This window comes from Miscanthus floridulus, chromosome 1 (assembly GCF_019320115.1).
Source record: "Miscanthus floridulus cultivar M001 chromosome 1, ASM1932011v1, whole genome shotgun sequence".
Classification (NCBI taxonomy): Eukaryota; Viridiplantae; Streptophyta; class Magnoliopsida; order Poales; family Poaceae; genus Miscanthus; species Miscanthus floridulus.
Genome location: NC_089580.1, coordinates 90,944,632 through 91,016,720, shown reverse-complemented (window position 1 = coordinate 91,016,720; position 72,089 = coordinate 90,944,632). Strand labels below are relative to the sequence as shown.

The 72,089-nt window shown below is 46.2% G+C and overlaps 2 protein-coding genes, 1 non-coding gene and 1 pseudogene across 3 annotated transcripts; 2 read left to right on the top strand and 2 right to left on the bottom strand.

Moving 5' to 3' along the window:
• LOC136489455 (uncharacterized) overlaps nt 1-315 on the bottom strand; it is a 2,714-nt pseudogene extending 2,399 nt beyond the window's left edge.
• A 22,466-nt stretch (nt 316-22,781) lies between these two features.
• Nucleotides 22,782-44,432, top strand: LOC136537623 (transcription initiation factor IIE subunit alpha-like). Its single transcript, XM_066529574.1, has 10 exons — nt 22,782-23,121; nt 23,211-23,333; nt 24,485-24,605; nt 25,035-25,163; nt 27,780-27,889; nt 27,968-28,151; nt 29,177-29,368; nt 42,378-42,587; nt 42,678-42,864; nt 44,025-44,432. The coding sequence occupies exons 1-10, from the start codon at nt 23,096-23,098 to the stop codon at nt 44,117-44,119; spliced, it is 1,377 nt and encodes a 458-aa protein (XP_066385671.1). The 5' UTR covers nt 22,782-23,095; the 3' UTR covers nt 44,120-44,432.
• Nucleotides 44,433-45,255: 823 nt separating this feature from the next.
• On the bottom strand, nt 45,256-54,227 carry LOC136537615 (protein PHYTOCHROME-DEPENDENT LATE-FLOWERING-like). The gene is made up of 12 exons (XM_066529562.1): nt 53,964-54,227; nt 52,817-52,892; nt 52,666-52,730; nt 52,456-52,533; nt 51,259-51,339; nt 50,648-50,809; nt 50,197-50,295; nt 48,780-50,119; nt 47,567-47,790; nt 47,351-47,478; nt 47,191-47,229; nt 45,256-47,101 (listed from the first exon to the last, which is right to left on the bottom strand). Exons 1-12 carry the CDS (start codon nt 54,105-54,107, stop codon nt 45,593-45,595), a joined length of 3,945 nt encoding a protein of 1,314 aa, XP_066385659.1. The 5' UTR covers nt 54,108-54,227; the 3' UTR covers nt 45,256-45,592.
• A 4,015-nt stretch (nt 54,228-58,242) lies between these two features.
• TRNAS-AGA (transfer RNA serine (anticodon AGA)) lies at nt 58,243-58,327 on the top strand. The gene has a single exon. It is a non-coding gene; the product is annotated as a tRNA-Ser (tRNA).
• Nucleotides 58,328-72,089: the final 13,762 nt, after the last annotated feature.

Here is a 72,089-nt window from a genome sequence, read left to right as displayed (position 1 = left end):
GGTATTGACACCCTTCCATAGATCGAGCAGTTCTTCAATTAGGGGCTCAAGGAACAAATCAAAATCCTTTCCTAGAGATTTTGGACCTGGGATGAGTAAAGACATAAAGCAGTTTGCTGGATTCACGCATTCCCATGGTGGGAGATTTAGTGGTGTCAGAAGCACTGGCCACATACTGTACTGCGTACTCATGTTGCCAAATGGATTGAATCCATCGGTAGCTAAGGCAAGCCTCAGGTTCCTCGGATCATCTGCAAAGGATGGTTCCCTCGTGTCGAAGTCCTTCCATGCTTCTCCATCAGCTGGATGGCTCATTACATTGTCGACTGGCATCCTCTTTTTCTTGTGCCATTGTGTTTCCTCAGAAGTTCGCTTTGAAGCAAAAATTCTTTTCAACCTTGGCAAAAGTGGAAAATGCCTCAATACCTTGTGTGGAACCTTCTTGTTCCCAGTTTCATCTTGCCATCTAGACGTCTTGCATACTGGGCACACATTCCCTTTTTCATACCTCTTCCGAAACAACACACAATTGTTCTTGCACACATGGATGTTTTCGTAACCAAGGCCCAATTCTCCAAGATATTTCTTGGCCTCATCATATGATTTTGGCAACTCACTCTGAGGGAATCCTAATGACAACAGCTTCATCATTATGGAAAATCCTATATTGCCAATTCGATAACGAGACTTGATATACAACATCCTCACCAGAAAAGAGAATTTCGAATGGCTAGATCCCGGGCTAAGTGACTTCTTTGCATCTTCAAGGACTCTTGCAAACCTTGGTTGTTCTCCATTAGCCTCTGCCGCAGCATACAAATCTCCTATCATCTCTGGTACTCCGTGATCCTCATCATAATCATCATCGGCCACATCCACATGTATCCCAAAGTCATGATCACTTCCTTCGACCTCCGGCTGCTCCAAATTCTCAACTACTACAGTATCTGCCGACTCCCCATGATGAATCCACCTGGTGTATGTAGCTGACATCCCATAAATGTGTATATGGTCACTTACATCATCCTGAGACCGCAGAGTTTGATTAAGACATTTACTGCACGGACAAAGTATGTGGCTGTCTTCGGGGTATCTTTCACTAACAAATTTCATGAACTCTTCAACTCCTTTCACATATGCAGGTGTGAATTGTGTCCCAAAAATCCAGCTTCTATCCATCTGTACATTGTACTCAGTCCTTAAATTCCAGTAATAAATTCAACAAAATTCAAAAACACATCAAAGACATGCATATATGTAAAACAAATCAAACCTTATACTCGGCAATCCTCTGCTCGCGCTCCACGCGCAGCTCTGCTCGCCGTCGCTGCTGCTCTATCCCACGCGCGTACTGACAACGATGGTGTCGGCGTGGACGCAGGGAGAAGGAGATGGAGATCGCCAGATTGGTACTGGCCAACGACGAGCGACGGCTCACGTAGATCGCCAGATCGGTACTGGCCTCCCAGGAGAAGAACTACGGCGGTGCCACGATACCTATGCACGCACGTATGGGATGTCTACGCCACCAGCTGCCATGCACGTATGGCCATCAACTCGATCGACAAAACAAAAAAAACATGATATCATGTTCTAAGTACAAATATAAAAACAGGCTAGCCATAAACACAAAAGTCCGGGAGTTCCAGCGGTAACGCCTCCTCCCTGTCTAGCGGCAGGTCGCGGGTTCGATTCCCCCTACGGGGGATTATTTTTGCAAAAATTAAAAGGGAGGGGCAGGCCGCTGGTGGAGCTGGACCCTAGGCCCGCAGCGCCACGTGTTCGCCGCCACGCCCGCTGGTGGGACTGCATCGCCACGTCATCGACGTGGGACCCGATGGTGGGACCGCTCCACCACGTCCTCGGTGTGGGACCCGCTGGTGGGACCACAGCGCCATGTCATCATCTATGATTCAATTACCATGGAGTTTACAAATAAAAAAAATATGCACATTTTTATCACAAAAGGTCGACTGCTCCATTGGTAAGGCACCTATGAACCTAGCAACAGGTTGCGGGTTCGAAGCTCACTCAGTGAGCTATTTTTTTGCAAAAAAATGGAGGGGGAAGGCTGCAGGTCCAGCTGGACCCATGTCCTCGAGGTGGTACACGAGCCAAACAATCAATGACGATTTAGTTTTGTTATTGTATGACGATTATTTCGTTTTCGTCATTATTCTTCGTGCCAAAGCTCCGTCACTTATGACTAATGACGAACCTGCACATTTCGTCATAGAATGCTCTCATTCTGTGACGAAATTAGTAATCATCACGAGTGAATCGTCATTGATGAACACATTTCTAGTAGTGTATGTCGGCTACAAAGTTGATAGAAAAAGCACACCCGGAGGGTGCCATTTCCTTGGTAGATCATTTGTGTCTTGGTCCTCCAAGAAGCAAAATAGTGTGGCTTTGTCTACCGCCGAAGCAGAATACATTGTCGTGGGTGCTTGTTGTGCACAAATACTTTACGTGAAACAAACTTTGCTAGACTATGGTGTAGTTCTAGATAAAGTACCTCTTTTGTGCGATAATAAAAGTGCGTTAAAACTTGCAAATAATCCGGTTCAACACTCTCGCACCAAGCACATAGATATCCGCCATCACTTTCTTAGAGATCATGTTGCTAAAAATGATATATCACTAGAAGGTGTAAGGACCGAGGATCAATTGGTGGATATCTTTACTAAACCGCTAGATGAGGCAACATTTTGTAGATTGCGGAATGAACTAAATGTGCTTGATTTTAGTAACTTCACAAAAAATTGAGCTTGTGTTGTCCCTTGCATTGCATTGTAATATACAACATGTTTAATGCTTTATAATGCATATAGGGCTTGTCTAACATGGTTAAGATAACTGTCGAAAAGCGTGTGAAGAAGCTTAACCTTGGATCAAACTTGACAAGCAACTAGATTTACATTCAAGTATTGCATATGCACGAATGTTGTTTTGTCGTTTATCTTAAATTGCCTTCTTATTGCCTAATTTCTTAAAAAAAATTATAGCCTAAGGCAAAATATTTTGAAAAACTTGAGGATTTGAGAGAGGTCACTCACATTAGTCTCAATTAGTGTTTATTTGGATCTTATTGGAGTTGGGACTTGATTGGGAATAGGTAGCGCGAAGAACTTTGAAGATTTGCTGAAGGAGTGACTGGACGTTGCACCGGACTCTGATGTCCAGCGTCCGGTCAGTTCACAGGAGGTGAACAGCTACCGAGCAGGAGTGACCAGATGCTAGAACAGTGTTTTGCCAGCGTCTGGTCAGAAGGAGCTTCAGCGTCCAGTCGATCATGAAGACATCAAGGCTAGGTGACCGGACTCTAGCTACATCCAGTCGGTGTCCACTGGACGCGTCCGGTCATGATTTCAGAGGTATTGGACCTCTCTAGAATCGACCGAACGCTGGGTGGCAGCGTCCGGTCGCTACCACTATAGCGTCCGGTCAATAGATTTTGTGCGGCTTACGGTCTCTTTTCTTGTTTCCTTTTCTGATCCACCGGGGGACCCTCATATAATCCACGTGCGCGCCCTAACCGAGCCCTAATCCACTAAGCTCCTTGCCCTTGTCGCTGCCACTGCTCTTACCTACATCACCGTTCCCACGCGCCATCGCCACTCGCCCACACGCCTCCCTATGCCCGCACGCCGCCGCCAGCCCCTCACCAACGCTGCCGCCAGTAGCGCCTCCTTGCTATGCCACCAGCACCGTCGTGCCCTAGCAGCAGCGCCGTGCCCTGCCTGCGCCTGCCACCGGAGCCACCACAACAACTTCTCCACGCCTTGCCTTGCCACCGTGCCTCCACAACCACGGTGCCGTCCACAACCTACACCGGTAAACCCTAACTGCCCTAGTTTCAGTATAGCGGACCCTTGGCCGTCGATTCACCACATTGGATTGCCGATCCTCGCCAACCAGCAACCCTAGTCGATTCGGTGTTCCTTGATCCATAACTCCTCTCGCCGTTTCGCCATTTCGATAGGTAGCAAGCCCTGCGTTTCAATTTCATATCTAAATTGCTTGCTTCCTAGGGTTTCGCATCTTTAGATATATTGTATTTATTTGTATATCCTTTCTATTCCATCATGCAGCGAGTCAGTTCTGTTGAGGTGTCAGTGGCAGTTGTTAGTCAACTCAGGGCCAAGCTCGCGAGTACGGAACGAGGCCAAGCCTTGAAAGTGTCAGCGATAGTTGATCTTTGTCAGAGGCAGTTGATTCATCTCAGATCTTTCAGATGGCTCGTACAAAGAATGTTGGTGGTGGTCCCGGTGACAAGGATCCGAGGCCCCCACCTCTCCAGCCTATAGAACCTAAAGGCAAGGCGACCAAGAAGCTGGTAGCCAGGAAGCGCAAGTATCCAGATGCAGATACAGCGAGAGCTGCCATAGATGCAGAGGCCGTAGAGCGTGTCGAGAGAGGAGGCGCTCATAGTGGAGTCTAGATTACTGATCCACTTTCACCAGAGGCGATGGCTTCACTTCAGTGAGTTGAGTGTCTTCATGGTGGTCTAGCTGGGACCCTCATGATTAGAGGACAGCGTGTTGCCATTGATGAGGTTCAACCTCAGAGGGAGCCACAGCAGCAGCCTCAGCCCGCACAACAGACTTAGGAGCCTCAGCTAGCTCAGCAGTCTTAGGAGGGTGAGCAGGTCTAGCAGGCCAAGGAGATAGAGCTGGCACCACAGCCACAGTTACACCGCTCTGGTCGTACTCGTGTCCTAGTTTCACCGAGGCCAGTCACTCAGAGGAGGGGTTCTTGTCCACCACCTCGACCACAGGGTCCGCCTCTAGTGACCCATCTTGACCTAAGGGCCGCCACGGCCAAGCAGGTGTAGCAGTTGAGGTTTGTTGACTTTGAGGTGTGGTTTCCACCCAGGAGGGATGAGAGAGCATCATATGGATTCTATACACCCCTGCAGGAGGACTTCTATAATACCTATCTGAATAGTGGAGCAGTCTTCAGACCACATAGAGTGTGCAACATAGAGTCTATTGTTGCAGTAGCTGAAGAGCACATTTGCCCCTACCTTGCATATCTACCGGGGCTAACAGATCTGATTGGATGGACCAGATTATATGTTCCATCTTGGGTTCGTTAGTTCTATACATCTCTCTGGATTGACCCCCACCATAGGTTTATTCAATTTGCATTCGGTGGCAGAGACTATCGGTTGACGTGCACTAGGGTCAGGGAGATTCTTAGGCTTTAGGAGAAGCCAGTCAGGCTCCATGAGGTGTGCTATGGATAGACTGCACCCCCTAGATGCCCTCATGGTGGCATGGTACCCCCTACAGACTTGGTACGTCACTGCTTCACTGAGCCTTTTGGCGAGGGGTCAAGGAGGAACCCTAGTGATCTCACGCCCACTGCTCATGTGCTTGAGGCTGTTATGAGGACTTTACTTTCGAGGATGGGATACAGAGAGGGATTGACTCGGATTCAGCTATGGCTTCTCAACTCTCTCATGCAGCAGACAATTTTTGATATCCGGGATCTCCTTCTGTCAGATATGGAGGACACTATAGCTGAGGGCTTCAGAGGTCACAGGTAGCTACCCTATGCTCACTGGGTCACATTCCTTATCCACAGAGTTGTTTCTGTTAAGTTGCTTGAGATGATTGCTGAGTATAGTGGTGCCACGATAGAGTTCCCTGCTTATAACCTATCTCAGATGATCCGCCATAGTACCCCACAGGCACCGAGTCAACCGCGCCATCGTCTAGAGGTGCCAGAGACTGCAGCCCAGCAGGATGATATTATTAGGGGTATTGTAGCTATAGAGGAGGAGGAGCTTGCTTAGTAGGAGGGGTTGGTCACTAGCGAGCCCAGTGATAGTTCTGATAATGACTACCAGCCCATTCCACAGATGCCTCCACGATGACATGATGCTAAGGCCAGTAGCTCCAGTTCTATGCCACCTACCCTGTAGACTGACCCCGCTCTTCTGGCTATACTTGAGCGGATGAGGCAGGACCAGGCCAGATAGGCTCAGGAGACAGCTACTACACTTGCATAGTTCCAGACTCAACAAGACGAGTTCTAGCACCAGCAGCTAGTCATTCAGCAGCAGACACAGGTACTACAGCAGCAGCAGCAAGCTATGCATCAACAGTAGATCCTCATGCAACAGTAGCTTCTTGGGTTCATGCAGCATGTAGTGCAGGCAATTGGGGCCCCACCACCACAGGCTTCGCCCTAGCTTGGTCAGCCTGCTATCACTTCGATGACTCCAACGTTATAGCCTAGTGGGCTTCAGAGTCAGGGACAGCCACTAGCACAGTATGCTTTATCGATAGAGCAGGTGTCCCAGTGGTTCGCTTCACCAGTGGTAGCCCCACAGTTCACTCCACTTCAGATGGGCTTCACACCAGCATAGACGTCATCACTGTTTGAGCCAGACACTTTAGTCTCTAGGAGTCTTAGAGCCTCCTTTAATGAGTTGACAGGGCAGCCCACTCCTTCATACCTGCATGTTCTAGGTCCTTCTATGGCTGCACCTATCACAACGACAACAGAGACGCTCCCCTCCTCCGTGGCATCATCAGAGCTGGCTGCTTTAGTTATACCAGCTCAGCCTACAGCAGCACTAGTTCCTAATCCGACCCAGACTACTTTAGCATCACTACCAGCTACAGAGGTTTAGATAGCTCAGAGCTATAGATTAGACGATGATGGCACCAAGTTCCACCTCGCTCCTCGTACCTCAGTGCCTGGCTCATCCGCTGCAGCCCCGCCGACTGACCCGTAGGTTTTGGTGTTTGACGCCAAAGGGGAAGAGGGTTCGAGTATGTTAGGCTTAGGGGGAGCTACTTATCTAGGGGGAGCTTAGTTATTATATTAGCTTATCTATTACATTTGGGGTTTCTATTTGTGAGATACACTATTATGCTTTTGTGTGTGTGATACTTTATGCATTCATGTTTACTACTATATCTATGTTATAGTGATATCTATGTGATCGTGATATATGACATGTGTGCTCTCTACTTTGAATTCTTTATATGTCATATCACTTGTGTTGTGCTCATTTGCTATTGCTTCCGCATTTTACTCCGATGCAAATGAGCTTTATTACTTGTACTCATGCTTATTTCATATCTTTTGAGTACATCATGATGGCTTGGGTCATATAAGCTTGTCTAACACTTTTGTTCTTATTGCCAAAAGCTTATATGAACCAAGCATGTTAAAAACCTCATCTATTTCATATACTTGAGGTAGTATTGTCATCAATCACCAAAAAGGGGGAGATTGAAAGCATCTATGCCTCTAGTTGGGTTTCGGTGATTAATGACAATACGTGATTACTGTGAATAACGTGTGTTTTGCAGAAACAATTGAGTTAGGTCATAGTAATGGAGATCGATTGGGCAATCAAATTTGTCATGCCCCTACGATGGAAATCGTTTTGGTTTTCAAATGATGGACAACAAGGTTAAGGATGGACTAGTTCTAAGTGTTGTTTGGAGTTGGAGAGACACTTAGAGTAGTTTAGGACTTTGTTTTTCCTTTAGCCATACTATTAAGGGGGGTATGAACGGGTAACTTGACCTAGGTGAGTCTAGTGAGTTAGGTATGGTGCACACTTGTTAAAACTAGCACTAGGTAACTCCACAGCAGCCCTTTGATCCAATGGAGCAAACTTCATTCACATATGTTCAAGAATTGGAAGTGAATGGAGGGTCAAATACTGATCGGACGTTGGCTCTGGTGTAATCGGATGCTGGCTCAGATCTGGTCAGTTCATTTGACCAAGGTGAAATCATCTGGAAATGACCTGACGCTACGAGGTCATGGTACCGGACGCTGAGGGCCAGCATCCGATCGACTCTAGTAAGGTCCCAAAGAGGGAGAATCCTGATCGGATGTGTCCGGTCAATGCTGACCGGACACTGATCAGGTTCTGGTTACTGACCGGACGCTGCTCAGCAAGTGACCGAACTCTAGAGGTCTAGCGTCCGATCGACATAAGTAAGGTTCTAGTGAGGAGAAAACATAACCAGACGCGTCCGGTCAGTGTTGATCGAACGCTGCCAGCGTCCAATCAACTCTTAACCACTGGAGCTCAAGGTATACTGACCGGTGCGTCCGATCAACATGACCGGAGCGTCCGGTCACCCCGCAGAGGCACATAATAGTTTGTTTTTCAGCCGGTGTTATAAATACAACCTCCGCTCGTGTGGGGGCACTTTTGCTCATTCCAACAGCTGAGAAACACCTTAGAGAGTGCAAAGAAGAGCAAGGTCCTAGTGAGGTGATTGGGATTTGAGAATCCCAAAGAGAGCCCTCATTAGTAAAGATCAAGAGTAGCAAAGTGTGCATCCACCTTCTCATTAGGCTTGTTGTGGTCAAGTGAGAGTTCGTGCTTGTTACTCTTGGTGATCGCCATCACCTAGACGGCTTGGTGGTGATTGGGAGTTCGGTGATCACCCGACGGAGCTTATGGGTGACCCAACTCAAGTTGTGAGCGGTTGTGGGTGATTCACCGCGATGGAGTGTTGAAGAATCAACCTATAGAGAGCACTTGATCCTTGTGCGGATCAAGGGGGAGCTACACCCTTGCGTGGGTGCTCCAACGAGGACTAGTGGGGAGTGGCGACTCTCTGATACCTCAGCAAAACATTGCCATGTTTCTCCCTCTCTATTTACTTTGAGCATTTACTTTGAACAATTCAATTCGTATCTTTACATTCATAGAATTGTCATGCTAGAGTAGGATTGGAACTTAGGTTGCAAGTCTTTTGTGCGGTAGAACAATTAGAAACACTATCTAGGCACAAGGGATTAATTGGGCTAACCATAGGATTTAATTATTGTAAAGAAATTTAGAATTAGTCCAATTCACCCCCCCCTCTTGGGCATCTTGATCCTTTCAACACTGTTCTGGCTGAAAAAACAAGCTAAAAAGATGAATTATAAGATAAGCGAACAGGGCCATATGGATCTGTTTCTTTCTTTTCTTGTGTCACGCTCTTGTATTAGCAGTTCAGCAATATTTTGCACTGTTACGATATCTTACATATCGCACTCATGAGTATCAAATTCATTTGTTGATACTTGATTTATACGAATGAATTGGTTCATGCTCTTGCACTGAAATAACGATTTGAATCCTTGACCAATAGGAATACTGCTTGAAATGCGTTTGCTAGCAAGTACCATGTTTGGGGGCAATTACAATCATGGGCGAATATGTAAGAACAGTCAAGCTCATTTGTTTGATGAAGCACCAAACATTAACGGCTACATGGACAAAGGAATCAAGATGTGGGTAAGAATAAAAAATCACAAATATGGCCTTGTTTGGCTGCACCTATATCTACTTCAATCCATATATATTGGGGTGGAAAATTAACTAATTTCTACCACAATCCACTCCATCACACATGCATTGAGATAAAATGAGTGCATCCAAACAAACCCTACAAATCTTGACATGTGTACTAGACATTGCTGACCATTGAAAGTCTCTTTATCTAGTGTTTTCTCCAGTGCATCACCAAACAAATTCGGTGCTTTATCCAGGGTTGGCCTCGCTCTCTGGAATGCACCCTTATTCTTCGGTGCACACATCAAAGAGCTTTGGCGCTCTCTTCTCTTCTCAAGTCTCAACCACTTGTGCATCAAGTATGTACTATAACTCTAGTGCAAAACTCTGGTGATAGCACTAGAAAAATGTCATGCCTAGCTTCCAACTCTAATTTGAACTTGGGTCCATCTGTAAAGTTCGGTGACCCCACTCGAGAGCTTTAGTTCCACTGGAAAACACTATGTGCACCACTCTGGTGCTCCTCTAAATGTGTTCCTTCACGTCCAATAATTTGAGCTTCTCTTTTTTGATGTCTTGAGCTTCTTGCTTGCCAGATTGACTTTGTCCTCGCAAGAAGAAAGGACAAACGAGCATGCTTGGGTTGCAAGGTGATATCAGGGGAGTGTGTTGTTTCTCAACATAAGCTTTTGGTGGTAGACTTTCATTTTCAGGTGCGTGCCCATAGGGATAAACAAGCTAAGATTGAAAGAACAAAGTGGTGAAAACTAAAAGGGAAGACGTCAGAGGTATTTAGGGAAAGAGTTATCAAAGAGGGCTCTTGAAAGGAAGAAGAGGACATAAACAACATGTGGGAGAAGATGGCAACCAACATTAGGAAGGTGGCTTCAGAGGTGTGTGGAGTAACCAAAGGAAGTGGAGACGAGGCTAAAGATACTTGGTGGTGGAATGAGGAAGTCCAAAGATATTAAGGAGAAGAAAGAATGCTATAGACGCTTGTACCACGACAGGAGTGTTGACAACATAAAGAAGTACAAGGTGGCAAAGAAGACTGCAAAGCGAGCTGTAAGTGTAGTAAAGGGTAGAGCGTACGAGGATCTTTACCAATATTTGAGTACGAAAGAAGGAGAGAAGAACATTTATAGGATGGCTAGGATTCGTGAGAGAAAGACAAGAGACTTCAACCAAGTTAAGTGCATTAAGGATGAAAGGGAGCATCTCTTGGTGAAGGAGGATGAGATCCGACATCGATGGCAAGAGTATTTTGACAAATTATTCAATGGTGAGAATATGCACATAACCTTTCAGTTGGATGACTCTTTTGATGACACCAATAGGCGCTTTGTGTGGAGAATCCAAGAATCTGAGGTCAGAGAGGCGTTGAAAAGGATGAAAGAAGGTAAGGCGATGGGACCGGATGGTATCCCAATCGAGGTGTGGAGATGCCATGGGGACATAGCTATAGTATGGCTAACCAAGCTATTCAACCATATTTTTTGATCGAACAAGATGCCTAATGAGTGGAGGAGAAGTATATTGGTACCAATCTACAAGAATAAAGGGGATATTCAAAGTTGTACTAATTACCGGGGAATTAAGTTGATGAGCCATACTATGAAGCTATGGGAGAGAGTTATCGAGCATCGCTTGAGAGCAATAACATGGGTCTCTATGAACCAATTTGGTTTCATACCCGGAAGGTCAACCATGGAAGCCATTTTCTTAATAAGACAAGTTATGGAGTGGTATAGGGAGAAAAAGAAGGACCTACACATGGTTTTTATTGACTTGGAGAAGGCTTATGATAAAATACCAAGGAATGCTATGTGGTGGGCTTTGGATAAATATAAAGTCCCAACGAAGTACGTCGGGCTCATTAAGGACATGTACAACAATGTTGTGACTAGAGTTCAAACAAGTGATGGAGACACGGATAACTTCCCGATTAGGATAGGACTACATCAAGAGTCAGTTTTGAGCCCTTATTTGTTTGCCTTAGTGATGGATGAGGTCACAAGAGACATACAAGGGGACATCCCTTGGTATATGCTTTCCGCGGACGATGTAGTGCTAGTTGATGAAAGTCGGATAGGAGTGAATCAGAAACTGGAGTTATGGCGGGAGACTTTAGAGTCCAAAGGTTTTAGACTCAGTAGAACTAAAACTAAGTATATGAGATGTGACTTTGGCACTACTACTCGAGAGGAAGATATTAGTTTGGAAGGTTAAGTAGTGCCTAGGAATGATACCTTTCGATATTTAGAATCAATGCTACAGAGAGACGGGGATATTGATGAAGATGTTAGCCATAGAATCAAAGCAGGGTGGTTAAAGTGGCGGCAAACATCTGGTGTCCTATGTGACAAAAGGGTACCACAGAAGCTAAAAGGCAAGTTTTATAGGACGACAATTAGACCTGCTATGTTGTATGGTGCAGAATGTTGCCCTACGAAAAGATGATATGTTCAACAGATAAGTGTCACGGAAATGTGTATGTTGCGTTGGATTTGCGATCATACAAGAAGGGATCGAGTTCGGAATGATGATATACGTGATAGATTAGGGGTAGCACTAATTAAAGAAAAGCTTGTCCAACACCGGTTGAGATGGTTTGGACATGTCCAACGGAGACCTCCAGAGGTACCGGTGCGTAGTGGAATCCTAAGTCAGGATAGTAACGTGAAGAGAGGTAGAGGAAGACCGAAGTTGACTTGGGTAGAGGCAATAAAAGAAGACTTGAAAGGATGGAATATATCCAAAGACTTAGCCTTAGATAGGAGTATTTGGAAGACAACTATTCACATGCCTGAACCTTGATTGTTTCTACTGGGTTTCAACTCTAGCCTACCCTAACTTATTTAGGACTTAAATGCTTTGTTGTTGTTGTTGTTGTTGTTGTTGTTGTTGTTGTTGTTGTTGTTGTTGTTGTTGTTGTGAGCTTCTTGCTTGCCTCTTGTGATCTTCATGGCTGTTTTTTTATCTTCAATGATTGATTTTGCGGAGGAAGGCTTGCCTCGATTTTTCCCTTCCCCAGACCCACTCATGTGGGAGCCTCCAGCACTGGGTCTGCCCCTTTTTTTGAGGTGTTGATTCCTCGATCTTCGTGTAGCCTAGCTCAAGTTCATCTTTGCATCCTTAGGACTAGTGTACCTTGTATACTACCAAACATTGTTAGTCCTAATGGTTATGTTGTCATTCAACCACCAAAATAAGTGGGCTCTTGCTAGGGTCCATGTTTCTTACACAAGTGCCCGCACAAGCTCAAAACATTCAAATATCACTTTTCAATCCAAAGTATATCTCACTTTTTACACAAATCCCACACAGAGTGGATTGAGAGCTCTCACAAGAGGAAGTTAGACAACTTTGCAAAGCATCAACAAACACACAAAAGGGGTGTGCGAAGGGGTATAAATAGCCTTCCCACAAAACTTAGCCATTTGAGATCTCTGGGACAAAACTAAATCCCATTTATTGACTAAAATAGATAGCCAAGAGATTATTGTGGCTAAAGAATTTAGATGGTGGCAGTGAGGAGGGAAATTGGCTTTGCCCTTTAGAATGGATAGCATGCAGACAATCATCGAAGAATAAACACATAGGAATGAACTATAGGTGAATGTTTTCATTTAAGCCAAACAAACTTGAGAGCTAATTAGCAGAGACCAGTCAAACAAACTGTACACCTTTCATTAAGGAAAAAACGAACACTTGCCTGGTGCAACTGATGCTAGATTAACACCATCTAGCTTCAAATGGAAGTTTGTACATGATTCTCCATACTTGCAAATTCCCTAGAACACGAAGGAATTGACCACGAAATTCAGTGCCCTACTCTTGATGCATGTGTGACAGCTGGTAAGTTAACCACCAGCAAAGGTATTGTAAAAAAACGATAAATTGTATTACCTAGTGTTGGATGCTATCCTCGTAACAAGTAATATAAACTCTATAAGCCAACTTTCCACTGAATATGACAATCACTGGAGACGGACTAACATGAAGGGCTTATAATTTTTTTAAACCCATAATCAAAGATGCTAAGGCTCTGTCTCCTTTCAAATTAGAAATTCATGTGAAGAACTTACAATTTATGCAGAATGCCTCATCATGACTTGAGTGAACACAACGAAATAGGTAGTACGAGTAGGTCCAAAAAGAATATTTGAACAGAAAGGTGGTCGCTTACTGTGGGGGATATACCCCCAGGTACCACAAGATGGTACATGGGCCGCACCATCCGAGGTGGCCCGGCCCGTGAGATCAAGACATACATGGCAAGATTACAAGTTGTGCTGGATATTGTAATAGTACCAAATAGGATACTTTACTTGTAACCCTCCTCCTCCAGAGTATATAAGGAGAGACAGGGGTCCCCCTCAGGGACAGATCATACAGTATACATCTCAATACAATACACCAAAGACACAGGACGTAGGGTATTACGTCGACCAGGCGGCCCGAACCTGTCTAAATCACTGTCTCTGCGCCTTGTGTCACCATCTGGTTCCTGATTACACGCATCCTACCGATAATCTACCACCACGGGCACCCCCCTCGGTGGACTGCCGACCATATTTCGTCGACAGTGGCGCGCCAGGTAGGGGCCCCCTCTAGGGGCGTGCGCGCTGATCCATGGTGAACTAGATGGAATTTTCTTCACCAACAACGTTAGCCGCAACCCGGCGACGTTCTTCGGCGGACTACGACGATCAAGCCCCGGTGCCAAATGCAACTCGCAATAGCGCTTTGAGCGTGCGGCGGCGGGCGTCCTTCGGCAACAACAACTACGGTCTATAACCGGACTAGCCACGCTTCCTGCGCGAGCCATCGTGGCAGATCGGATCCAGCAAGATATGGCTACAGAGCTCGGAGTACTCAGCGGCGCCATGCATGGACCAGCCGACAAGATCCCAGAGCAAATCCAAGATGTATCTCATGTGGAGCATGTACACCAAGCAATTAACGGCACGTACCTCATTGGTTGGACATGCAAGCAATCAGCACTCACGCATTCTGCAAGATCCAATCGGCTACTAGGAGTCATACTGCATGACAGCATGCACGATGTCGGATTCAACGTAGCCTCCCGATGACGTGATGATCTACACCACCATGCAAGGCTAATTTAATTGCTCGTATGGGTGTATGTACACATACGTACAGCATATACGTGCACGAATGATGCAAGCCTGCACGCGCCCATAATGAGCTAAGTCATGTTTCTATTTTTAGATTAAGCATTCTATTGCGTGTCGTATGCTTCTACCATCTGCTTCATGATTATCTGTAGCTTCCATGGCGGTAGGACTGGCAGCGTACTTCGATCTCGCTGGGCAGAGGCAAGACGATGCCAAATTTGGCACAGAAGAACGATGGTTTTGCACCGAACGATGCACAACCGTCCAAGCGAGCCACGCCGAGCCATCAAGCGAGTCACGTCGAACCAAGCGAGCCACGCCGAGCTCCGACCACGTCGACCGCGACCACGTCGACCACATCTCAAGCAGCTCCGCCGAGCTCCGACCACGTCGACCGCGACCACGTCGATCACAACCTAACGAGACTCGATGTCGGATTCAACGTCGTGTTCAAGGATCAGTCTACTACTCGGAGCTTTCTGTTCTGTGCATCGGCTACTCGGCGACAAGTTCCAACGGAGCCACCGGATCGGATCAGATAATCAAACACGGTGCTGTACCTGTACCGAAGGCAGCGACAAATTATTTTGCTGGCTGCTGTTGCACGTGAATCGAAGCGAAGCTCAGATCGCCGCTGTGCGGTTCCAAGATTCCAGTCCGTCTACTGAGATCGATTCGCTGCATGCCAATTACTAGAGCCATACAAAGCTAGTTGTATGTGCTTACGTATATACGTCTACATGGAAGGAAGGCCAACTACAGATTGCCGTGGCGCTTGCATGTGCACACGCACACATGGAGCTGTCAAGCCACCATGCGAGCCGTTCAGCGAGCCGTTCGAGCCGTCAAGCGAGCCACGCCGAGATCCGACCACGTCGACCGCAACCACGTTGACCACATCTCAAGCAGCTCCGCCGAGCTCCGACCACGTCGACCGCGACCACGTCGATCACATCCCGAGTGGCTCCGCCGAGCTCCGACCACATCGACCATCAGACCACGTCGCAATGATGATCGCTGCGAAGAACGGTGCTACGACAACCGCGGCCACCGTCGTGACGACAAGTCGGAAAGCTCGAGGACCGGACAACTTTATCGCTATCGACCAGATTTCTATCGAAAGATAAGTGCACTTCTAATATTTATATTTAACACAATTTTCATTACGACGTTTCTCCACAACGTCCTCGTCATGGTTATTCTTCAAATAACGTTTGTCTATGTATACAATCTTAAATATAACATACAGCTATACTTAATGCAAATCCTCGTCCAGTCATGTTGACGCTCGATGTCTCCAGAAAAGGCCCTGTCTCCGGCTCCTCCCTACACGTGCACGAGCGTCTGCCCTCTGCGTTATGGGTGGTCGGCAGCGGCTCCTTAGCGACGCTTTGTTCTTCCTACACGTGCACGGGCTCCGCGCCCCGCGTTATGGTTAACGGGCTAACTAGGGCTGGAGACTCAGCTACATACTAACTGGTCGGTCGGTTTATATTAAGTATAAACACAAACTTCATATTAACACTGATGTTTACAAAGCACCAACTGCTTTATCACATCATGCTCATTCGCAAATGACTGCTGAGCGTTGTTTCTTCATCGCTGATTTTTCTCTATAATTTATTATTTTGTACATCATGTACTACCATTCTGCATATTTATCTACAGGAATTTCGAGCTATGCTCGGGGACTTCGTCGCTCGCCTCTCGACCTTCGCTCGGGGACTGCCTCGATCACTCTCCGACCACGGCTTGGGGACTTCGTCGCTCGCTCCTCGACCTGTGCTCGGGGACTGCCTCGATCACTCTCCGACCACGGCTCGGGGACTTCGTTGCTCGCTCCTCGACCTGTGCTCGGGGACTCCCTCGATCACTCTCCGACCACGGCTCGGGGACTTCATCGCTCGCTCCTCGACCTGTGCTCGGGGACTGCCTCGACTGCTCTCCGACCACGGCTCGGGGACTTCGTCGCTCGCTCATCGACCTGTGCTCGGGGACTGCCTCGACCACTCTCCGACCACGGCTCGGGGACTTTACGTCTCGACTACATGTGACTGGCAACTCGCATACAGTTGGGATATTTTTTCTTGGACCTTGCTACAAGGCTCATACCTCGCCTTCCAGCAAGCTCGGGGACTACATCGATACGATGCACCTGTCGGTGCATCTCGTATCACCTGTACAACGATTGGGTTCTCAATTTAACTGGGAATTCTTTTTAGACCCTGGCACCACGTGCCTAAGTCACCTACTACCAGGCTCGGGGACTAAGTGGGCACACTTCACCTTGCGGTGAATGTGCTTGTTTTTCGACCACTACGCCTCTGATAATCAAAGATGCTACGCTTCAAGACGCACTTACATTTCTTTTCAGAAATACAAGTGGGCACACTTCCTGGGACGGAAATCTTTTTCTTTCTTCTTAAGAACACCATACATTCTTTGGACAACCTACTTCTCCGGCGACAACGGTGGTCGGAGATGTCAAGAACTCAAGCCTCACTATTCGGAGAAGGTTGAAACGGCGTGTCGCATTAGAATACATGGCGCTCGGGGACTAGCTGTGGGGGATATACCCCCAGGTACCACAAGATGGTACATGGGCCGCACCATCCGAGGTGGCCCGGCCCGTGAGATCAAGACATACATGGCAAGATTACAAGTTGTGCTGGATATTGTAATAGTACCAAATAGGATACTTTACTTGTAACCCTCCTCCTCCAGAGTATATAAGGAGAGACAGGGGTCCCCCTCAGGGACAGATCATACAGTATACATCTCAATACAATACACCAAAGACACAGGACGTAGGGTATTACGTCGACCAGGCGGCCCGAACCTGTCTAAATCACTGTCTCTGCGCCTTGTGTCACCATCTGGTTCCTGATTACACGCATCCTACCGATAATCTACCACCACGGGCACCCCCCTCGGTGGACTGCCGACCATATTTCGTCGACACTTACCTTTTAAATATTTTATACAGGCCGAATCGCGCACATGTAAAATAACACCTGCAAAAATGTTACAATATGTTTTTTATCCGGTGTGCATACAAAGTAGCTTCAAGTTCAAAGTTCTAAAGCATGCAAAGTAGCACTAAAGGGCATATACAAATTTAGGTTTGGTGGGCACAGGCAGATAGATGCAACGAACTGCAAAGAAATAAGGAAGAAATGCGTGAAACATATTTTTGGGGCAACATTTAAAGAATCTCAGTATGCAGTTTTGCAAAGGATAACAACGACGGTTAGCAAATATGACAATCCATTCTGCCCAGTTTCCTTAGCCTGTGAATCATAGAATAGACCATGTCTTAAATCTGACCAAATGTATAAATCAAATTAAAATGATGTACCTAATTGGTATAAAGAGGAAGTCCCTGAGATTGCTGGATTGAAAAAATGTATTCATATTTGACGCTGCTATGAACTTGAGGTCTAGATAATCCATTCTGCCCAGTTTCCTTAGCCTGTGAATCATAGAAGATGGGCTCAATAAACAGAATAATAAATCTACTCATCATAACTTAAAGCATCAACTGCAAACTACATCAAAATAAGCCCAAGTAGGAACATTTACATGACGAAGCACATATAGGAAATGAGCGTGCACAAATACAAAACTGAAGGCGACTTGCACCCTCTCCTATCTTGGAACACAACCTCCTAGAGCCTGTATCAACACCAGGAGGAGCAACGGGTGATTTCAAGGCAGTGGAGGATGGTGCAAACTACAAAGCGTAGATGGGTGATGCAGAAAAGCTTAGCATGAGTAACACTGAGTTTCATGGAGGTAAAGGAATTAAAATTAAAAATATTATACACTAATCTGCATCGTCGAACCTTGGAAACAAAAAATAGTAGCAACTTAATTAGGTTTGAGGTTTTAATGCAAAAGGAGAACATCACTTAAGTCAATTTCAGGGGCAAACTGAAGTAACAGGTAACAATGACAATATTTAACGAAATGAACCAATTGTACTAAATCAAACTGTGCGATTAGTGCGTTGTTGGCGGTCCTTAACTCCTTTTATTAACCGCCAACTATCACATAAAATGAACTAATATGGACACTGAACTTAGAATTAGGACTTATAACTAACAAGTTCCACGAGTTTTGGTGTTTACATATTTTGAAGGGCACATGCTTGAATAACAAGGACAACACGCCCAAAATGCGCAATAAGACAAGGCGTAACATCACCCGACATGAGCCCAAGAGGAGAAGACCCACTTACCAGGCAAAACAGGGTCTAGTCAGGTGGAGAAAAAAGGCCAACACCCATATCAAATCAACTCCAAATGGCGCCAAACTTTGCAGGATCCATCCAGAGGCCCAAAGAAGACAACCCACCAAAGCTGGGCTCGTTTGGGCCCAGTTGGGGTGTGGGTGCACCCCAAGTGCGGTCGCACCACTTCTGGCGCCTCTCGGTCCATCTTTGGCGTGTTGTTAGATATCGCCTTTGCAATGACGGTTCCATAGGGTTGGCCCAGGTTCAACGTATCTAGGACGTCGGTTTGAGGTCGGTTTGGTGCATTAATGAGGGAATCAAAGCATATTCTATGGGATCATTCCTCCAATCCACCTATAAAAAGTCCTCATTCAACGACACCTCAAGAGCAACACCAAGAGCACCAATCCAAGGGTTTAGGCCCTAGATAGCTAGCTAGAGCAAGTAGTTGGAGAGATATGAGGAAGAGCTTGGGGAAGCGCTGGACTTGTCGATGTCTCTCTATACCTCAACGAACACCTACGCTATACTTCATCGGGTTCTCCCGCTAAGTGAGTGTTCATGGTTCTTTTGGTTATAAAGTCATTGATTAGTTAAACTTTACTCTTACTTGTTTGCGGGTTCGTCGTCCGTCCCCGTGGTGGATACTCTAGTAGAGGGCTCCCGATAAAGATGGATCCCACTAGAGTAGTAGTCGATAGCGTAGACGTGGTGTCTAGGCTAGAGGCTACCTTCGTTTGCCTCGTACTCCATGGTTGAGGGGTAGACGGCAGGTGGTGACAGCCCTGTTCGTCCCTTGTAATCTCCCTATAAGGAAAATAGACCCTAGGCCCATTTACTTTGGATTTTAATATTTGATGACCAACACAACCAAATTGGACTAATGAATTTACAAGTAATTGTTTTGTAGTTTAATAGGGTGCAAGACATGACTTGGACGAAGGCAACATGATAATCCCACGATCAACACCATAAGCAAGACCCTAGAAGCACAAGAGAAGACCCAAGATATTTAGTAAAGTCCAAGTAGGAAGATGAGAACCAAGCCGGATGCAAGATCACGAAGAAATGAGCTCAACAGAGGTGATCGGACGCGGCCCTATAAGGACCAGACGCGTATGATCAATTGCTCAGCAATAGCAGGCGTCAGCAGCTGTGATCGGACGCTGAGCGAAGTAGTGACCAGACGCACCGATGACACTATTCTTCGTCACGGCAATGTTTTCAGTGTGACCGGACACAGCGGCACTAGATGATCGGACACACAAAGTGCAGCGTCCGATCATGTCTAGAGAGGTTCCAGAGCATCGGAATTATGACCAGACATGTCCGGTCAGGACGACATCAGCGTCCGATCAGTAGCAGAAAGCTGTGTTTCGCCCCCAACGGCTAGTTTCTCTATGGGGCTTATAAATAGACCCCCAACCTGCCATTTGAGATGTGGAGAGTTGAGAAAATATACCAAGGGTGTTGATACACCATTTTAGTGATCTCTACTTGTATAATGCTTAGTGATTCATTAGGTGATTAGCGTAGGTGCTTTGTGAAGTGCTTAGGTTGATTAGACCACCGTTTATGCGCTTGCTCTAGGTTTAGACCTAGTATTTAGTAAGATTTGCACACCTCTTACCACTCGGTGCTTGCGCGCACCATTGTTGTACATCAGAGGGCTTGTAGTCTTACGAGATCACACCAACCGTGTTTGTGGTGTGACCACCATCGTGTACCGAAGGAAACAAGGCCCGCAGTGGTTCGGCCGTAAGTTTGATAATGAAGACGACGGGGAGCGGTCCGAGAGAGACTTGTCGAAAGGTACACTAGAGACCCACTTGCGCGTGGGGAAGGCCCGGGGCTATCCACGGAGTTACCCGACCGAAAGCTTAGCCCTTATGAGGAATTCCTTGCGAGGGGCTGCAACGAGGACTAGGGGAAAGCTTGCGCCCTTCTCGATACATCGGTAAAAAAAATTGGAGTCGTCAACGGGAGTTAGCATATCTCTACCTTACTCTTTAGCTTCTGCATTTACATTGTTTGCATAACTTCTTTTGCAGTAGAGATAGCAACACTCTAGCAAAATCGTAGTTGCACATTTAGATAGTTTATGTTTTTGCATAGGTTTTGCTAAGATTAGAAAAAGAGGCCATAGTTTAGAGTTAGAGTTTTAAGTTGCCTAATTCACCCCCCTCTTAGGCGTCATGGTCCCTTACACCCCCACGTCCAGGTACTGCGTAGAGCTACAGGCTGGGCTCACTTGGCAGACCAGGTGCTACTCGGTGCTCGAAGTAAGCAAGTAGAAGTAGAGTTTATCTATCTTTAGACCCTAGAACCATAGGAATCCTTCTCTACCCTCTACCTACTCTACCCTTGTGTTATCCGTGGACGAACTAGCTAGAAGAGTATCTCCGCTCCTTATGGAAATACGATACCCTAAATACTTCCGGGTGAAATGCTACAACGGTAATTCCGTGCGTTTGCGGATAATTTCTGTATGTGTTAAGAAATACCAACATGCGTCTGTGGCAGTTAGAAACGGTGTTGGAAAAGTCTACATGCAAACAATATTGTTCATTGTTTGTAAGCTCCAACGATCGTAGGATCCCTTTTTAGGGTTCGTGCCACGTTATGTTCACGCGAAACCATTATTTACCCGCTTACCCCTCCCCCTTGGTGGCCACGACTCACGAAAAAACCATTTCCATCCCCTTGCCACCGCGTGCAGCTGCCGTCTGCCGACGGTCGCTCACTATTCGACTGCTCTCATCCCCCTGACACCCGCTAACGGATTCCCACCATGATGGCCGCCGCATCTGTCAACCACGCAGCCGCAAACCCGCCATCGCAAAGCTGCAAGCACACCGCCGACCCACCATCTGGACCAAGATGCTCATGCTTCCATATTTCAATTCTGTACTTTCGATTCAATATTTCTAAATTAGGATTCAATAAGTTCAAAATGAGATTCAATAGTACCCAATTTGGACTCAATAGTTTCGATTCAACCGATCTAATAGTTTTGAGGGATTTGTTATAGTGCATCCTTGTTTAGATGGAGGGGCATTTTAGTCTTTTCATGTAGTCTGAGTAAGGAGGAGAATATATTAGAAATAGAGAATTGAGAGGAAAAGAGAGGAATCCGTATTCAAAAGTTGCATGTTCGGAGTTAATTTTTTAAAGACGTGCGAATTAAGTGTTAAATCTGAAGAGTCGCGCATATTTAGGCAGTGCTTGGCACCGCTTCTGCCGGCTCCGGCTCCCTGCACTGCTGCACTGTGCTACCCTATAGCAAGGAGCCTGTCAGCTCTGTCTCCAGCAAAAAGCAACATGCAAAGAGGAGCCAGCGTATCCTCCACGGTACTGTTACAGTGTACCCGAAGTCAAGGCTGCCAGAGCCCTTCCAAACAGGCCCTTAACGAGGCAGTTATCGTGCGGTGGGTCACGCTCCCACGCGAGTGTGCGACCCTACCCACCGTCTCCTCCCACCACCGCCCATGCCCGACGGTGCTCCGCCGCCTCGCCATCCCACCTGCCGTCCGCCCCCGCCTGTTGACCCCGCCCTCTGCTAATTCGTCGTCTCCATCAACCAGTCGCCAACGGTTGTCGACGAGCCTCCCCCACCCTGCCCCATTCTAACCGACGCCTCTACCAGCATGGTCGGCGACGCTCCACCACCTCACCGCCCTGTCCACCCACCACCACCCACTGTCGGGCCAACTTGCAACCAGGATCTAGAGCCGAGGAAGACTTTCAAGCCTCGTTGTGCTTTAGAGTTTGTGCATATTTATGGCTTGTTTGAATGATCGGTTTTAAAAAAACTGTAGTATCACAAAACTACGATTTTTTTAAGTCAAAGAGAAACAGGATCGTGGTTTATATTTAGAAAAAAGAGGTCATGAGTGAAGTTTCTAAAACTAAAAAAAAAACTATAGTTTTAACAAAATCATGGTTTTAGAGAGGTTGCATCCGAACACCAAATCAAAGTTAAAACCATAGTATTTCTCTAATACTTCAAAAATATCAAATATACTTTTTTTTACTTGTATCAAATAGAGCCTTAACGTCCAATCAAATATTGAAAATTTTCTAGCCAAAGGGATCGACTTCTCCTCCCCGCGCCGTTAACACACGAAGGCCGAAGCGGCTCGGGGGCGAGCAGCGGGACAAATCCCATCGATCCTCTTCCTCCCGGGCCTCCTCCGCCCCGCGGTCCCGCCCCTCTCCTGCTTGCAGCCGTCGAGCCTCCTCCCTCCGCACCTCGCCGTCCTTGTCGATCTGGGAGACGGCCTCCAAACAGGGCCATATCTCTCGCTCGCCCTTTCCCCTCCGATCCGACCGGTGTGAGCTGCGGCCGGCGCGATACATCACCCCTCCTCCCGGCCCCCCTATGCCGTAAGCGGGCAATCAGAACCCCGAACACCCACACGCCGGCGCGCCGGTGTCGTCTTCGCCACCATGAACTCCATCGAGCCCTTCAACCGGTGAGCCCCGACCCTACTCCATTCTCGAAACCCTAGCCGCAGCCGTTGCTGAACTTGGCGCGGGATCGGGTTGGTTGGTTTTCTGGCAGGCTGGTGAGGCTGGCGGCCCGCGCCTTCTACGACGACGTCTCCATGAAGGGCGACAACCAGCCCAAGACTTCCCGCGGGGACAACCGCGGCATGGCCGTCGTCGTCCTGGACGCGCTCACCAGGTACTGGATGCGAACTATTTCTGTTGAACCGTCTGTCTTCTCAATGAAAAAAATGGTTGTGTACATGAGAAGCTCGGTTACAATAAGGTTGGAGTGGTGGATGGTTGCCTTGAACAAATAATTTGCTGCTAGCCTTCAAATTTGCACGAGCACCTTGCCTTCATATGCCATCAACACACCCCACCTGCTGGTCCAGTGACACCGCACTCATGCTATATCTATTAATAAAAAACCAGATACTCGGAAGATATGTATCTATGTTTTCAAATCGTTTAATCAACCCTATTTGCCATGGCACCGATAAGGTGATCAGTCGTTGATAAGCTCGATTAGTCGAGTCTAGCCGACCCTAGTTGTCCTCTATGTACCAGGACCGATATACTATATAGCATGTAGTATAAAGGCTATATGAACCAAGTTTTAAGATAGAATGTATGGTTACTTGATCACTTACTGTTGAGGTTTGATTTCTGAAGTGTCCAAAACTCCATATTCAAGTTTTAAGGCAAGCAAAGAGTGGCCAAAATAGATCTAGAAAGCAAGAAGAACAAGAGCTAACAGCAAGAAGTGGAGAAGGAGGATGTACACTAACAGTAAGCCGAGGAGCTTATCTTTCAAGTCCCTTTCAGCAGGAGGTGCCTGTGGCTGGAGAGCGAGGAGGCGCCTGTGGCTAGAGAGGGTGTGCCGCCGAGACGGCGAGACCTGCCGCTGAGGCAGGCGGTGGCTGCAGTGCAGGAATGCTCCCTATCAGGCCAAAAAAAAAGAGCCTAACGGGCTAACAGACCAGATGTCAACCCATGATGAAAATGAAATCCACCTGCTAGTCGTCCATGCCCAAATCGTCCGATTAGTTGTGATTAGTCGCTGACTAATTGGACGACTTGGTTTCTAGTTGCTCTAGTCGAATAGGTGGGCATAATCATTGCCGGGGGACCGATAAGGCCGACGAATTGCAATTAGTCGGACGACTTAATAACACTGATATGTATCGGCCGCGTATCTGTATCGCATACGCATCTGGTATGCGATACGAGGCCTCACCCACACCCATGTATCCATGCAACATAGGTTTTCTGTGGTGTAACCTAACCACCTATTTGATTTTTTTGGTCTGTTTGATTTATGCAAAAATTACTCTACTTCCACCTCAGACGGCAGTGGGTCCGGGAGGAAGATTTGGCTAAAGCATTGAAGCTCCACTCAAAACAGCTGCGTCGCATTCTCCGTTTCTTTGAAGAGGAGAAACTTGTCACGAGGGATCATCGGAAGGAGGTTAGTTTTATTTATGTATGTTGATCTGTTGTTGAACATGCATAGCTGCGATTCCCTTTTGTAGATATGAGCAAGTTCCAACTGCCAACTGGTGACAAAATGTCCTTGTTGTCTATTTACCTAAATGGTGTTAAGCTGTAAGGAAGATAATTCAAAATTTTCAAGCCTTGAAAATGTGTGTGACGTTTATGAAGTAACTAGGTATGTAGGTGGACAGAAATTTATTCATCTATAATTCTCCATCATGAAGTTGGTTGCTGGCTGCAGAAATTTGTATTCTGACAATTACTTGAATAGTTACATTTCTCGCTATCTTAAAGTGTGCCAGTGAATATCTTATGATTTCATGACCCGTGTTTCCTTTGGGTGTGGTTCCTTGTCTTCTTATCTGATCTGATTTTGTATTTCCTTTGATCTTTGTTGCTGCAGTCAGCAAAAAACACAAAAGCACATAATGCTGCTGCTGCAGCTGCTAATGATGGTCAACCAGTTGCTAAGGAGGGAGAAGAGAAAGTAAAGATGCACACGCATTCATACTGTTGCTTGGATTATGCTCAGGTTAGTCTTCTAAAACCTATGCCATTAAGTTGTTATTGTTTTTATAGATAAGAGTGTTTTTTTTAGAAAAAGAACAAGATATTTGTATGTTGCCTTTAGTTACTTGCAGGAAGTACTTTTTTTAAATTTCCCTGAGCAATGATGAAGTACATTTATTTTATAGACTACTAATGCTTTGGGATTCTCCTGTTATGTTTCTTAATGAATTGGCCTTGATTGCAAAGAGGGAGAAATTTTATTAGTACTGTATTATCATGAGTTAATCCTTCTTTCTGTTTGATAATTTTAGCCTTGTAGGAAAAATATTTGACCTCCATTATTTGTAACATTTCCCTTTCAAACGAAGCTTTAGTTGGGCCTAGTCTTAGTAGTCCATGCTGGGTTCTAGGGTGTGAGTGCAAAAGTGATATTAAAGAGTAATACATGTACAAAAGCTTCTTTAACTTGATATATATACTAGCATACAGAGCACCTGCTTTGAATTTGGATTTATATCTCACTCTTTGTTTGCTTTCAAGCAATACAAGTCTTCAATTTTGAGCCGCTTATAACATCAACCCATGGACCTTTTTGTTTTGGTTTCTGGCAACTGCACGTCGCATCGTGGTAGCTTGTCGATTTTCTTGTGTCTTGCATCCTGCAATTCAAAGGGGGCGTCCCGCTGTGGAGGTGTTCACCTGACACACCCCTGACGTGCTGTTTTTGGAGGGATTATTGCCACTTATGTCGTATAATTGACACCGACTCTCAGACTAACAGGCCCCATGTTCAACCGACATTTCAAAATGCCCATTTCACGCGTGCACAGACATGCGGCAAAAAGCATCTTATCAACTGCTTTGTTCTCAGCTAGAACTCTAGAACTTCCTGTATTAAAAAAATTCTGTTGACAATCCTGTATGTTCTCTCAATGGCATGCAGATGAAACTTCTCATCTATACTCCCTCCATCCCAAATAAATAATTTTTTGAGGTTTAGAATTTATCCCCAAAAAATAACATTCTAAAAAAACATGGGACCCTGCCTCTTAATGCGGAAGCTAATCACAGGTGGATGCAAATGATAATTGCCAAATACAGGAGATATCCTCCGGGAAGAGAAAGGAGATGAGGGTACATGCGTCTTTAGCCAGCGTCCTTAATCTGCCTGTCTGAATTTCCAGAAAGTTATTTATTTTGGGATGGAGGGAGTACATAGCATTAATGGGCTTTAGTATCATCTTCTGAACATGTATCTTTATCTCTTATAAAGCAAAACCCCATTAGAGGTTTTATCTAACACCAGAGCTCTCCACGTCATCCACTAACCAAACAGCAGCACATCATGACTAGCCTTTACAGTCCCATTCTCAGTTTTAATAGATTGAGAAACTTCCATCCATCATCACATCCCACATGGAGACACCCACCGAATGGAGCATTTGAGGCGCCGATTCACCACTACAGATTGCAATAGCAATCGCTTCTCCTTCCCATCAGCTTCCTTTAAATTCTCCTCTTCCGCCTCATCTATTCATTCACCTCCACAGCTCCACCTTCCCACTGTTGCAAGTAGCAGCGTCCATGCGCCATGCCTAGATCCTCTGTTGCCATCGGATCAGAAGATATAGGATTCTAGTTCTAGCCTTCCGGAGGGAGCAGGAATCTGCTTCATCAGCTCCACAATGCCGCAAGATATTTGCCACATGCGCTCCCCATTGCGCTGGCTTGCCGCCGCGATCTCCTCGCCACACCCACACGCAATGGCTGGTGCAATAACCCCGCCATGCATGCAGCCTCGCATGACCTTTGATGGTAGCTCGCCATCCACGCGAACTGTAGGCTGCGCACGAGCTCCAGCAGGCTGCTCTGGATCTAAGAGCAGAGGAAGCGTGAGAAAGCGAATGGAGAAATAGAGATGGGGAGAGAATCACGGGACAGATTTGTTAAATAGATATGGTTAATTCTGCTTGGGGCCCACCGTGTGGTTGCCACAGACACGCATCCTAAAAACCTTTTTCCATGTTCAATCACTGGTGGATGAGGGCTCTTTCCTGTAATATCATCATTATTTGTCTTCATCGATGCTTCACATGTATTATGCATTGCTTTGTTCCAATTAGTTTAATTTCTACTTCTCCATTTCATCTCCCATGTTTATCAGTTACTTAAAAAAGTGTCATGCATAACCTTAGAAAAATTAGATCTTACATTTAATACATGTGGCATTTTTGCACCATAACAAAGAGTGCTTTTGTAATTTTCAGCTAGCTGCTTATGTTTTCCAATTATACCTAAAAATTCTAAATAGTCCATGCTCCATAATAATAGTATGAGAGTCATTGCTAATTCCCGCAGCAACGCGCGGGGAATCCTTCTAGTTCTGGTTATATTGCGGGCATTTCTCTTGTTCTGTTCTCTTTAGCTCAAAACACCTGTATTTGGATCAACGCAAAAAAATCACTGGTCGTTTGCTCGAGTTTAGTTATCATTTACATTTTCATCAGTTTGTTGATATTTATTGTGTATGAAATTCACCAATATACTAAGAGCATTATGCCCCCATTCATCTTTCCTCTGTCTCTTGTTCTGTAATCCAATACAAATTATAATGGATGTTTGTCCTCCCAAAACACAGATCTGTGATGTTGTAAGGTACCGGATTCACCGCATGAAGAAAAAATTGAAGGATGAATTGGACAGCAGAAATACAATTCAACACTATATATGTCCTAGCTGTAATAAAAGGTAATAGGTGTTCGTCTAGTTTATTCATGCTAGGCAGAAAACTGGTGCGCTCTGGTAACTTTTTCTTCTGATCTGCAGATACTCCGCCTTTGATGCATTACAACTGGTAAGCTACACGGATGAGTACTTCCATTGTGAAACTTGCAATGGTGAACTGGTTGCAGAGAGTGATAAGCTTGCTTCTGAGGAAATGGGAGATGGTGATGACAATGTTAGAAAGCGCAGACGTGAGAAATTAAAGGACATGCAGCAAAGAATTGAAGTTAGTATTCGGTTATCTTTGGAACTCTTCTAAGTTTTAATGCCAAAATTTACGTGCTCAGTCTAAATATTATGGAAGGAAACAAAAAATGTAAGGTGTTTTCAGCATTCCAGCACAACTTCTGAGAATAGCTGGTTGGCAAAGGAAATACTTTTGTTCTTGATTGAGGAAGTCAACCAAACAGTTTGGAAGAAAACAAGAACACATATATAGCTGCACTGATGTAATATTGTAAAACTGATACGAACATCCACCTGTGACAGGAATGGCCCATTACCACCAGGGGCGGAGCCAGGAAGTTATTTTTTTGAATGTTAGGGGGGGGGGGGGGGGGGGCAGCAGTGTTAAATTTTCAAAATTTATTTGAATTTCGAAAAAATCAGTGGAAATTTCACATTCATAGGGGGGCATGGGCCCCTGCTCGCCCCCCCTTGTCTCCGCCGCTGATTATCACCATGAACGTCACCAACTTTGCTATAGCCTTTAGAGATTACACATTTTTTGATATTGTAAATAACAATTATCCTACCAGTATAAGGGCCTGTTTGGATACCAAGGGCTAATTGTTAGCTAGCTAAAAATTAGCCCTAGTGCATCCAAACAAGAGGGCTAATAGGTGGTCTGATTTTTGAGCCAAGCGTTGTTAGCCAACTTCAGCTAATTTGGGCTAATTTTTAGCTCCGACTAGTGACCAACCATGTGTATCCAAACAGGCCCTAAAACCAATCATTTCATGTCCTTGACTGTCTGCTTACAGTTTTTTATAATTTATATAATCTGTTTGCATAGAGTCAGGAAATAGTTTGACTCATACCACTACAAGTGCTTGGATGAGAAATTGAGAATATTAGTCTCTTTGGTAAAAAGAAAGATTATTGGGAAAAGAACGAATCCTGTTCTATATGCAACATATTGGAGGTGATTGCATGTATACCGATCTATCAACAAGTGTCTCAGAATCTTGTTCTTGGTATTTAAGAATCTGACTGAGGTATGTTCTTTATATTGTTTTTCTATTACATTAGGAGCAATTGAAGCCATTGGTTGCACAACTTGATAGAGTGAAGAATCTGCCTGCACCTGAGTTTGGGAGTCTACAAACATGGGAAAGAGCAAATATTGGTGCTTTTGCAATTGGTGACCCTGCTGCAGCTGATTCTTCTAGGAATTCACAAGGGCAGTATGGTACACCAATGCCATTCATTGGAGAGACAAAAGTAAGACTTTCCACTTTCATATTGCTCCGAGTGCTACTGGATCTTCTTGGTTGTATATTCGACATAATTAAGTTAGATTTCAATGTTGGTCCCTTGCTGCCTTGCACAGGTAAGCAGTAAGCTTACCAACACACACACTCACTATGGCTAGAGGTAGAAGAAGGGGTGAGCACAGTACACACACAACACAAGCACCAGCGTTGGTCACGCTCTGCCCTTTGGTTGTGGCAACTGAACTGCCTGTTTTCATTGCATAGAGGTAGAGTATATACAACTCATGTACCAACTATAAGGTACACATGAGCATGGCTGAGTATAGCCCCAACTACTCCTAGTACTAGCAGTACAATTCCTACCTCAACCCACTACCAAGACATGGCTGATGTATTAGCTACCAACTAATGTACCAGTGGTGGCCTATTGCCCTACTCCTACAACAACTAGGACAACAGAGAATGACCTATTGCCAAATCTACTGTGTAGCAAACAAAGAGTGATAGGTCAGCAGCAGATTATGTCTTACAATTCTTCCTCTAATCCTGCTGTTAACCTAAAGCCTTGACCTCATCCATGCCAATCATCTTCCTTAGCTCCATGAACCGCAGGTGCCCGAGTGACTTGGTGAGGATGTCAGCGAGCTGTCTGCCGGTCTCGACAAACTCGATGATGATCTGCCCTCCATCGACGCAGTCCCGGAGGAAGTGAACTTGATGTAGATGTGCTTGCTCCGGATGTGGATAGGATTCTTGGCGAGGGCGATGACGGGCTGATTGTCCACCATCAGGGCTGGTGGGTGAGCTTCCTCGTCGGTCAGCTCGGCCAGCAGCCGGCGCAACCAGACAACATGGCACGCCGCCGTGGCTGTTGCGACGTACTTCGCCTCACACGTCGACAGCGCCACAATCTTCTGCTTCAACGATTGCCAGGCGATGGGGGCTGCTCCAAGGAAGACAAGCCCACCAGAGGTGCTCTGTCGCTCGTCGATGTCGCCCGCTATGTTTGCGTCGCTGAAAATAGTGAGCTCCGACTCACCTTCCTTTGCCTTGAGGGGTGGCTCACTGAAGACCGTGAGCCGCAGCCCACTCTTGCCGCCACCCTTGGGGAAGATGATCGCTTGATCAAGCGCCCCCTTGATGTAGCGCAACAACCTTTTCACCGCCGTCCAGTGATCCTCACGTGGTTCCTCCATGAACCGATTAACATACCCAGCCACGAATGCGATGTCCGGCCGAGTATGCGTGAGGTAGCGCAGCCAGTCGACGATGCTCCGGTAGCGCGTTGCGTCCACCCTCGCCGCCGTGTTGTGCTTGGACAGCTTTAGCCGCTCCTCCATTGGAGTTGCGCACGGCTTGCACTCCGCCATGCCGCTGCGCTCCAGCAGCTTCTCCGCATAGGTGCGCTGGCCTAGGGAGATGTGCTCCTTCCCCTGCCTCACCTCAATGCCGAGGTAGTAGGAGAGCGCGCTGATATCGCTCATTTTGAAACGAGCAACCATCTCGCGCTTGAAGCCGTCAATGTCCTCCACCCGCGCTCCAGTGACGATCAAGTCGTCCACATACACGCCGGCGACGAGCTCCTCCTTCCCCCGTCGCCGCGTGTACAACGTGTGCTCTGTGGCGCAGCGAGTGAACCCAAGCTCGCCCAAGGTGGCGTCGAGTTTGGCGTTCCACGCCCGAGGGGCCTTCCGCAGCCCGTAGAGCTCCTTGCGCAGCTTGAGCACCTTGTGCTCAGCGCCCTTGACGGCGAAGCCCGGAGCTTGCTTGACGAAGACCGTCTCTGCGAGTTCGCCGTTGAGGAACGCAGACTTTGACGTCGAGGTGGTGGACGCGCCAATCCTTCGCTGCTGCCATGGCCAACAGCAAGCGAACGGACTCTATTCGCGCCACCGGAGCAAAGACTTCCTCGAAGTCGATGCCCTCACGTTGCACGAAGCCGTGGGCGACGAGCCGAGCCTTATACTTGACAATGGCGCTGCGCTCGTCCCGCTTCACCTTGTAGACCCACTTCCACCCGATCGTACTGCAGCCCACCGGTGGATCCACTAGCTCCCATGTCCCATTGTCCTCGATCACCCTCATCTCCTCCAACATCGCCCGACGCCAATTGGCGTTGCGTTCAGCCACTGTGAACATCGGCGGCTCGTCTGCGCTGACAAGTAGTAGTTCTGGGTCATCCAGAAGCCGGTTAGCCAGCCCAGGTCCCCCTTCGCCAACAGGGTTGTTCACCTGCCTGAACCGAACCTCCTCGCCGTCATGGAAAGCATCCACGAACTCGTCGATGTCGGTGGGTGGTGATGCGAACTCCAGTGGGGGTGTCTCCTGTGCTGCCGTCGTAGGGGACTGTGGTGGATGTAAATGCGCCGCTGCTGGTGGAGACTGCTCTCCAGCGCCATCATCTCCTCCTCCGATCACCAGGTGCTCAACAACAAATGTGCTGCTGACACTAGCAGCTTCCCCGGCGCCTTGATCCTCCCAATCCTAAGCAGCCATCTCGTCGAACACTACATCCCTAGAGACCATCACCCTGCCTCCCTTGGGATTATAGAGCCGATAGGCCTTGCTGCCCTCCTCATAGCCCAACACCACCATGGGCGTGCTTTTGTCCTCCAGCTTGTCGAGGTGGGGCTTTGTGTTCTTGACATGGCCAACGTAGCCAAATGTCCTGAGGAAGGACATATTTAGCTTGCGTCCATGCCAAGTCTCGAACGACGTCTTGCCCCTTAGGGCCTTGGTGGGCGCGCGGTCACCGTCGTGGTCACCGCCTCTCCCCAGAACTCTGCAGGCATCTTCTTAGCCTTCATCATCGACCTCGCCATGCCGACCACCGTCTGGTTGCGCCTTTCCACCACGCCATTCTGTTGTGGCGTGTACGGCGCGGTTTGGTGGCGCACCACACCTTGATCCGCGCAGTACGCTGCAAACTCTATAGAGGTGAATTCGCCGCCGCGATCAATCCGTAGCACACGCAACTTCTTGCCGCTCTCCGCCGCGGAGCGCGCCTTGAACTTCTTGACTGCTTCCGCTGTCTCGGTCTTGCTGGTCAGAAGCTGCAGCCACATGAACCGGCTGCAGTCATCCACCAGCAAGATGAAGTACTTGCGCCCATCGTGCGTCACCGGCGTGATCGGCCCGCAGAGGTCACCATGGATCAGTTCGAGGGCCTTTGCCACGCGGTACTTCACCGTCTTCAGGAACGACAACCTTCTTTGCTTCTCGGCCAGGCAGTTGTCACACAGCTCGCCTGCGTGCTTGATGTGAGGCAGCCCCCATACCATCTTTTCCAGCTTGCCGAGGGCATCAAAGCTGAGATGGCCATAGCGGGCGTGCCACAGCCACAACTCCTCCGTGCGCTGCGCAGAAGCAGATGGGCTTCTCCGCCTTCAAGTCGAGTATGTACAGCTGGTTCCGGGACCTCTTCACCTTGGCAAGAAGCCGCTGCTCCCGGTCCCTGATCCTGAGGATGCCGTCCTTGATCTGCTGCCGTGCTCATCCAGCTGGCCAATGTTGATGATGCTTGAACGTAGCTGTGGGATGTAATATACATCCGTCAGCACGCGGTGCTCGCCGTTTTGACACCTGAAGATGATGGTGCCGCACCCTCGGATTGCCCCCCTTGAGCCGTCACCGAACTTCACCGTGCCGGTCACGTTGCCGTCGAGCTCGAAGAAGGCTGCCTTGGAGCCTGTCATGTGGTTGCTGGCGCCGGAGTCTAGGTACCACCGCTGCTCCTGCTCGCCACCCACACGTCCGAGGTGGACTTGGGCGCGTGGTTCGTCGATGTTGACAGCCTTCAGAGCCTTCTAGTGCTCCTCCACTACCATCACCTCTCCCTTCTTCTTGGCCTCAACGTCGTGAAGTGCACATAACGTCGCCATTAGGAGAGTGGCCTTGTCGACAGAATATCGTCAGCAGTCCTCCGAGGGGTATCCCACGAAGTTAGATTGATCGGCAGTGGTGCGCGTAATCAAGAACAAAAAGGCAACAGAGACACAAGAGTTAGACAGGTTCGGGCCGTCGGCACGACGTAATACTCTACTCCTGTGGTCTGTTGGTTTGTATTGGCTATCGTATGATAATGCGTGTGTTTTGAGGGGGTCCTCTACCCGCCTTATATAGCCGGGGGTAGGGTTACAAGTCGGTTAGATTCAGGAGATAACTGGTAAGTAATAACAGATTACAGGAATTCCGGGATCGAGAATATCTTAACAGATCTCGTAGCATCTTCGGGATATCGCCCTTGATGTTTTGCGGTACACGCCGAGCAGTACCGTGCACCGTAATTCTTCGTTTTGTGGGCTAGACCACTCCTGGGGGCGCAGCCCATGTAGTCTGTCGTGGGTATCCGGGGTCGTATCCCCCACAGCTAGTCCCCGAGAGCCTTGTATCCGCTGTGCAACGCCGTCTTGAGCTTGTTCGAGCAGGTGTGAACAAAGCCAAGCGGTCAGACTCATAGTCCGACCACCCTATTGAGTCGCCGAGCAGTTGTGAACCGTAACCAACCAGCTTAACTGTTCGGCTGAGCACGGGGTTACTCAAGTAAGGCTTGTCAAAATGATGTAAGGAGCTCAATTTTAAAATCGAAAATTTCTCTACAGTGGACCAAGTGTGCCCACTTAGAAGTTCGACCACTAAAAAGGGAGATAATCTTCTTCAACTTCAGGAGGCACGGAGTCTTCCAGATTAAAGAAAACACTCACTGCAAGGTGAAGTGTGCCCACTTAGTCCCTGAGCTTTCCAGTAGGTGACGTGGTCACGTGGTGCCAGGGTCCAGAAAGTAGAAGAAAGACAGAGAATCAGCCGAGCAGGCAACCAATCCACGGGCTGAGCCCTGAAATGAAAAGCGCACATTCACCGCAAGGTGAAATGTGCCCACTTAGTCTTCGAGCCTGACAGTAGGTGATGTGGTCACGTGGTGCCAGGGTTAGAAACAACAGTCCCCAATATGGTGAGAAATCGAATCATAATGATGACGTAGTCCCCGAACCACAAGTGAAAATCTCGGATAAATCAAGAAGTGCCGATTACTCAAATCGTGGAGAAAAAGCTGGAGTTATGACTTTACAGTAGAAATTACTGAGCCTCGATGGTATTGCGGAGAGTTCGGCGAATATTCGGTGTGTAGTACCAAATTGCGTCGAAAAATGGGCGATATGGGCCGCAGTTGCGCCGAAGCCCAGATAAGCTTTGGGGAATTTGGAAGGGCGTAAATCAGCATGGTGCGGTTTCCCAAAAACCCTTGAATGTGAAAAGTAGATTGGGTGTCTTTATACTCCCCCATTCGCATTCACACGCGCTTCGCCGCTAGGGCTAAAAATCTTGCGTAAAGGGACCAGTTCTGATCCAGATCTGAGGGATGGCGCCGGAGAGGGGAGGTGGTAACGCGAAGAAGGCGGTCGTCGGGACTAGTCGTGACAAGGAATGGGTACAGTCACTCATGGAGAAGACGAAGCTCAACGAGATGGTGGAGGCGGACGTTCTTCCTGACCATGTCACCGCCGGATGGCGTCCGGTCGACGGTGAGCCCTATCCGATGCCACCCACCGACGAACTTGTTGTCTTCTAAGATTACTTCTGGCGTGGATTAGGACTTCCGGTACATTCTTTCTTGCGGGATCTGTTGGAGTATTGAGGAGTGAGCTTGTGTAATCTCCATCCGAACACTATGTTGCACATTTATGTGATTATCCACTTCTGCGAGGTCTATCTTGTCATTCTTCCCCATTTCAATCTCTTCCGACACTTTTTCTGGCTCAAGAAGAAAGAGGGGGTTCCAAAGTGGTCGGCGGTGTGTATCTGCAGCTCCGCGACGGGATGGTGGGCGAATACATTACTGTGCCGCTGAATACCTCGCTGGAGGGGTGGAATACCAGGTGGTTTTATATGAAGCAAAGTTATCCTGCCATCCGATGCGATGTCGATCAGATTCTGGAGAATCAAAGGAGCTGGTCGGAGAAACCGACCAGTGCCGATATGGAACAGGTGAAGGAGCTCCTCGAGCTAATAAGGCGCATGAAGATGAGCGGAGTGGTGGTGGTGGTGAACTTCATACTACGCCGCGTCCAGCCCTGTAAGGAGAGGGCTCATGCTTGCTTTGACTTCAAAGGAGTTACTGACGGCACCCGGGAGAGGACGGAGAATCTGGCGAAGGAGGCTGTGCTACACCGGGCCGCTGAACTGTTTGCTCCAAACATGTCGTACACCGTGCCGGGGCAGCCGAAACCCTTCAACTGCACGAACCCACCTCCTCAGGTAAAAATCTCGACTGTTGTTCCTGGTGCTTTTGTCCCGTGCCGGCGCTGAGCAATGGACTGATTCGCTTGTGGAAAGATCCATTGGCTGGAACGGACGACGTACTTCTCGGGCGTGCCGAGTAGCGATTGGCCAAAGGTAGTGGACGCTAGGCCGACCACTCAGCCGGAGGAAGGTGCCTTCAGCACCTCGTCCGAATCTGGAGGCGAAGATGCTAGTTGGAAGAAGAGTCCCCCCCGTATCGGAGAAAGTTCTGGGGAAAAGGGCGGCGAAAGATGAGCTGGCCCGAAAGAAGAGAAGAACGGCAGATGTAGCTCCCTGCAAGCCGGTCGGCATCTCACTTGGTGGCGATTGGACTACTCGGACGCAGAGTGCGGCGATGTTTGAGTGGTTGGACGACGACGAGGCTCGAGCAGCTCCTCCGAGCACTAAAGCGTCATCGCGCAACACGCGCTCGGAGGTGCAATCGGAGGGAGGGGAAGGAGTCCCCGAGCAGCAGGTGGAGGAGACACCGACAACGAGGGAGGCAAGACCTCCAGCCTAGGACATGCGGGTTTACCCCAAAGCAGTGCCTGGGTGCTCGGGGAGGCAGCGTCGGTTCATAACCGTTTATCGGGAAGCTGACGTGTAAGTATCTTTGCCTTGGTATCAGTAGCTATCTGATTTTTATAGTTGCGGTGACCGATGAGCTAATCTGATGCAGAACGGGACGCGTGGAGGATCTGAATCCATCAGGCCATACTGGCGAGCAGCCAGGGGCTGGTCCTAGGGTAGAGACATTGCGGACGGACTCCGTCCCAGAGTCCCTGAGCTTGACCTTAGTTGGAGTAATGAATAAAATGCCAGCACCAGCACCGTTGATGTTGAGGGCGCCGTCGAAATACATCACCCAGTGCTCGGGGCAAGCAGTAGAGATGGGCTCTTGGATCTCGGTCCACTCAGCGACGAAGTCAGCCAACGCCTGTGACTTAATGGTAGGCCTGCTTCTGAATTCTATGGAATAAGTGTCGAGCTCGACTGCCCACTTGGTGATGCGACCATTGGCCTCTTTGTTACGGAGGATGTCCCCTAGAGGGAACTCGGTGACCATAGCGATCTTGTAGTACTCGAAGTAATGACGGAGCTTGCGCGACGTGACTAGAATGGCGTATAACAGCTTCTGAACCTGAAGGTAACGAGCTTTGGACTCATTAAGAACCTCACTGATGAAGTAGACTGGAAGTTGCACCTTATAGGCATGTCCAACTTCCTCGCGCTCGATGACGATAGCTGTGCTAACGACGCGAGAAGTGGCGGCGATGTAGATCAGTAGGGTTTTGTCTGGTTGAGGTGCCGTCATGATCGGAGGCTTCGTTAAAAACAACTTGAGTTGCTTAAAGGCCGTATCATCTTCCTTCGACCAGGAGAAGCGCTCGGAGGCCTTGAGTAGTTTGAAGAACGATAGTCCCTTTTCGCCGAGGCGTGATATAAAGCGGCTGAGAGCAGCTATGCACCTTGTGAGCTTCTGTATATCCTTTACGCAGGTCAGCCGTTTTATATTGGTAATGGCGGAGACCTTGTCGGGGTTGGGTTCAATACTGCGGGCGTTGACGATGTAGTCTAGGAGTATGCCGGATGGAACTCCAAAGATGCACTTTGAAGGGTTCAACATCCATCTGTATCTTTTCAGGTTGACGAACGTTTCTTAGAGGTCGGCGATGAGACTGTCGGCGGTTTTGGATTTGACGACCACATCGTCGATGTAAGCTTCAATGTTGCAGCCTATCTGTTGGTCAAGGCACATCTGGATGGCCCTTTGGTAGGTCGCCCCTGCGTTTTTGAGTCCGAAGGACATGGTGGTATAGCAATATGCACCGAAAGGCGTGATGAACGACGTTTTGATCTGGTCGTCCTCTTTGAGGGATATCTGGTGATAGCCGGAGTAACAGTCGAGGAAGGAGAGGAGTTCGCTGCCGGCAGTGGAGTCTACAACCTTGTCTATCCGAGGCAGACTGAAGGGGTCTTTAGGGCAGTGTTTGTTGAGATCGGTGTAATCAACGCACATTTTTCATTCTTTATTCTTCTTTTGAACAATGACTGGGTTTGTCAGCCACTCAGGATGATACATTTCTTTAATAAATCCGGCTGCTAGGAGCCTCCTTGTCTGGCACGAATCGTCGGAGCTTCTGCTTGATCGGTTTGGCGGTCGGCGAGACATTCAAGGAGTGCTCGATCTTCTCCCGTGGTACCCCCTGCATGTTTGCAGGTTTCCAAGCAAACACGTCGGCGTTGGCACGTAGGAAGGAGACGAGCGCGTTTTCCTATTTGGGGTCGAGGTGAGCCCCAATCTTGACGGTCTTGGTGGGGTCGTCGAGGCCGAGGTCGACCTCCTTCGTTTTCTTAGACTTGGCTGAGGCACGAGACTCCAGCGCTGGGATCTCCAAGTCGTCGGCGGGCACCGTCTTGGCGTCGTTGACCATGCTGGCCATCTGGATGGAGAGGTCGGTGGCTTCGGCGAGGGAGAGACTTTCTGTTTCGCAGGCGTAGACGATGGAAAGGTTGGCCCGCAGGGCCAGAACTCTTGTAGGCGAAGGCATCTTCAACATCAGATAGGCGTAGTGTGGTATGGCGATGAACTTGGCTAGAGCTGGCCGACCAAGTATGGCGTGGTAGGCGGTGTTGAAGTCGGCGACGTAAAAGTTGATGTGCTCGACGCGGAAGTTGCTAGCCGTGCCGAATTGTACCGGGAGGGTGATCTCTCCAAGCGGTTTGGATGCCTTGTCAGGTACCACACCCCAGAAGGAGTCAGAGGGAGTGAGGTCTTCTATTCCAAGGCCCAGCTCCTTCAGGGCTCTGGCGAAGAGGAGGTTCAGAGCAATTCCGCCGTCGACGAGTACTTTCCTGAAGAGTACTTTCTCGACGGTTGCATCGAGAACGAGGGGGAAACGCTCTGTGTAAGGGATGTCCGCCCACTGGTCGGTCCTGCTGAAGGTGATGGGGATCCCAGACCAGGGGCGATAGCTGGGGTTGGTGATAGCGTCTTCTGTGTTGACGGCGAGCACCCGGCGGGCGGTGAGCTTTCGATCTCTTCTGCTCTCGGCGGTGGCGAGGCCCCCGAAGATAGTGGCGACCACTTTTTCGTGATTCTGGAAGGCGTTGTTGTCCCCAGGTGGTCGGCGATCTCTGGCTCCATTGTCGTTGTCGTCGTCCTTCTTTTTGGTCTGGAACTCCTTAGCCAAGCCAAGACAGTCCTTCATCTTGTGTTTGTTGTTCTTGTGGAGGGGGCACGGGCCTTCGAGGATTTTCTTGTAATGCTCGTCGTAGTTACGTTTGGCGTGAGGTTCGTCAACGGTGGCGACGGCGATGCTGACCAGCTTTAGACCCTTCCGGCCGATCACGGCCACTGTCCTGATGGTGGCCGCGGTCGTCGTAACGGCGGTCAGTGTGGTGTCGTTCGTCGGGGCGTTCGTCGCTGCGGGATTCGCAGCATTGCCGGCGTTGGCTGGAGGGCTGCATCTGGATTACCGAATTCTTGCTCGTATTCTTGACGCTGGTGTACTTCCTCTTCATGGCGAGAGAAACGGCGCCCGTCGATATGACGTCGCGCATCCCGGAGATTGTTGATGTGCGCTCGGACATCTTGGTCGACTTCTTGGTCATGTTGGCGAGGGTAGTCGATATGGTTCCCCCTAGATCCCCCCTGGAGGGGTCGTCCATCATCACGACGCTAGTTGGCGAAACGGCTTCTACCGGGGCGACGATCGGATCTTGGCGCGGCGGATTGGCGATTCGAGCTTGTCGAGTAGGAGGGTCCCTGATCCTGGCGGATCTCATTGACCTGGCAGTGTCCAACTTTAAGCATTGCGGTGACCTTGGCGTTTCTGTTGACACGAGCAGCGCGATCTTCATCGGTTTCTCCATCCCGTGGCGGGCTGTCGACGCTGACATTAAAAATCCCTCCTCCACGGAAGGGTGGGAAAGGAGGTTGGACGGCGGCGGTTTCGGCGACAGTCTCCATAGAGCCTTGGGACTCGGAGTCTAGATTTTTCTCCAGGATGGTGTGGAGGGATGCTTCGAGACGTAGGCTGATTTGCAGCATATTGACAGTCGGCGAGAGCTGGTCGGCGAGAGGATAGATGTCCCCCACCTGCTCGGCGAATTTGCCTCGTAGGGCATCTTGATGGATGGCGGCCGTAACCTCTGGGGTTTCCTGATCAGCCTCCGATAGATCGGAATCGGAGGGTGGACGACGCTGAATCAGAGTGGTCAGAGTCAATTCCGCGATGGAGAGGCTATCGGCGAGCTTCTGGCCGGCCTGATCGATGGATGCGATCAGATCGTCGTTGTTAATCTGCTTCGTCGGGTAACGGGGGAGCAGGCGACGAGTTGTTGGTGAAGACGACCTCGGAGGCGGTTCCGAGATTGGATCTGCTGTTGCGGGTGTTGGTGTGGTTGGCGCAGAATCGATCTCCACTGGCTCGATGATCTCTACGTCTCCGTCAGCATTGATGACCCAGGAGATCGATCCGACCGTAAAGATCTGCCCGGGCTTTGGGAGGACGAAGAGCCTGCAAAAAGTACCATCTTGTTCGTCATAGAAACAGCACGCACACTCCTACCTGGCGCGCCAACTGTCGATAGAATATCATCGACAGTTCTCCGAGGGGTATCCCACGAATGTAGATTAATCGGTAGTGGTGCGCGTAATTAAGAATAAGAAGGCAACAGAGACATAAGAGTTAAATAGGTTTGGGCCCGTCAGCACGACGTAATACCCTACTCTTGTGGTCTGTTAGTTTGTATTGGCTATCGTATGATAATGCGTGTGTTTTGAGAGGGTTCTCTACCCGCCTTATATAGCCGGGGGGTAGGGTTACAAGTCGGTTAGATCCAGGAGATAACCGGTAAGTAATAACAGATTACAGGAATCACAGAATCGAGCATATCCTAACAGATCTCGTAGCATCTTCGGGATATCGCCCTTGACGTCTTGCGGTACACGCTGAACAGTACCGTGCACCGTAAGTCTTCGTCTTGTGGGCTGGACCACCCTTGGGGGCGCAGCCCATGTAGGCTTCATCATCATCATCAGCCTGCGTCAAATGAGTCTCGACCTTCTTCTCCTGCTTACGGTTTGGGTACTCCTTTACCCAATGGCCTGTTTTCGCGCAACGTCGGCAGGCGTTGGGGTTGACCTTCTTCTTGTCTGAAGAAACCTTGCCGTGGTGCTTGCCATCGCCACCGCGGTTGGAGGAGGCTTTCCTGGACGACTTCTCCTTCATCCGGGTAGACCACTCCTCTGTCAGCAGCAGCTTGCCGCTGTCCGTCGTTGCTGTGGCCAGCTCCATGCGGTCGTCCACCGCCCGCAGACGGCCTGTCACATCCTCGATGGTGAGGGTGGATAGGTCCAACATAGTCTCTGGAGAGAACGATTGGATGTGCTTCACCGGCACGGAGTGGAGGTACTTGGAGACCGCCTCTTCTTCGTTGATGGTGACGTCGTGGCTCCCCAGGTTGTTGATGAGCGATTGCAGGCGGAGGGAGAAGTCCTCCACCGACTCACCATCATTGAACTTGAGATTGGCGTACTCCCAGTTCAACAGCTGGGCCGTCGCCTTCTTTGCACGATCAGAGCTGATGCGCATCGCTGCCATGGCCTCCCACGCCTCCTTAGTAGACTTCTTCGCCCCCAACGGCTCATAGTACTCCACAGGCACCGCAGCGAGGATGTCCTCCAGCGCTGACATGTCATCTTCTTCTACGTCGGTGCCCTTGTCGATGGCGTTCCAGAGCCGTTGGGCTCTGAGCTTGATCTTCATGGTCACCGCCCACTCGCCATAGTTGGTGCGAGTCAGATGTGGCCAAGTAGTGCCGCTGACCTCCCGCACCGTGCGCACGATGATCACCTGTCGTGGCTGGGCAGCCCCAGCAGCACTGCTGCCTCTCGCAGCTCCGCTGCTGTCGCCCGTCTCCGAGCCAGGTGCCATCACCGGCGATTAGTCTAGCGACGCAGGTGAACCTGTACGGCTCTAATGCCACTTGTTGGTCCCTTGTTGTCCTGCATAGGTAAGCATTAAGCTTACCAGCACACACACTCACTCGCTATGGCTAGAGGTAGAAGAAGGGGTGAGCACAGCACACACACAGCACAAGCACCAGCATTGGCCAGGCTCTGCCCTTTGGTTGTGGCAATTGAACTGCCTATTTTCATTGCATAGAGGTAGAGTATATATAACTCATGTACCAACTATAAGGTACACATGAGCATAGCTGAGTACAGCCCCAACTACTCCTAGTACTAGCAGTACAATTCCTACCTCAGCCCACTACCAAAACATGGTTGATGTATTAGCTACCAACTAATGTACCAGTGGTGGCCTATTGCCCTACTGCTACAGCAACTAGGACAACAGAGAATGACCTATTGCCAAATCTGCTGTGCAGCAAACAAAGAGTGAGAGGTCAGCAACAGATTATGTCTTACATTCAACTCTTGCATATATCCCAATGAACTTCTGAATCATATTAGTCCATCGTCTGCACAGAAGGCCACCCTTCTTTTCCCTACCATCCATCAAAGAAAAACTCCTTTAATCAAATCAGACGTTTTCACACCTTTTGTTGAATGATGTTACGATATCTCCATAAAAAAATTCTCACCAATGCATTTATGTGTTTAATATGGAGTCACCACACGTGTGCTTAGCTTGTGTCGCATATAGTTGTTGCACTTTACGGCCATACCTTAGCTCGATCGGTGAGACATCTATTTCATTTTTCAGGTTGAAGTTGTGATTGATGGTGTGAAAGAAGAAGGTGCTGAATCAGGTAAAAATGGTTCTGAACTGAAAGTGTTACCTCCATGGATGATCAAAGATGGCATGAATCTTACAAAGGAACAAAGAGGAGAAAAAATTGAGTCACAAAAACTTGAAATATCTGAAGCCAAAGATGACAAGAAACAGGACTCGAAAGATGATCAAAGTGTAAAGGTCAGCTCAGGAATGGACATATACTGGACTTCAGAGTAAAGAATCTACCATTCAGAAAATTTTATATTATTTTTTATTTTTATCCTGTAGGAAGAATACATAAAGGCTTATTATGAGGCCTTGAGGAAAAAGCAGGAAGAGGAAGAAGCAAAAAGGAGAATGCAGCAGGAAGGCAAGATTTTTGTCCCAGATTCTCAAACTGAACGCCAAGTGGGCAAGAAATACAAGCGGGATTATGATGATGAAGGTATTGAATGGGAAGAGCATCAACCTACAGGTACATGTATCTTTTGCTTACTCATATCTTTTAGCTTCAAACATTTTAAGTTTTCTGTATTCTGTATCTGAAATGCTTGTATCAGTAAAAATTGGTCTTTCAACCTATCTTCAAACTATACCTGAATTATTGTCTAATAAATAGCAAATTGACAATAGTGTACATGGAAATCCATGTATTTAATATGTGGACATGGTACAATCACTGACTAACCTTTTTGACTTTCCTTGAATAAAGTTTGTACATGTATTTGAGGTATTTTTCTTTTCTTTTCTTCCTATTATAAGCCTTACTTAAATACTGGTCTAAGAGTATCTCCAAGAGTCTTTCTTAAACTCACTCTAAGTCCTCATTTGGAGTCCTTCCAATAAAAATAGCTCTTTATATGTTTTCACCCTCCAACAATTTTTATATGTATCTTGTGTGCACTCTAGAGAGCTAACCCGGCTTTCCATCTTTGGCTAGTGAGAAATCAGGAATAGAGAATGTCAATATCTGGATGTTTAATTAGAGAAGTCGGAGGGCATTTTTTCACCGAAATCTCTGTTTCTATCAATATGGATGGATATAAAGAGGCTCTTGGAGTTCCTCTAATCAACAATTGAGACATGTTTTCTCATAGCTTCTGATCCCTCATCACCATCTCATTGATATCGAACATACAAGTATTTAAAGTGCATGATAAGCATGTTGTATAGGGAAAAATCAAAATTTACAAACTGGAACCACAATTGTTCGAATTATATAAAAGTTTAGGACATAAAACTTGTATCAATACATTTGTATTTAAAGTGCCTCTAAGATGATATGATACTTCAGCAAATAACATATTGTAAGAAATTAAGGGTCAAAATATATTTTGTATGACTTCTGCTGATCAAAATATGATATCATTCTTGGAAGGAGGGAGTAACTATAACAGTTTTATGAAGGGTGTCGAAGTCTGATTATCAGCTACCCTAATAATTATGATACCAGACCTTGACAGAGACTACCTTGGGTCTGTGCCATAATTATTTTACAACTACTTTAACCTCTGGTGAATTTTTTAATTTCATAATCTGTTTCAGTTATAATGTTTCAACCTCCACTTGTGCAATTAATATACCCATATAGATTTTGCATCCACTATTCTGCCTAATCTGTTTAAAAATGTGTAGGGAATGCAACCGAAACATACAAGTTGGCAGATTTGAATGCGGAGGCCCAAGAATCTGGCGATGATGAAGATGATAATGTGTGGGAAGAGGGTTAATGCTGAAAGATAACAGGGGAGGGACCCTTGCTCCCTCAGGAATTTTGAACTGGTACCCAAATATACCTGGAAAGACGGCAGCTAAAAATATCACGAGAAACTTATCCAAGTGAAAAGCCAGCTCTTATTGTTTTTTTGGTTGAAGATGTACAAAATATACTTAAACATTTGAGCAGCGGGTGAACATTTTCCCTGTTATTTTGAAGAGCTGTTGTAGTCTTGTAGACTACTATTGCGTGGGCAACTTACATGCATCTGTTTCTCTGAAAGGAATTATAGAGTTCAAAATGGCAGATCGAAACTTTTACACGTACATGCACGTTTTATGTCCTGAAAGTGAAAATGCAATCGTTACAGTAGCCATTCATCGATACCCACATTCGGTAGATAGTTGATGGTTATCTCGTGATATAAGTTTCAGCATAAAGTATCTTGCAACGGTGATTTGCTGTTGCACTGGAAACCTCCGCATCGTGGGCATCCTTTGAAGCATTTTAGACAATAATTAGAAATTGCTCAAAGTCAATTTTGCAAAGATTCGAGACGTTCGAAGGGTGAAGCTAACGCTTCCCTGGCTGCTAAGAAAAAGGTAGAACCATAAATACTATCCGAACTAGTGGAGGGTAAATTAGCTGTCAAGAATGTAAATGCTGCAATTTTCCATCAAAAGAAGAGAGTAAATGATGTTAATGTGCAAACAGTGTAACCAGGGATGGTGTGTGTAGGGTTTCAGTGGCTGTTTGCATAGTCGTTATGTAGCATAATCTAAATCGGCATGTGTACACGTAACATCTTGGTACTTCGGTTGCTATGCGCACGCAAGCTGTCCCATTGGCTGTGTCAAATCTGCATTATCTAATATACAATTGAATCTAGGGTATTAGTTTTTTTTTAAATAATCTAGGGTGTTACTTAATGCTGCGTTGAACCTGCTTTGAGCACTTTAGAAGAGTGCATAAAAATCTTCACGGACAACCAGATTCACGTAACCTGCATTTTATACAAGTCTACATATGGAATTTGACGAATCTCTAACATGTTACAATTAACTAATCAGCCCCATAAACACATCCAAAATTGAATTTGACGAATCCTAACATGTTACAAAATTGTTGGCGAACAAATGAAGATACGTATCAGTAACACAATGGTCACATAACAAGTTCATAATTTTGAAGAATTTAATTTAAACATGAAGCGAGAAAAATAGAAAACTGTCCAATTGAATAATGTTTGCCCAGAACTGACTACCAAGCTCCTACACACACCATTCCTACTAATAACCACATTCTACAGCATAAAAATCCATGCATAAAGCTGGTCCTTAACAGGCTATCATCTATGGTCTATAACTTATAACACACCTAATTTAACCTCATTTACCACAACAAACAAGAAAACAGTGATCTTGGCCAGTGTTTACACCTTCCTACGTTGTATATATAGGCAAAGAAGTGAACCAATTATTTGTGGTTACATGCTACCAGGACCTCCCTTATTGGCGCCTTGCAGCTGCTCCATCGGGGAGTTAGCTATGCTGTTGACTGACCCATGGGTCTGGGAGCTCAGCTGCGGGCTTGGGGGAGGGCCTGGAGTGGCTACAGGGTTGGCCACGTTATTGCTCATTTGCTGCAGAGTTCCTGAGCTCAACTGGGGGCTCATTGCAGCCTGCTGTCCCATTTGCTGTGGGCTTATCTGCTGCTGCTGCTGCTGCATCATCAGCGACTGCTGCGAGCCAGCAGGTGAGCCCACCTGTGCCTGCTTTAACGGAGATCCCATTTGCTGTTGTTGCTGCTGCTGCTGCTGCAGTTGTTGTTGGAGCTGCTGCTGCTGCAGTTGTTGCTGTATTTGTTGCTGTTGCTGTAGCTGCTGCATTTGTTGTTGCTGCTGCTGCGGGTTCTGATGGAGCTGCTGCTGTTGCTGGGGGTTCTGTTGGAGCTGCTGCTGCTGCAACTGCTGCTGGAGCTGCATTTGCTGTTGAGGGTTCAGCTGAAAGTTACCTCCTGGCATTTTTGGAGGGCCCATAGACGACAACATGGCCCTCTGCAGGGGACCAAGGTTGCTTCTGTTTAGCGGCTGGCCCATCATAGATAAGCCAGCTGAACTAGGAAGGATTGGAGAGCTGCTTCCAGGCATTCCAACCATTCCAGAATACATGCCTGCTGCCCTTTGTTGTGCCAACCCCATACGCATCTTGGCAAAAGTAGCAGGGTTCATACCTGGCCGAAGTCCAGCAAGGTTGGATGCCATTCCCATGTTCATTGGATTTGAATTGTTACCTAAGCCTGACATTGTTCCCATGGGGGAGGATATGGGACGCACGTTGCCCATTCCCATAACATTACCAAGGCTGCCAAGACCAACATTGTTAACCATATTGCCCATGTTCATGGCTGAGCCAAGCCCCATCATCACTTTCCTAGACATAGGTTGTTGCTGTTGTGCCTGTAGCATTTGAAGCTGCAAGGATGTAGGAGGAGCCTTATTGTTACCTATCTGACTTGAGCCCATTGGGAGATTTGAGCCAGGCCCCAACATCTGAGATAATGGGCTCGTGGGGAGAAGCTGAGGTCTTTGCATCTGGTTCAGTGGAAGAGAGGATGGTTGCTGCATCTGGGCTTGAGCAGTTTGCTGCAGTGGTTGCTGCTGTGACTGTTGCTGCTGCGGCTGCTGAACCAAATTGTGGTCAAGCTGCTGGCTCCTTGGAGGCATGGCTGCCCCTTGCATATAACCTTGCTGCATTGCTAGAACCTGGTTGCTACTTGCAGATGATAGCATCCTATTGACAGGAAGCTGTTGCATCTGTGTTCCAGGTGCCACATTTGCATGGGCTGCAGCATTAAGTTGTTGGCTTACACCTCCCTCTTGCTTTACATCACTCACTAAATTGTCTGGTAAAATTCCAGATAGTGTACTGAGGTTAGCAAGGGGGGTGCCACGCAAGACTTTATCATCAGCTTTAGAATGCCCATCTTGCAACATCTAGAGCAAAAAGTACAGAAAGGTAAAGAAAAATGAGAAAATTGACTTAAGCATCTTACTATTTAGGGCTTTAGGGTTATGGAACTTACAAGGGGAATAAGCTGCTCTGCAAGCAAGTCGGCATAGTACTGGCAGAGCAAAAAATTGAAAAGTTAGGACAGAAATAGAGCATTAAATAGTATGCCCTAGTGTTTCAGGGCCTTTAAGCTACAAAGGGCAACAGTGAAAGCTTGAGAGATAACAACAAACCTTTGTCGGTAATATGAATACACAATCATATGAATTCGGACCATCAAAATCTTCTAGATCTCCATATTGCATTTTTACAGTTTCATCCGACGTTTCCTTGAAAATAACCTGGAATGGCCTTGAATGACCTGTAGGACAGTGCGAATCAGATTAACTGAAGGTGCTGTGGCTTTTCTTTCCTGGGGACCTTTTCAGCAAAATGTCTGTAAAGCATACCTTGGTACATGCGGTTTGTGCTCACAAAGTTTATCACTCTAGTCTTGCACGTGTTTATAGTTCCACTAATCATAGAATTACAAAGAGGTCTTGTTGTATCTTTATAATTCTCAGAATGGAAACAACTATTGAGACATCTAGCTACATCTTGATGACTTTGATTGGTAATGGTTTTCTTTTGAGATATTTTATCAACCTTGTTCTTCTTATTGAAAAGCTGGAACCTGAAAAGGATACACAACAATAAGTACATGTAGAAAGAAAAATATTATCACAATGCAATGGCCAAAGAGAAATATTTCAAATCGTCCACAAGGGTCAGCTATGTGCCACTTTATAATGGGATCTATATTGAAAAAAAAGAACATATATGCATAGTTCGGTTTTAGCTCTAGCCTAACCCCAACTTACTTGGTACTAAAAGGCTTTGTTGCTGTTGTATATGCATTGCTGACTTCACTTCACGGAATTCTATATTTAAACAAACTTAAGGGCAAATATATACAGGAAAAATTGACTAAATTATAGTCCACACAACAACTGATAAACAGCCTGTTCGCTTGGTCGTAAACGATCGTGGATTATAAGCCTGAACAGTATTTTTCTCTCACACCAAACTAGCCAGCAGTAATAATCCACGATCGTTTCAGCCAAAACGAACAGGCTGAAAAGGTACCAATGCACTTTGTACATGAGATTCAGTACTACAAAAACATTTTAGACTCGCAAGGCTTTCTTCAGGATTTTAGTTAGCTGAGAAACTCCAGTCCTAAAAAAGATGTTTTAATTCTTTACCCTTTCATTTTGTTAGGTACTCCCTCAATTCCAAATTGTAAGTTGTTTTGACTTTTATAGGCACATAGCTTTTGCTATGTACCTAGATACGCGCTATATCTAGATACATAGTTTAAAGAAGCCAAAACAACTTACAATTTGGAATGGAGGGACTAGTTATTTAGGTTAAAATGTTGATAACTTTGGTAAAGAATTGAAACAGTTCATTCGCACATTTTAGCCTGACACTTTTTTGTGTGACCATAGGAAGTAATAGAGCTGAATCTCAACTTTAAAATAGCCTACATGTCAAATTCACGACGTGCAACCCAAAACTTCCTAAAAAAGTGCCTCCCATGACAGACTTCCAAAGAAACTAAGAATAGAAGGGGAAAAAATTTCGTGAAGGGAGAGAGCAGATGTGGAAATTATGCCATACCGATGGGAAATATTATCAATTTTTGCAAATTTATCAAGGATTGCTTGGTCTCCCATAGGTGTGGTTCCAATCGATGGGCTGCTCGCATTCAGCGGAGCATGCATGTTTGAAACACTGGCTGGAGACCCAACAGCACTCACAGGCGGTTGAGTTTTGGGGACAGAATTTGTTTTCCTCTTGGAGGAAGCAACAGCTGGCTGTTGTATTCGGTGCATGGAATCACTAGGACTGGAAGCTACAGAAGGAAATCCAACTGCAGCATTGGAATTTGCAGCAAATTTATCTTTCTGTACCCCTATTACAGCTGATGTCACAGCAGAACCAAACTGGCCACCCATTGAACTGCTTGATATCTCTCCAGATTTCGAGGACACTGGAGACTGAACCATAGGCCCAGAAGGGGCACGAGAGCTAGGTGCTAATTTTCTTCTTGGAATTATTTCTTCTTTTTTCAAGTCCTTCTCAGCTGCGAACCGAGTATTTTGCCACTGTCCCATGTTTGGAACATTGTTTCTTGCCGCTGATTGCTGTGGTAAATGTTGAGCCTGGGATTGCTGCTGATCCAGCATGGAACTTTCAGGTGCCATAGACTGCAAGGCGTCTTTCGACTTATCAGAACCATCCATCTGCTCTTGCTTAGCACCATATCTCAAATTATGCTGATGATTGAAATATAAGGAAGATCCTGGATCTTGCATGTTGCTCATCATCGAAGAAGGATATCTCTGACCACTCAGTGAAGATGCATACTGCATCCCCTTGACATCTAATTGTGGATGTAGTTGATGGTTCTTCCATTGCATCTCCTGCCCACCAAGGGGTTGAGGCCTTATCTGCTGCTGCTGTACATGATCAATGCCACCAGTTGGCTTTATTCTCTTAGGATCTTGAAGCGGGGCATCTTGCATTTCCCTCTTCACAGATAGAAGGCCATTGGCAGCCACAGTGTCATTGTAACCAATCATGCTCTGAGGAGATGAAATGCTTGAATTGATTCCAGAAAAATTCGCAGGCAGTCCTGCCATACGATCATTACCAGCAGCAGAATAACTTAAGGCTTGCTGTAGACCAGATTGGGACAAATGCATTCTGGCAGCATCTTGTGAAGAATTATTTGGTCTAGGTGTCTGAGAACCACCCAAGACCGAGATATTTTGGATGGTAATGTTATCACCAACCTGCTGAGCTGCATTACTGCTAGTGATGCCCATCTCATCAACTTTGGCATTTTCAGGTAACCTATCAATGCAAACCTTTTTACCATGAGACATGTTACTGGATGTGACAACAACTTCAGGATTTTGCCTCAGCCTCCTCTTTTTTCCTATACCGAGGCTCAACTGCAAGTAACATAAGAGGCTTAGCTTGAGACATATACCTATCATGATAATATTTTCTGTTCAGCATGTGTCCATACCTTATGCGGAACAGGATCCTGACAAAGTCGATCAAGTTTAGGTGTAGGGTCTAAGCAAAGTTCTGGTTGTAGAGCTCTCACAATGCGAGCCTCAGCTTCCTAGAGAAACATGCATATCACAATAGCCCATATGGTTCGGGAAAGCAAATTGAATTGCATTAACTGAAATTTCAGGTTACTCTATTACAGAAGTTCATTTAGATATCCAACCATACATATATTTTACATTTCTATTACTGTATCATGCTATTCCAGTGTTACTAATCAGTTATTGAAGAACTAACTTGCAATTGCTAAGTATTAGCTACACAAATGATTAAATTCAGTTAATACATTCTCAAATAAACAATTTCCTATAGATACTAGAGTATAAAAACTGCAAGTACAGATGCCAAAATGAGCCATGTTGAAATTCCAACTAATAGAGTAGATGTTACCACAGCATACTTACCACAAAATCCCTGTAAGTCCAGGAATCATCAGATAGAAGGGTAATGTCCTTCACAACATTCTCAAAGGTCATTCGCAGTCGTACTTTATTCACAATAGGTAATCCTAGCTCAGCAGATGATGCAGGCGCTTCGTTGGACACATGCTTTCGGTAGTCACGTATCTAGAAAGAGATCTCATTACTTATATCGATGTAGGACAATGAAGTATGAAGTACTGCTAAAGACTCAGTGGTCTCTTATCAATAAGGTACAGTAACACATGACCATGAGTGCATGACACAGCATGATGGTTCACGATAATGCATAACCATTGTTTCTGAAAAAAGTGTTAGGAAAAAGGTTGGTACAGTACTGGTAGGTTGACATATTGTAGAACATGTTGGCAGTAAAGCTACCAAACTTCTAGTTTTTTCTTTTAAAGAAGGATTTCTCCCATATAGCGTAAAACCTCAGTACAGAAATTGTGACAGTATGCTTTTTGAACCATGTATCAGAGAAACCAAGCACAACTTATTACTTATAAGAGAATAGATTTCAGAAAGGTTTCAGCATGTTGCAGTTCAATAGCATTGCATGGATAGCATTTCTTAAGTATGATAAAACAACTTACCTCACAAACAACTGATCCATTATAGTACTTGCTTGGTATCTCATCAAGAATATCGCCAGGTAGCCTCCCAGCTTCAATGGCCTTGAGATCATGAGGAAACTCATTTAACTATGATTAGAGTCATGTAGATCAATATTTAACATATTATTTTTAGCCAGCTAAATGGATAAACCTGGTCAATCAGTTAGGAAGCTCAAAAAAACAAAGCAAAAATATTTGTCTACTGTCTAGTACTCAAAACGTCTGCACATTTCAGAGAAAATTGCCACTCATAATATGGTAGTATATGAAAATGATCATGCACAGGAAACTTGGGCTCTTGGGCTACAGGATGCTAAGGTCAAACTATAGGGTCACACCAATGTTGTAATCGTATATGGTCTTATAGAAGAATAGAACTTCATCACTATGTAAGAGGTGCTGATCTGAAAACTTCTTGTTTTTGTTTTTTCAGATGGGACTCGACATTCTTGGTTGAGATCGCAAAAGAAATATGCGTAAACTATACCTTTCTCAATAGGATATTGGCAATGATTTTTTTTATTCAAATCCAACCCAATTTCATAATTTTGCACCAACCTGATACTATTTCAAGTATACATAAATAATATTGATGCAAATATGTAGACTTTTTCCCCTCCAAAGTTTTAGGTTATCCCAGCTATTTATATTTGAATTTGGTAAAGAAATATACATATTTCACTGTCAGTGTTATAAGCCTTATTTTGAAGTGTTCAACAAATTTAATGTGAACTCCAGTTTCTTTCGATGAGATAGATAAATGGGAATGACTATAATTGGATAGAATCTCAGTGGTATCTTACAATTGCCCAAGTTTTTGCATCTTACTGGAAAGTATAAGGCCCTGTTTGGAACACAAGAATTTTTCCCTATTCCTCCTATGAAATTCCTGTGTTCCAAACACAAGAATTTTCCCTATTCCTCCTACAAAATTCCTGCGTTCCAAACAGGCCTTAAACATCGCCCCAACTCTATCCATATTACAACATACAATAATTCATATTTCAAGCAATTCCAATTTGTGTTCATAAATAGTAAATGCGGTATGAACCAAATTGGTTGGTTTTCACACCTAATTTGGCTCCAATTTTTGGGTATGACATTGCATGCACTATGGAAATGTCATCCAAGGACACAACTAAAACAAAACTTGCAAGCAAGTGATACCATACTTACAGAGAATAACTTTTCCGATGCTCTATCATAGGGATGCAGTGTTTTGCCGTCCTGAATTGAGATCTGACTCGGATCCATCTGAACATATATGTATTTTATGTCAGCAGTATATTCATAGTTGAATGCCTTTCTCTTGAGTTCCAGAAAAACCAATGCCAACAAGAATAGTAATTGAAATTCACTACATAAATTTCCAGATGAAAAACTCACAGATGCTGACTTTGAAATGAGATAACCTCTCTCATAGAGGCTAAATGTGAAAGAAACCTCATGATCTGCAATACAATGTTGAGTGCATAACATAAAGCAGTGTAAATACAAAAACTGATACAAATAAAAAATCTTCAACTGTTCAAAATACCTGGCAAAATTTCCTTGGAGCACGCTGGTAAAATTTTGATGCCATTGACATCTTTTCCTCTCTCAACGAAGTTGTCCTGCACAAAGAGATTAAATGAGCATTCCATCATAGCAAACCAAGTTATTATGAAGAAAAGAGAATTGCATGTCAAAGTCAAATTAATAAAAGCAAATACAAAGAGAAAACCAGAAAAACAAAATATATAATTTTTTAAACATGTTGTAAGTATCTTCTCTCCAATCATTTTAAGCTAACAGAAGATCTGGCAAGAAGGTTTGGACCATCTACTGTCCACTTGAAGTTTAACATTCCAGGTACAATACATGCCAATACTTGGTAATTTTACATTGCTACACCACAAAGAACTCCAATTGGTATGGCTTGTCTCCCAACAAAAATTAGAAGCTACTTGAACACTAGAGCAACAATCCATGGATGGTGCGACAGAAAGAGCTGGACAAGATAACATCCCTGGTCTCAACAGATACTAGTACAACTCAAAAAGAATCTCCAGTATTGGTGTTCTTATGTTAATTGGAAAGTAGGAGCATTGCCCTTGCTTCGTGGCAAATACGTCTGGGAAAATCCTTGGAAACCGCACCCAAAATGCCCTAGACCCAACGGACAATCAAAATTAAGGTAATTGACAACAAGCAATTAGCTAGAGTATTTCACAAGATAAAAAGCTCTTCGGTAGATACTGAGTTCAAGCAGCCCAAATGGCCATCTTCTTAATTCAGCTGCCATAGCCGAACTGCCACACACAGCCATCCAAAAAACCGAGCCTAACACCAACTGCCTCAAACTCCTGCAGAGTTCAATCGGCAACGAAGAACACACACGCCAAAATTCAGTCTTTGAATGTTCAATCCCTCAGAAGGATTTGACCACTCCGAACGAAAACGCGATTGAGTGCCCAACACAAGCTTTCGAGCCGAAATCGCCCAAAATATATTAAACCTTGTAGCGAATTAACGAAATTCGCCTGAAAAACACCAAATTCGAAACAAAGATAAGATTTTTCATCAGTTTCCCGCACAAATTGCTTTCCGCTCCCAGATCCCCACCCCCACTGTTGCTACCCAGACCATCTCGAAGCGAGACATAAACCCAAGCGAGCAAGCGATAGAAAGCACGAGCGCCTCACCTCGCGTCTCGACTCAGACAGGGACCCCTCCTCCCCCGCGCCCGGCTTTTCCGCCTCCGCCGCCTGTGCCAGCGCCGCGGACGCCGAGCGCGCGGCCGGGTGCACGCGGACCCCGACCTTCGACAGCTTGAACGAGATCCCCATCCCAACAGGGGGCGCCGCCCCGCGGCGACAACCTAGGCTTTCTCCCCTCAACTTCCTTCACCGCCGACTAGCTCGTGCGTACGGTGACGCGGCTGTGTTGTATGCCTCTTGCAGCCTTGCAGGGAGAGTGCGTGTTACTGACATGTGGGGTCAATAAACGTGGGCCGGAGGGTCGCATCCGCTGGTGTACAGACGGGACTGATGAACTGGGTTTATATCGCCAGACTCCGTTGCATGCGTGGACTTCGTTCAGGCGCTTCCGCGAGAAGCCGCCGACTTCCTGTAGCCGTTCTGCTCGAGCTTTTCCCTAGAGATGTAGCTTCTCGAAAATATTTCGTGTTTTTACAAAAAGAAGAAGAAGAAGGCATGTTTGGCACAGCTTCATCAAGAGCATGATTGGTCGAGAAGAAACCACAGCCTAGCTCCTGGGATGCATGACACGCTGATTGGTTAGCTGGATGCAGGCTTGAGCCTGGTCCAGCTGGTGCAAATGCGGCTCCCAAGCCAGGCTCTACGGAAATGGAATGAGATCCGTTTCCCGCGAGCCTGGCTCGCGTGGTGCCACGTGCGTGTATAGTATATAGTATACAAGCGTATGCATGGGCAACCGATCACCAGCTGCGTTCAACCTTGCCCGCACGGTGACACAAACCAAACAAAGGCCGGCGTTTGCGTCCGTCGAACCTAGCCACGCTTGGTCTGGCTCTGCTGCGCAGCCTGGTCTATCCGTGTGCGCCATCCAATCACGCCCCGATAACTTTATGAGTTTTTTTTTTTGTTAAACATCCTTTTTTTTAAAATAGCTTATGAGGTGAAGTTTCTTTTTTATACTCTCACAGAGGAACGGAGAGAGGTGAAGCTGAAAAAGTAGTTTTTTACATCTGTCCTCCTCATTTCTCTCTCAACGAAGTCATTGATGAAGCTGTTTTGTTGAATAGATTTTTCTAAATCAGCTCAACTTCACCGAAAAAGCTACTTACGAAGCTATTTCTTAAAAAAAACAACTCACTGATTAAGTTGAGTTGTGCCAAAATGGGCCCGAGTCTTCTCGAAACAATTTTGGTGTTTTCAGGAATGTGAGAAAAAGGTCAAAATGTCTATAGTACTCTTATTCATTTTACCCGTTCGTAGATACTTTCCTCGCTATAGAGTTTGTGCTGATTAATTTTTTTAAATTCAAATAAATTTTTAAAACTTGTTAACAATATTTGTATTTGTGAATAAGTTGATTCGAAAATATATTCAGCGGTTCATACACTTTTGTGGCTTGATGTGCGTGGTACTAAAATAACCTAGGTTTCTATTTTTTTGTCTTCATCATGGGCCGTTGATTCCAAGTATTTTTTTTTCGGAGCCCCAAGTTACACCACACAAGAAGCCTCTAGAAAAGCCATGTCAGATTGGCCCATATAATTTATGGTTCAGCTTTTTAGGGCCTCTTTGGAATATGGATAGGAAAAATGTAGGAATTGAGTTGGCAAAACATCAGGAAGCCTTTGGTAGCTGCTCGGGGTGAAACAAAGGAACTTGATGCTTCCTTTTGTAAATCTGAAGCTATGTGTGGTGCATTCAAAGCAAAATGCTGTGGTCAAGACACCCATAAAGATCAGCACAGACAGATGGTGAGAGTGTGCGAATGCTCTCTCTTGGCGCCGGGAAACTTTCCAAGAGGTGTGAGCTCTTGTTTAGGAATGCAATCCTATGAAATATTTCCTTTCCTTTCCTGTGAACCAAAAGGAAGTGTAGGAAAAAAATCCTTTGGAAGTTGAATCCTATATAAAATTCTTTTGCCAATCTTCCCATCCAAAGGGATCCTTAGTAGTTGAGACGTGAGATAAAAAATTGCATGATACAACGAGTGATCTTATATTAGACACTTCTCAAAAAAGAAAATAAAACTCATCGATAACAAGGAGTTGTTTTTACAAATTTTAAAGTAATGTGTGGTGACTGTTTAAGGTTGTTTCTTTCCCTTGTTGTCTAATTATTAGTGCAATCTTCAAATACTAGACAAACAATCAAAGAAATATGAGAATAGTAACATTTTCTTCAGTGTCATCCATTTAACAAACCGATACAAAATAAGTACAACAAAAACAAAAATTCTACGCCATACTAATTCTTTATTACGTATCTATTTTCTCGTGCAGTCGCTTTGTGGCTTTGTTAATGGCAGCTGAAGCGATCGTGCTCCTATAGTGAGGTATACAATGGATAGGCACATGTCCCCTCCTCAAAAAAAAAAAAAAAAAACTTGTTTGATTTTCAAAAAAAAGGACAAAAGTAGTTAAGCAAAAGGTAAAAAAAAAGAGAATAGAAAAGTACAAAGAAATAACATGTAGAAATTTTTGTTCCAGTAGTTAGGTTTGTGTTGTGCTGGTTGTCTGATGTTGGCGACTCGCCGCCATCAGTTACTGGTTTGTACCGTTTTAAACTTTTATCCCTCTTAATGAAAAACGGGTGAAGTCCCGGTCGCGAAAAAAAAAAGACTAGAAGTTGCTAACACTTAAGGGTTATTTGAATCAGTTAAAGTTTAGTTGAACAAGACATGACGGTTCGAGGAAGTAGCTTTTAATCTAAAACTTCAGATAATCTAAACATGCTCACTTTTAGAATCGACCTTTTAATGATCTCTCTTTCTCTCTCATTTTGGCGATTCCACAATTCATCTTCCACTATATAGGATCACAGAGGGCGACTATAGAGATGGTCTTAAGTTTCTATCAAGACTTAATTAACAAAAGTGTAGAATCAAAACAATCGTTAAAACACAATTAAACCCCAAAAAACAAGCACGAACATCATGTATCTATCTAAGTCAAGGTTTGCAATTCTAGGGAGATACGCAAGCAATTATAGTTTTAGAAAAGTGAAAGGTTTGAGTATATTGAACAAAGTAAATGAGCTTAGGTGGACAAACCACAATGTAGACTCTGAATTTTTAAAGTTTAATTGGATTGGTTTCATTACACTACTATAGAGTACTCCTCGTGTCCGGTTCTAAAAGCCTTATCACCACCGATTTTGCTACAAACAGCGGCAGACCCAGAAAATATTTTAGGGGGCTGAACAACACTGCTGTTCGATCTTAAGTCTCAGCCCCATACACTATAGAATTTTGCCTAAAAATTCATAGGAGCCGCAGAGGGGGTTCCACTGCTACGATATGGGTAGGGGGGCTTGAGCCCCCCGCGCCACCGCTGTGTCCGCCCCTGGCTACAAAGGTGGTGGCGTCTGGTTCCAAAAGCATTATCACCGCCGATTTTGCTACAAAGGCGGTGAAAGTGGACAGTGATAACCAAGGTCGTCAACGTCGGTTCCAATCGACGATGATAATGGATTGTACGTCATCAGTGCTCACCACCGCTGGTTTCAAACTGGTGGTGATAATAATGGATTATTACCGCGGGTTCGTATTATCAATCGACTTGATAACGATGTTTCAAGTTAAAAACAAACTCAATGAGCCGCAGATGAGCCCACTAGCCCATCGCCGCTCATGCTGGGGACCACCCGCGATGGAGGCCACGGCGCCACGGGCGCCGCTGCCGCACCATGTCGGAGGCCGTTGCGCTGGGGCCACCTGCGATGGAGGCTGCGCGCTACGTGGTCGTGTACAATGGGTGCCACCGCGCCGAGGCCATGCGCACTGGGGGCGGCCGCCTTGTCAGGGCCGCGTGTGCCGGGGCCGACTCGCCGTCGCCGAGGCCGCGAGCGCCGAGGGCCATGTGCGTCGAGGCTGCCTAATCGGAGTCGCGTGTGCTGGGGGTGCCTCGCTGGGGCCGCAAGCTCCTAGGGCCGCGTCGGCAGTCGCCAGTGTTTGCCGGGGCCGCCCTTGCCAGAGGGAGAGAGGGAGAGACGCTGGGGCTGAGCTCGAGACCGAGAACCGCCCGTCACCCGCCCACCGTGCTGCCAGCGTTCCGAAAGCCCACCCAAATGCAGAAGCTGGAATGGGACTGCATGTGTGCACGCGAGCTGGACAGATCACTTGGCTTTCATCTCTGGTGTTGTGGATGTGTTGCTCTGCTAGTGACAATGCCATTGCATTTGCATATCATCATATCGATGTGTATAAATCGCTGGTAATACGTGGTGTGGTTTAGTAAGGAAAAACAGAAACTTCGAGCGTCAAGCAGTGGTCGTGCCGGAGTGGTTATTGGGCATGACTAGAAATTATGTGGGCTTTGCCCGCGCAGGTTAGAATCCTGCTGACGACCACGGTACATTTTATCAATATAAACTTTTGTTTTCTTTAAGCATCAAAACAACGACCACGGTACATTTTATCAATATAAGCTTTTGTTTTCTTTTCGCATCAAAACAGTTACAGGGCCACACTTTTTTAGCTTTTTTGGCGGAAATGCTATGACGCGTACGTCCGACGTGCCGGACGCACGTAAGACTACCATTCGCGACTCCACCGACCACGCCTCGTCATATCCGCCCGCCCGACGCCGCTTCACTTCAGCCGCTCCCCCCGCACTCGCACTTCACCCCCCCCCCCCCCCCCCCCCCCCCCCCCCCCCCCCCGCAGTCGCTCTCTCCCATAGTCGCACTCCGCCCGTTCCCCCGCCCTCGCTCTCTTCTGCACTCGCTATCCGCGCCGCTTTCCTGCCCGCTCTTCCGTTGTCGCCGCGGGAGCTCCCTCACTCCCTTCGTCCCTCCGTCCCTCTCTCCTCCGTGACCTCCCTCCCCCCCTCCGCACGCGAGCTCGCTGTGCGCCCGCCCACCCATGCTCTCATCTGAAAACTCTAGTTTGGTTTTGGTAAATTGATAAAATCCTAAGTGTTAACCTAGTTTATTAAAGCGATTATGAGATATGTGGCACATTCCAAATGGTGAAGCAAATGAAGATCATGACATGATGATGATGATGCCATGGTGATGATCAAATGCTTGAACTTGAAAAAGGAGAAAGAAAAACAAAAAGCTCAAGGCAAAGGTGAAACTTGATAGGAGCTTTTTGTTCTAGTGATCGAGACACTTAGTGAGTGTGATCACATTTAGGATCGATAGCCATACTATTAAGAGGGGTGAAACTCGTATCGAAATGCGGTTATCAAAGTGCCACTAGATGCTTTAACTCATTGCATATGCATTTAAAATTTAGTGGAGTGCTAACACCCTTGAAAATATTTGTGAAAATATGCTAACACACATGCACAAAGATAATACACATTGTGTTTAGCACTTGGGAGCAAGGGTAAAAAACTTCACCGACGGAGTGTCCGTCCGTAGAGTGCGGACAGTCCGATGGTGCCGCCGGTGCCATGTACAGAAAAGACAGGGTTTCACATAGCGCACCGGACGCTGGCCTCAACTAGACCGGAGCGTCCGGTCAGTGGAAGCAGTGAAGACGCTGGTGTCGGTCTTCGACCGAACACTAGGTCCCTTCATGACTAGACGCTGACGGGGTGCGTCCGATCCCACTGACGTGGTAGCACAGAAAAGAGGAAAAAGGACCGGATGCTGATGCTGTGTCCGATCGTGACCGACCGGACGCGTCCGGACACGAATTTCCACATCTAGAATCTTATTAGAAGTGACCGGCGCTGGGGTCCTGCGTCTGGCCGGGCATGACCGGATGCGTCCGGTTGTGAGTGGAACCTTACTGGAAACGACCGGACACTGGTGTTGGTGCATCCGGTCACTTCGAAGCAGCGCGTCCGGTCACAACTTAAATGTACTGATGACCGTTGAGATCGGACGATCAGCGCTTGAAGCAGGTGCCACATGGCATGCATCGTGCGACCGGACGCTGGGGTCCAGCGTTCGGTCGATCTAACCAGCACGTCCAGTCGCCCCGTTTTTCAATGGACTGAGGAGCCAACGGTTCTATTTCGTGGGGGCTTCTATTTAAGCCCCATGGCTGGCTCAAGCTCACTCTCTTAGCCATTTGCATTGACATAGCAACCTTGTGAGCTTAGTCAAAGCCCTCCCACTCATTTCCATAATTGATTCATCATCTTTGTGAGATTGAGAAAGAATCCAAGTGCATTGCTTGAGTGATTGCATCTAGAGGCACTTGGTGTTCGTGTTTCGCTGTGGGATTTGCTTGTTGCTCTTGGTGGTATCCCAAAGGAGCAAGATTTGAGTTGATTGGATATTTGGACTCAGATTATGCGGGATGCAAAGTTGAGAGAAAGAGCACATCGGACACATGTCAGCTATTGGGAAGATTACTTGTGTCTTGGTCATCAAAGAAGTAAAATAGTGTAGCACTTTCAACCGCCGAAGCGGAGTACATTTCGGCCGGTAGTTGTTGTGCTCAATTACTTTAGATGAAGGCTACTTTGAGTGACTTTGGAATCAAGTTCAAGAAAGTGCCATTGCTTTATGACAATGAGAGTGCAATTAAGTTAACCAACAATCAGGTTCAACATGCAAGAATGTGGCAGAACCGTCCAAAATAACGCACTTACAGAGGCGCTCATCTTCCACCAGACACTAAGTACCCCGAAAGCAAGCTACAACGGGCGGGTTTCGTCAGGCCCACCCTAAGGGAGAGCCAGAATAGTCCACATTTTCCCCCAAGGATCCAATAATGAGAATGAGTTATAATACTTAGTCCATTCATATATCCAGAGTTCTTAGAAATACATTATTACATTACCAAATTCATAGTGCGAAATATTAAACAGCGAAATGAAAATAAACATCTATCGATAATGAACAAGGATCCGTCTGTGCCCACCAGAAGAATCCTTCACACAACGGCTACTCCTCAAGCAGTACCTGCAACAGGGATAAATAAACCCTGAGTACACAATGTACTCGCAAGACTTATCCGAGAATAATTTCCCGACTCCAAGGGATATGATAAGCTTTATGGTTTGCTGGGTTTCTTTTTGGCAGAAAGCAATTCTAATAGTGAGTCCTTATTTATGTTCTTATTAGCAGTCATGATTAATTTATTATCTAGCCATTCTATGTAAGCACATGTTCTATTTTCAAGCAAGGATTAAGCAAACAGTTCTGTTTCATCACCTTTCACCCTTCAGTTCTTACTACGATGCTAGAGTTTAGACAAGTCATACTGGATTGCTCGGCGATTCGCGAATCAATGTGCCCAGCTGGGTACCCCGAAAACATACTCTTCGCTTGTACCCCAGGCACAAGCAGGACCAACCCATCACTCTCCTATCATGGGGTTCAGATCTCCGTCCAAACTTGGACTCCAAACCCCTGCTCCTAAGTCCTGGACTCAGTGCGGTGCTTAGACCTCCACCATCCCCGCCTCCAATCAGTCGGTCTGAAAAGAGCCAGAACCCACGACAAGAGAGCAACAAGCCTTCCCTGCGCCCATACCCAAGTATATGCTTGGGATAATAAATCTATGACTTGCCTAGTGTCCATTGCAACGGTCGATCCTTAACCGACACAGATAGGGAAAAAGCGTAACCAAGCTATGCCCTGTTGGCCGAAGGACACAACCTCTTACACCCACCAATACCCAAACCATATCCCTGTCCAGTCACCATTTTTCTTTTCCACCATTTTATCATGAGTGATCATAATTATCACCTATTATGAGTAACGGCAGGTTACTCATGCTACCAAAATCCTAAGAATAGCAGCTACTCGACCTATACTATTAGGACTTATAGGTAAGTATATCTATGCATGTAGTTTCCATAAAATGCATGTATGTAAATGCACATCATATATATATATATATATTCAATGATCATTCAAAATAAGGGTTATGCACCGGGGCTTGCCTTGGGCAGGCGGTGTGTCAATAAAGTCAACAACGAATGGCTCCGGGGCTTCCTCCTGTACGAGAACCTCCTCCTCGTACTCCTCAATAATCTTTTCATAGTACTGTTCGTCCGCAGGCATGAACTCTACCAACTCGTGATCTACATACATGAAATGATGATGCAACACTTAGTAATACGACAACAACTCTTAAAATAAAAATACATCTATCAAGCTACTGAACTAGCTCTACCGACTAAGACGCTACGTTACCTATCATTCCCACTAAATAGGTATGCAACATTTTATGTATTAACTTAGCAACAAAAGGAATCCCTATTTTTAATATTGATTTACTCTATATATGATAAAACAGGAAGTACTAGCTATTCTATTTATCAACCTACTCTAGGGCTATAAAATTACAGTGAGCACATAATAATCTAATGAGCCTACTGTAAAAATATTATGGCTAAAGCTATCATCGATTTGCCACAAAAATTCCTACAAATATTAAGCTAACTAATACTAAGCTTTCTAAATTGAATTTATGAATCTATCATTATCACAGCTAACTATAAACTAACTACACCAATAGATAGATAGCATTTTTATAAACCTAAACAAATTTTGTTTCACTATTTTTGGACACCTACAAATTTACTATAATTTTACCAAGATTAGCTCAAAACTAAATTGAATAAACATTTGTTAATTCACTGGAAAAAGGAAAACTGAATCCACCCATGCGGCCCACTGCGCGAGCAGCTCGGCCCACACTGACGCTCGCACACGCGCACTGCGAGCCACCGGCACGGCCCACGGTGGAGCCCGCACGTGAGCTGACTCTTTTGCTAAAGAGCCTCCATTCTCTTTCCTATTTGCGAAGCTAACTCAAACACTATTTATCTAAGTCATGGATTTGCATCTAGCACCCTGTCCTTAATCCAATTCTTATTTTTCAAGGTCCCTAGCCAAAACTAATAAAGGCCGTGGCATCTACGTCCAAACACCGGCGAGCATGGACCTCCCCGGCATCAACCAGCACCACCATGACACTCTACGTGCAAAGTGCAACTGATCGAGGTATCAAACACCACAAATGGTGTAGCACGAAGACGTGGCCATGCGCCACGCCGAGGTCTGGTCATGGCAACACCGACACCGGCGAAATCACCTTACCCAACGCCTCTACCGCTACCCTTTTATCCATCTATATACTACGAGCAACAAGATAGAAGCCCTATGTGAACCGCTACTACACCCAAATGCGCTGGCCATGGGAACGACATCAAACCTAGTTCGCCAGCGACAGCGAATGCGTCCCGCGCGATCCTAGACCTCAACCGGTTCAACCGTCTACCCTAGGAGCGGAGGTGCCTCACCAGAGACATGGAGGACGGCATAGACAAAGTCGCGAGGCTTGGCAAGGTGGTTGGCCATGAGCGCGGGGTTGCTTTGGTTCATGGCAAGCACAGCAACAGCGTCCCAGGCGACCTGCTGCTCTATCAGCAAAACTACTACATGGGCGAGGCAACCAAGTCAACATGTCGCAAAAGCACCACTTAATTGAGACAAAGGGGCATGGAACAACGCCCTGGCCGAGCACCCACCCTGACGGCCATGGCGGACCGCCACGAGGGAAAAGCTCCATAGTACCTCACTAGGGGATGAAAGCTCATTGGGTCGACTCCAATCGTGAGCTAACCACCAGGGCTAGTTGGGTGCACGGTCAATTGGACGGAGGTGGACGGTGTGAGGCCAATTGAGTGGACGACGCCGTTCGGTCTTAAGGTGGTCGACGACGGGGGAAACCTCAAATTGAAACCCGACACCGTACAACTACAGCAGTGGCAGGCTTGGCACGAAGCTTGGCTCCAATTCAAGCTCCAGGCATACGCAATTCCACGGATGGGCCTAGGCTACGCGGGTTGGCCTTAGCGCGGCTCAGCCGACCGGCGCGACGCCATTCAAGGTGACTGCGATAGGAGCATGGTGTGGCATAGTCACTAAATGGAAGAGGACAACGGCACGATGATGTGTGACCGCATCACTTTGACTCACAAGACGACAACAGCTAGGCCACGTGATGGTGCAGCGGGCGCGCATAGCAGCGGCAGCGAGGGGAGCAACCCCACGTGCGGCAAGGCGACGGTGTGGGCTGGGCCATGTGCCGGCCGCAGCAGGCCAAGTGTGGCCATGTGTGCATGGTCTTGCGTAGGCAAGCATGAGGCGGCAGAGTGGCCAAGCGAACACGATGGCGATGGTGGCAGAGCGGCTAGGCGGATGCGACGATAGTGGTGGCAGAGTGGCCAAGCCCGCTGGGCGCGGCGCGCGCGTGCGTGCGTCGCGTGCCAGGGCACGACAACGGCAGTGTAGGTGTGCGCGCTTGGGCAAGCCAGTGCTACGGCGCTGAGCCAAACCGAGGCATGGTGACCACGTCTAGACGCTGAAGTCGGCCGAGAACGTGCCTTGCACGTTTTTTAGAGCGCCCTAAAAATCCAACTCGATGCATCAATTGCTAAACCACCTATTTTACACTCAAGATGGTATGTTAGGCTACTAAAACAAGCCCTAAGACTATACCACTACTTAACCCGATTCTTCTATAAAAGTTGTCGAACTTAGCTTCGTCAAAGCGTTTTCTGACTTAGGAAATTCGATTAAGTCTCAATCGGATTCACGTCGAATTTGATTTCCATGCTATCCGGTATACTAGCTAGTGCATTCCTTTCGTGACCTCAAGTATTTCATCGTCACCTACACGGTTTGTACTACAAACTTTATTAAAGTCATGCATATGCGTTCTATAGTATTCTTTCTCAATAAAAATTAGTTTAAAACCCTAAGTGATGTAATGCGACATTGAATGTATCTTTCGTTTCATGTTTCTGATGATCGTTTCAAGTTACGTACATTGCTTTACACCCTATATTACACACATTTACACATAAATATGATGCTCATGCAGTGTTTTAGCAAAAGACTATACAATGTAACACCGAGGGATCACCAAGGAATAAAGCACATTGATGTCCGCAGCCATTTCAAGAGATCACCAACTAAAAGGGGACATTTGCATTGAGAGTGTGGGCACCGAAGATCAACTTGCTGATATATTCACCAAGCCATTATATGAGAAAATGTTTTGCAAGCTAAGGAATGAATTGAACATGTTAGATTTCTCAAATATGTGTTGATGCACCCCCCCATTACATGACATGCCTCTCCTTTGAGCAAAGCAAGGTAAAGTTAATTGACATGTCATTCATCCATTGCTAAGGACTTGTTTAGTGCATCTAGTCATTCCTATTATGTCCTAGGCTCATTTATGAAAATCAAATGAGTTTGATGCTTGTATGGTACCACTATTGGTTGTATGCTTGAAATGATCTAGTGGTAGCATATGACATGTTTGTGGGCTTGTAAACCTAGTGTTTGATCTAGAAAATGAGTTCTAAGTGTTTAACTCAACATGATACAAGATAACCCTTATTTGGAGGTGTGAAGAAGCTTGTCCTTGGATCAAACCGAGTTAAATATCTTTTGCAAGTGATCTAGATTGAACCAAATTAGGAAAATGGTCCTCATTTCACATGGTTTCACCCCAACCTATCTAAAATTTGAGCTCTCTTTTTGTGCTAATTATTGACAAAGGGAGAGAGAAATTCACAAAGATAGTAAGATAGGGGGTGTAAGGGGATCAATCAAACTTGCACACAAGTAGGGGGAGCAAGCTCATAAACTTATATGTTGCAATTGAATGTGCATTTCATATATTTGCTTGCATATCACAAGTTTTAAATTTCAATATCCATGCTTGTGTGCTATATGCTAGTTATAGGTTTGAATGATGAAATGAAAAACTAGCATGCATAGGTTAAGTAACTAGACTTATGTTCATTCTATGGAAACTAGACCCTTGCTTCTAATGATTAATCTCATGGGGTATTCTAGTTTTTGTGTATGTCTAGTTACTAATGGTGCTAAGGATGGTATATTAGTGCACTCCGATTGGTATCACGCTTCAAAGGTCCATCTTTTATACCTTAGCATCATTTGGTAGACATTTTCTCCTATATTTCCTATCTAAGCATATGTGCAAGCAACAATCCAAACTCTTAGCACATATTTAGGGGGAGCAATTGCTACCATATGGGATTCATGAAACTTGTCCATATCCTTTTACACATGGTAAATATGCTTGGGCAAACAACATAGGTTCAATTAAATTTCAATTCATATATTTGTGAAAGGGTTGTCATCAATTACCAAAAAGGGGGAGATTGAAAGCTCTAGTTTTGTTTTGATAAATTGATGAAACCCTAAGTGCTAACCTAGTTTATCAAAGTGATTATGAGATAGGTGGCACACTCCAAGTGGTGATGCAAATGAAGATCATGACATGATGATGGTGATGGCAAGGTGATGATCAAATGCTTGAACTTGAAAAGGAGAAAGAAAAACAAAAAGCTCAAGGCAAAGGTGAAACTTGATAGGAGCTTTTTATTCTAGCGATTGAGACACTTAGCGAGTGTGATCACATTTAGGATCGATAGTTGTACTATTAAGAGGGGTGAAACTTATATCAAAATGAGGTTATCAAAGTGTCACTAGATGCTCTAACTCATTGCATATGCATTTAGGATCTAGTGGAGTGCTAACACCCTTGAAAATGTTTGTGAAAATATGCTAACACACATGCACAAAGGTGATACACATTGTGTTTAGCATTTGGGAGCAAGGGTAAGAAACTTCACTGGCGGAGTGTCCGCCCGTAGAGTGCGGATAGTCCGATGGTGCCACTGATGCCCTATATAGAAAAGATAGGGTTTCATAGAGTGCACCAGACGTTGGCCTCAACTGGACTAGAGCGTCCGGTCAGTGGAAGCAGTGAAGACGCTGGCATCGGTCTTTGATCGGACGCTTGGTCACTTCATGACCGGATGCTGACGGGGTGCTTTCGGTCCCACTGATGTGGCATCATAGAAAAGATGAGAAAGGACCGGACGCTGATGCTATGTCTGATCATGACCGACCGGATGCGTCTGGTCATGAGTGCAACCTTACTAGAAACGATCAGACGTTGGTGTTGGTGCGTCCGGTCACAACTTAAATGTACTAATGACCGTTGAGATCGGGCGATCAGTGCTTGAAGCAGGTGCCACATGGCATGCATCGCGTGACTGGATGCTGGGGTCTAGCGTTCGGTCGATCTGACTGGCTCATCCAGTCGCCCTGTTTTTCAATGGACTGAGGAGACAATGGCTCTATTTCATGGGGGCTTCAATTTAAGCCCCATGGCCGGCTCAAACTCACTCTCTTGGCCATTTGCATTGACATAGCAACCTTGTGAGCTTAGCCAAAGCCCTCCTACTCATCTCAATTTAAGCTAGGGAGCTTGTGCTCCTTTGCTCGATGAAACCCTAGGTTTGTGTGCTCCGACGGAGATTGGCTTTCTCGCCGGTAGAGATGGCGGCGGCCGAGCTCAACGGCTGGATGTGCCGGTAACTAACCCTGTTCTCCTCCTCTATTGATCTAATTTCCCCCACTTCCACATTGTCTTGTCCCCTTTGATCTCTCCTGGTAGGAGAGGCGACCTTGCCGCTCCACCCCTGCCCATCTCTATGCGCTGGTGATTTTTGGGGTAACTTGTGTTGTGATCGGGTGAGGTAGTTCGATGATGCTAGGTCATCATGGTAGTCGAGGCATCGTAGTTTGTGTTGCTGTTGCATCGGCATCCCCCATCCCCCATCCATCGACAAAATGCCTGAGACCTTCGCTGCTAATTGCGACTGGTAGAGGCCTCTGGCCCTAGCGGCGACTGCTCCTGGTTCCTCCACCAAGGGAGATCCCACACGTGGGGGAGGTACATTGCTGTTGGTCTTTGGCTAACAATCTGATGGCAAGATTTGTGCATATTTGGATTTCTTGGTAATTTGGTTTTGGATTTGCACATTTCAATCCGTGTTTCCAATCAATTTTGGATGTAAATAATTGAGTACTAATAGACAATAGAGCAAAGGGGCCAGAAAGAGTGGTGTCTTTGCATTGAAGGTTGGCAAGAACAAACTCGATCCTATAGTTCTTTGTGACGCGCAACTTTGCCTCTTAGTTCTCTAAGAAGCGTGGTTTGATGGGTCATGGGTGATCCTCGTACGACGACGCTATCGTAATTGCACGACAAATATAGCGTCAGAGGTTGATAGCATGTCATTGTCGATGTATCTACTTCTCCTTCCCTAATAATAAATTAAAGCACATGAACCGGCAGCCTGAGAGTGATGCCACTTATTAGATGCATGGTGTAGTGGAGCCATCAGAGAATGAGAATTAGCTATGGCATGTGTGGTTTCACAATTTTCAGTGATCATTGTATCATTTTTTTCCTCAAAACAGGATTAGGAGAGGTTAGGCCACCATTATTGGTACCTGCATGCTGCTGTTTGTTCGTCTACCGGAGAGTGGAGACTAGAGTGATAGAGTAGGTTTAGTACAGTGTCAACACTATCTGTAGTGTTGTGCTGCCAATCATGTTTTGAATGAAGCTGCAACCTAATTAATGGGATGGCCCTTGGAATCTGAAGATGCATATTTATAAATGCAGCTAGATCTAGATAGTATATTACAGTATGTGTGTAATGTATTCTAGAATATGGGGCTATGTAGACAGCAAGACGTAGTTGTAATGGCACTGACCTTTGCTGGCATAGTTATCATATAATTTGCGTTTCTTACTCTTTGTTATTTCAATGACTGGTCCAGTTGCTGCTTAGTAATATCTCTTTCAATCTTTTTCCTCTCTATGTTGAGTTGATTATTGCTCCTCAACTAATAGTAGAGGGCCTTTCTATGCTGCTACTGTGACCTTAGAATGGTGCTTGTTCTTGTATTGTAGTATGAGGTTTAATTTAGTTCAGTTTAGTTCAGAAAGCTTTGGCTATGTGTATGAGTGTTGAGTTTCATTTATTTTCAGTGTTTTCAATTTTAGAGATTCAGCTATTGCGAATATTGTTTTCAATTTCAGAAATTAGGTCAAACTAAAACTCATGCGTGTCTATAAAACTTTGGTCTGTTTACAACTGAATCTCTGTATCTCCTCAGCCAGGTAATCTGTAGGGCATCTGTTACCCTATCTGTTAATTTCTGAATTTTCAGTTAAGTGTGAATGTGTACCCTATATGTTATTGTGTTCTGCATGTTACTGTGAACCATAGTCTGAATAAGATTGGAGTTACAGTATTGTCAGGGACCTAATACCGGGGTACCCAATGAGGTTGGACTAATAACCACCAAACATTGACGCTTCTAGTCAGACAAGAATACTACTACGCTTCTTGCCCAAACGACAGAAGATTGGTCCCGCCTTGCCCAATGGCTAAGGGTCAGCTCTGCCTCACCTGACGTCCGAGGGCGGGCTCCGCCTCGCCTGACCCTCGAGGGCTAGCCTCTGCCTCGCTTGATGGCTAAGGGTTGGTTCTGCCTCGACCGACATTCGAGGGCGGGCTCCGCCTCGCTCGACCCCCAAGGGCTGGCCTCTGCCTCGCTCGACCCTCGAGGGCTGGCCTCCGCCTCGCCTGATGGCTCAGGGCTGGCTCTGCCTCGCCTGATGTCTAAGGGTGGGCTCTGCCTCGCCCGACGTCCAAGGGCGGGCTCCGCCTTGCCCGACAATCGCACCCTGTTCCTTCATGATGACAAGCACAGGGTACAATAGGACATTTGAGTCAAACGCAGTACCGAGGACCATGCCTTGCACGCCTGTAGGAAGGTACCGTCAGGATATGATGGGACAAACGCTTTAAGCCCTTTTCGACGTAACAGTGCCCGAATAGTGTTGTAGGCACCGACTTTTATCCCACAGTGTAGTAGGCACCGCCTTTAGTCCTCGGGCGCGGATACTAACACAGGCATATGATAGCCACTATGGCCCAAAACAGAAATCACATCATCTACAGTGATGGACGTATGGTCACTTCCCTTATTACCCCCCGAGGGGTCACAGCTCGGCTCTCCGGCACGCCGCACCGTCCGCCAACGTAGGATGTGACGCACCCACTTGCTAAATGAGGCCAGTGCATGGCCTATGAAGATCAGCAAACACGCCACCTCTGACACGGCCTGCCGTGTTAAGCAGGGCAGGCATAGGGAAAAAGGAGGACCCGACTCCCTCAAAGGACCTTCGATACCTTTAGCATTTTCTCTTTCTCCCATTTGTAACCCCTGCTCCCCCCTTGGTCTATAAAAGGGAGGGCAGGGCCCCCCACTAAAGGGACCGACTCTTGATGGATCAGTTCAACACACACAATGAATCACGCATATAGCCACGCAGCGACCGAGCTCTTGACGCCCCTTCGACCATTCCATCAGAGACCTGGGACCTCTCCCTCTCTCGACCGTTTGTACCCCCTACTATGAACCTTTTTTGGTACTAATAACACGAGCAACAACAGACTGGACGTAGGGATATTTAGCCCGAACCAGTATAAACCTTGTGTCCTTTAGTGCACCATCCGAGCCTAACGTGCAATAATTATAAATTTACTAGTTGGTGTTTGTTCGAAACACCGACAAGTATAATCTTCCTAGTTTCTAAATTTGTTACTGATTAGCTGAGATTGAAACCATCTTGTGATATGGTCACAGACTCACAGCTCAAGCACATCTAAGATTAAAACGCTGCATCGTCTGACACACATTTCAGAAAAAAAGGTTAGGACAGGATACTGTCAGTCTGTGTTGATATCATAGAAACATGAAACAATACAGTGTTCTTGTTCTTTTATGACTTTGAAGCTGGAGCTTATAGCTCTTATGGTGTATGTAGGTTCCATATCTCATGGCTGAGGCTGCTAATTTAGCCACTCTAAATTGTGATGTGAATTTTAAATGTGATGCATGTTAGCCTTTGATAAAAGGAAAAGAGGCAGACCTACATATATAGATTACAGATTCTATTGTGCAATGTAACCTCTAGGTACACATCGTATTCAATAAGTAATGCATATCTAGACCGTAGAACATATAATTTAGCTATAGTTAGTTTCATCGGACAGAGCGGGAGCTCTCTGCACTAGGTACGCTTCTTTTTTTAGTTTCATCGGAGGTGGCTCCGGATTATACTTTGTACTTTGTGAAGCTTTCTTTGTGGAATGCCGGTTATGGAGCCAGTAAACGTAGACCAGTTGAGTGCTTTCACGTTGTATTTTGTTTGTTTATTTGCTTGTGTGTTTGTTTGTATGTGTGTGGAGGAGACATAGGTGTGTCAGTGTTACCACGGTTTGCTTGCCTCTAAATCCCAATTGATGCACATTCTTTGCTTAAGCTGCAGTAGCCATCATACCTAATTGAGCTCGGTCCCTCCACTAACAATGACATTGATGAAGCATTTTTGTTTTACCCTGTACTGCTTGTGTATAGCCTCATCCTCCTGTAGTTTTGGATAGCTGGGCTGTCTTGTGGTTGTTGTAGTGGAATAGTAGAAGCTCATGTCTTTTAATTATGTGTTGCATATACGCATACACTATACAAGAAAGGTGTGTTTAGTATCCATTTCTTGATTCCACATTTATACGTAATAAATTGCACACTTAAAATACTGCAATTACGGTGTTTAACATATGCAATATCCGGTCTTTATATATAACTTTGGCACTATTTTGTTTTCCTTTTTACATTTGATTAAGCAGGAAAAACATATGTTCAGGAGGCTTGCATCTGTGGTTGAATCAGTTATTTGCCCCCATATTTTGGATTCTCTGATCTGTTTTTGTTTGCCATCTATAGATATTTATTGACCTATTGAACGAATATGTGAAGGATGACAAAAAATATTTATCTGGAAGAAAAACTTGTCATGTGCCAAGAGGATCTACTATCCAAGGAGGGCCAGATTGATCACCTAGAATCAGAATTGAGGTATTGAATTACCGAGGCTGTTTGTTTTATCTGATCAAGTTTATGGGAAATTACGCTCTTCTAGCTTTCTGAAGTCTTAGATCCCCAACTTTTTTTTGTATCATTTGCATTATGTTTGTAAGCCTTTGTTTAGTGAATGATGATATGCATCTTGTAGTTTGCATAGATTTTCGATTTGTTCCTTGTTTTTTTTGGTTGTGGTCAATTATGTTAGCAATATTGAGCTATGTTAATGCACCTGATTTGTCGTGTACATGGAGATCCACTCAGCTTTGATCTATATATGTTTTATGAAGCATCATGACGAGTTTGATATATAGAGGAGATTGCTTGGTGTGCTTCACTGCATTTGCATAAATGCTGCTA

Bases quoted from the DNA above. Each gene is read 5' to 3' on its own strand.
- LOC136537623 (XM_066529574.1), top strand. From the start codon at position 23,096: ATGAACTCCATCGAGCCCTTCAACCG. The intron at 23,334-24,484 runs GTACTGGATGCG...CTTCCACCTCAG, and splicing joins GTCCTGGACGCGCTCACCAG to ACGGCAGTGGGTCCGGGAGG. The intron at 28,152-29,176 runs GTTAGTATTCGG...CTATTACATTAG, and splicing joins ACATGCAGCAAAGAATTGAA to GAGCAATTGAAGCCATTGGT.
- LOC136537615 (XM_066529562.1), bottom strand. From the start codon at position 54,107: ATGGGGATCTCGTTCAAGCTGTCGAAGGTCGGGGTCCGCGTGCACCCG. The intron at 51,340-52,455 runs GTAAGTATGGTA...CATGATCTCAAG, and splicing joins CATCGGAAAAGTTATTCTCT to GCCATTGAAGCTGGGAGGCT. The intron at 47,479-47,566 runs GTATGCTTTACA...ACTGTCCTACAG, and splicing joins CACAAACCGCATGTACCAAG to GTCATTCAAGGCCATTCCAG.